At 35.0% G+C, this 65,780-nt stretch overlaps 17 protein-coding genes across 19 annotated transcripts; 3 read left to right on the forward strand and 14 right to left on the reverse strand.

The window, feature by feature from the left end:
• Positions 1-6,771: 6,771 nt before the first annotated feature.
• Positions 6,772-8,554, reverse strand: LOC125600720. Its single transcript, XM_048773307.1, has 2 exons — positions 7,996-8,554; positions 6,772-7,554 (listed from the first exon to the last, which is right to left on the reverse strand). The coding sequence occupies exons 1-2, from the start codon at positions 8,464-8,466 to the stop codon at positions 6,946-6,948; spliced, it is 1,080 nt and encodes a 359-aa protein (XP_048629264.1). The 5' UTR covers positions 8,467-8,554; the 3' UTR covers positions 6,772-6,945.
• A 4,796-nt stretch (positions 8,555-13,350) lies between these two features.
• Positions 13,351-15,230, reverse strand: LOC106399221. The gene is made up of 2 exons (XM_048773308.1): positions 14,477-15,230; positions 13,351-14,126 (listed from the first exon to the last, which is right to left on the reverse strand). The coding sequence occupies exons 1-2, from the start codon at positions 14,945-14,947 to the stop codon at positions 13,515-13,517; spliced, it is 1,083 nt and encodes a 360-aa protein (XP_048629265.1). The 5' UTR covers positions 14,948-15,230; the 3' UTR covers positions 13,351-13,514.
• A 1,521-nt stretch (positions 15,231-16,751) lies between these two features.
• LOC106424082 (PWWP domain-containing protein 5) lies at positions 16,752-18,394 on the forward strand. The gene is made up of 2 exons (XM_022697753.2): positions 16,752-16,817; positions 16,872-18,394. The coding sequence occupies exon 2, from the start codon at positions 16,883-16,885 to the stop codon at positions 18,263-18,265; it is 1,383 nt and encodes a 460-aa protein (XP_022553474.2). The 5' UTR covers positions 16,752-16,817; positions 16,872-16,882; the 3' UTR covers positions 18,266-18,394.
• Positions 18,395-18,445: 51 nt separating this feature from the next.
• On the reverse strand, positions 18,446-19,575 carry LOC106424083 (40S ribosomal protein S23-2). Its single transcript, XM_013864827.3, has 4 exons — positions 19,446-19,575; positions 19,046-19,201; positions 18,847-18,973; positions 18,446-18,749 (listed from the first exon to the last, which is right to left on the reverse strand). The coding sequence occupies exons 1-4, from the start codon at positions 19,448-19,450 to the stop codon at positions 18,609-18,611; spliced, it is 429 nt and encodes a 142-aa protein (XP_013720281.1). The 5' UTR covers positions 19,451-19,575; the 3' UTR covers positions 18,446-18,608.
• Positions 19,576-19,771: 196 nt separating this feature from the next.
• On the reverse strand, positions 19,772-20,909 carry LOC106424084 (mitochondrial import inner membrane translocase subunit TIM14-3). Of its 2 annotated transcripts, XM_013864828.3 has the most exons (3): positions 20,612-20,909; positions 20,332-20,510; positions 19,772-20,075 (listed from the first exon to the last, which is right to left on the reverse strand). In XM_013864828.3, exons 1-3 carry the CDS (start codon positions 20,612-20,614, stop codon positions 19,919-19,921), a joined length of 339 nt encoding a protein of 112 aa, XP_013720282.1. In that variant the 5' UTR covers positions 20,615-20,909; the 3' UTR covers positions 19,772-19,918. The 2 variants fall into 2 exon arrangements, with proteins under 2 accessions (XP_013720282.1, XP_048629269.1); XM_048773312.1 differs by lacking the exon at positions 20,612-20,909 and having other exon boundaries at positions 20,332-20,558.
• Positions 20,910-21,121: 212 nt separating this feature from the next.
• Positions 21,122-23,512, reverse strand: LOC106424046 (protein IQ-DOMAIN 2). Of its 2 annotated transcripts, none has more exons than XM_013864784.3 (6): positions 23,259-23,512; positions 22,978-23,054; positions 22,565-22,888; positions 22,219-22,440; positions 22,009-22,128; positions 21,122-21,911 (listed from the first exon to the last, which is right to left on the reverse strand). In XM_013864784.3, exons 2-6 carry the CDS (start codon positions 23,035-23,037, stop codon positions 21,297-21,299), a joined length of 1,341 nt encoding a protein of 446 aa, XP_013720238.2. In that variant the 5' UTR covers positions 23,038-23,054; positions 23,259-23,512; the 3' UTR covers positions 21,122-21,296. The 2 variants fall into 2 exon arrangements, with proteins under 2 accessions (XP_013720238.2, XP_048629267.1); XM_048773310.1 differs by having other exon boundaries at positions 22,565-22,885; positions 23,259-23,509.
• An 89-nt stretch (positions 23,513-23,601) lies between these two features.
• On the reverse strand, positions 23,602-26,694 carry BNAC02G03400D. Its single transcript, XM_048773311.1, has 6 exons — positions 26,573-26,694; positions 26,242-26,312; positions 25,987-26,133; positions 25,838-25,911; positions 25,618-25,754; positions 23,602-24,287 (listed from the first exon to the last, which is right to left on the reverse strand). The coding sequence occupies exons 2-5, from the start codon at positions 26,290-26,292 to the stop codon at positions 25,619-25,621; spliced, it is 408 nt and encodes a 135-aa protein (XP_048629268.1). The 5' UTR covers positions 26,293-26,312; positions 26,573-26,694; the 3' UTR covers positions 23,602-24,287; position 25,618.
• An 87-nt stretch (positions 26,695-26,781) lies between these two features.
• Positions 26,782-32,898, reverse strand: LOC106401048 (importin subunit alpha-9). The gene is made up of 11 exons (XM_048773309.1): positions 32,725-32,898; positions 32,342-32,564; positions 32,118-32,271; positions 31,943-32,045; positions 31,677-31,861; positions 31,503-31,582; positions 31,208-31,358; positions 30,968-31,049; positions 30,844-30,902; positions 27,204-27,512; positions 26,782-27,128 (listed from the first exon to the last, which is right to left on the reverse strand). The coding sequence occupies exons 1-11, from the start codon at positions 32,774-32,776 to the stop codon at positions 26,964-26,966; spliced, it is 1,563 nt and encodes a 520-aa protein (XP_048629266.1). The 5' UTR covers positions 32,777-32,898; the 3' UTR covers positions 26,782-26,963.
• Positions 32,899-33,101: 203 nt separating this feature from the next.
• LOC106402210 (lipid phosphate phosphatase gamma) lies at positions 33,102-34,673 on the forward strand. Its single transcript, XM_048773313.1, has 2 exons — positions 33,102-33,818; positions 34,488-34,673. The coding sequence occupies exon 1, from the start codon at positions 33,146-33,148 to the stop codon at positions 33,812-33,814; it is 669 nt and encodes a 222-aa protein (XP_048629270.1). The 5' UTR covers positions 33,102-33,145; the 3' UTR covers positions 33,815-33,818; positions 34,488-34,673.
• Positions 34,674-39,744: 5,071 nt separating this feature from the next.
• Positions 39,745-40,992, forward strand: LOC106424008. Its single transcript, XM_013864751.3, has one exon. It carries the CDS (start codon positions 39,909-39,911, stop codon positions 40,764-40,766), a length of 858 nt encoding a protein of 285 aa, XP_013720205.2. The 5' UTR covers positions 39,745-39,908; the 3' UTR covers positions 40,767-40,992.
• Positions 40,993-47,560: 6,568 nt separating this feature from the next.
• Positions 47,561-48,451, reverse strand: LOC106424058 (fasciclin-like arabinogalactan protein 11). The gene has a single exon (XM_013864796.3). The coding sequence runs from the start codon at positions 48,417-48,419 to the stop codon at positions 47,688-47,690; it is 732 nt and encodes a 243-aa protein (XP_013720250.1). The 5' UTR covers positions 48,420-48,451; the 3' UTR covers positions 47,561-47,687.
• Positions 48,452-49,214: 763 nt separating this feature from the next.
• Positions 49,215-51,376, reverse strand: BNAANNG18450D. Its single transcript, XM_013864794.3, has 4 exons — positions 51,113-51,376; positions 49,780-50,737; positions 49,628-49,707; positions 49,215-49,551 (listed from the first exon to the last, which is right to left on the reverse strand). Exons 1-4 carry the CDS (start codon positions 51,161-51,163, stop codon positions 49,381-49,383), a joined length of 1,260 nt encoding a protein of 419 aa, XP_013720248.2. The 5' UTR covers positions 51,164-51,376; the 3' UTR covers positions 49,215-49,380.
• Positions 51,377-55,087: 3,711 nt separating this feature from the next.
• Positions 55,088-56,218, reverse strand: LOC106424056 (probable E3 ubiquitin-protein ligase LUL1). The gene is made up of 3 exons (XM_013864795.3): positions 55,928-56,218; positions 55,384-55,831; positions 55,088-55,305 (listed from the first exon to the last, which is right to left on the reverse strand). The coding sequence occupies exons 1-3, from the start codon at positions 56,143-56,145 to the stop codon at positions 55,177-55,179; spliced, it is 795 nt and encodes a 264-aa protein (XP_013720249.2). The 5' UTR covers positions 56,146-56,218; the 3' UTR covers positions 55,088-55,176.
• A 389-nt stretch (positions 56,219-56,607) lies between these two features.
• On the reverse strand, positions 56,608-57,084 carry LOC111203760. The gene has a single exon (XM_022697791.2). It carries the CDS (start codon positions 56,985-56,987, stop codon positions 56,859-56,861), a length of 129 nt encoding a protein of 42 aa, XP_022553512.2. The 5' UTR covers positions 56,988-57,084; the 3' UTR covers positions 56,608-56,858.
• Positions 57,085-57,565: 481 nt separating this feature from the next.
• LOC106424060 lies at positions 57,566-58,028 on the reverse strand. The gene has a single exon (XM_013864798.3). The coding sequence runs from the start codon at positions 57,930-57,932 to the stop codon at positions 57,741-57,743; it is 192 nt and encodes a 63-aa protein (XP_013720252.1). The 5' UTR covers positions 57,933-58,028; the 3' UTR covers positions 57,566-57,740.
• Positions 58,029-58,682: 654 nt separating this feature from the next.
• LOC106424059 (mediator of RNA polymerase II transcription subunit 7a) lies at positions 58,683-60,066 on the reverse strand. The gene is made up of 6 exons (XM_013864797.3): positions 59,859-60,066; positions 59,567-59,705; positions 59,429-59,498; positions 59,195-59,361; positions 59,051-59,124; positions 58,683-58,887 (listed from the first exon to the last, which is right to left on the reverse strand). Exons 2-6 carry the CDS (start codon positions 59,699-59,701, stop codon positions 58,827-58,829), a joined length of 507 nt encoding a protein of 168 aa, XP_013720251.2. The 5' UTR covers positions 59,702-59,705; positions 59,859-60,066; the 3' UTR covers positions 58,683-58,826.
• Positions 60,067-60,392: 326 nt separating this feature from the next.
• Positions 60,393-63,007, reverse strand: LOC106423947 (laccase-11). The gene is made up of 7 exons (XM_048773314.1): positions 62,763-63,007; positions 62,477-62,628; positions 62,149-62,393; positions 61,931-62,059; positions 60,827-61,750; positions 60,605-60,736; positions 60,393-60,547 (listed from the first exon to the last, which is right to left on the reverse strand). The coding sequence occupies exons 1-6, from the start codon at positions 62,862-62,864 to the stop codon at positions 60,606-60,608; spliced, it is 1,683 nt and encodes a 560-aa protein (XP_048629271.1). The 5' UTR covers positions 62,865-63,007; the 3' UTR covers positions 60,393-60,547; position 60,605.
• Between the last annotated feature and the right edge of the window lie 2,773 nt (positions 63,008-65,780).

Here is a 65,780-nt window from a genome sequence, read left to right on the forward strand (position 1 = left end):
TAAAATCTAACTCCCATTTTGGAAATAGTATATAAATAAATAATTTCGAAGGAAGGAAGTTAAATTTGTATATTTCATGCATTATAGTCCACAAATTCATGCGATAAATATCATTAGACTTGTTCCTATCTCATTATGAGATTTGCATGTTTATCATATTTTATTAATTATTATAGCAATATTCATTAGAATGGTTGGTTGATAGGGTGGGCACCGAACAAATATTACTATCATTTCTAATATTTGTGATTTGCTTTGTATTTTATATATGATATTCTGATTCGATTTGATTCAGAAAATATAAATATTTAAGTCTTTCAGACATTCAATTTTTTTTAATATTTATGAATATCTCATTTATTTTATTTAATAAAAGTAAATTTTAAAAACAGTTTATACCAATTTGTTTTCAGAAGTATTTTTTACATAATATAAAAGAAAAAGTATCAATCACTAAAACTATATGTTTTGTATTTTTTTAATTTAATTATTATTTTTCCTAAAACATAAGATTTTTTTGTTTCTATTAATATTTTATATTCTTTCCTTAATTCAAAACTTTTATAAGTAAGTTTGTAAATAAAATTAATAAAATTATATGTTAAAAAATAATTATATAATTATTATTTTATATTTAATGTAGATATATATCTATATTTACAAACGTTTGAATGGAGTGGAGATATCCAATTCTAAAATTTTTAATATTTATGATTTATTCTGTTTTAACGGATATAAATTTTTAATATTTAGTCTACTAATTTTTGAATCAAAACGAATAACCAATGAAATTAAATTTAATCTATACTAATAAAAGGGACCTTTTGAGTCTCCATAGAGCGTCCACATCAGCAAAAAAACTTTTCCCGAAAGATGACACGTGGCATAAAATATAGTTTTACATTTTAATATTACTAATTTTCGAAAATTATAAATAATATGTAAACATACAGCATAAAAAATGGAAAAACTACATTAAACATATGTAAGATTATTATTTTTCACTTAAAAAAAAGACGGCTTATCTCCATAATGTAACATTACCGTTTTATGGCGTCCACATCAGCGGAAAAAATTTCTCCCAAAAGATGACATGTGGCATAAAATAAAGTTTTACATTTTAATATTACTTATTTTCGAAAATTGTAAAAATATGTAAACATACAGCATAAAAAATGAAAAAACAACATTAAACATATGTAAGATTATTATTTTTCACTTAAAAAAAAGATGGCTTATCTCCATAATGTAACATTACCGTTTTATAAAAAAACAAAAAAAATTATATATAATTTCGAAAATAATAAATATATGTAAAACATACAACATAAAAATGGAAATACTACATTAAACATATTTGTCTAAGTTCTTCTATTAAACATTGCCGTTTTACATTAAAAATGGAAAAATACATAAATATTTAAACATCTATCTTAAAATATAAAATATAGACATTAACTAAATATAAAGTATAAGAAAGAGAACTACTCAATATATATAAAAATAAATAATAAGTAAATATTATAAATATACGAATTATATATACAATAATAAGTAAATGCACAATTTTAAAAAAATGGAAAGAGTACATTAAATATTAAACATCTATCTTAAATGTAAAATATAGATATTAAGTAAATAGAAAGTATAAGAAAAAGAAATACACAACTTAAAAACAATGGAAAAAGTATATTAAAATTTAAACTTCTCATAAAAATGGAAAAACTACATTAAACATATGTAAGATTACCATTTTTCACTAAAAAAAAAGACGGCTTATCTCCATAATGTAACATTACTATTTTGTAAAAAACAAATTATATATAATTTCGAAAATAATAAATAATATGTAAACCTACAACATAAAAATTGAAATACTACATTAAACATATGTAAAATTACCATTTTACATTTAAAAATAACAATAATATGTAAAGATACAATATAAAAAAATGGAAAACTACATTAAATATAGAGAAAAAGACTAGGATAGCACCAAACCAAGTTTTTGTTCCCAAAGTAGCACTCAAGTCTCAAAGTCACGAAAATAAGTTTCATTAAAGAGGTAAATATACACTTATACCCCTTGGGTTAATTAATCCAAACCTTAGGGTTTAGAGTTAAGGGGTGGGATTTTGGAATTAGGGTTTAAAATTTTATAAAAAATAAATACTAAAATAAAAAATAAAAATTTAAAAAACAGTTTCAAAAAGTATTTTTAAATTATAAAAAGAAAATTTGAAAAAAAAATAAAAAAAATTTCGAAAAAAAAATTTCAAAAAATAAAAATAAAAATTTCGAATCTGAAAACATATAATCTGAAACTATAAAAAAATTTCTTTTTTTATTTTTTATTTTTATTTTATTTATTTTTATTTTTATTTATTTTTGTTTATTTATTTAATTTTAAACCAAGGGTATAAGGGATATTTTACTCTTTAATGAATGTTATTTTTGTGACTTTCTTCTTCTAGTGCTATTTTTGAGACATAAACTTCAAAAGGTGCTATTATTGACAATTGCCCTTAAATATATGTAAGATTACCATTGTTCACTAAAAAACGGTTTATCTTCATAATGTAACATTACCATTTTATAAAAAAAAAAAGACAAAAAACATAAATATAACTATTTGACTATTTGTCAAAGTTCTTCTATTAAACATTGCCATTTTACATTAAAAATGGAAAAATACGTAAAGATTTAAATATCTATCTTAAAATATAAAATATAGACATTAACTAAATATAAAGTATAAGAAAGAGAAATACTCAATATATAAAAAAATAAATAATAAGTAAATATTATAAATATATAAATATACGAATTATATATACAATAGTAAGTAAATGTACAATTTTTAAAAAATGGAAAGAGTACATTAAATATTAAACATCTATCTTAAAATGTAAAATATAGATATTAAGTAAATAGAAAATATAAGAAAAAGAAATACACAACTTAAAAACAATGGAAAAAGTATATTAAGATTTAAACATCTATATTAAAATGTAAAATATAGATATTATGCAAATAGAAAGTATAAGAAAGGGAAATACACAATTTAAAAAAATGGAAAAAGTACATTAGTATTTAAACATCTATCTTAAAATGTAAATCAATATTAAAATATAAAATTATTAGTAAATAGAAAGTATAAGAAATAGAAATACACAATATAAAGAAAAATAAATAATAAGTAAATATATAATATAATCTCGAAAGATGACACGTGGCATAAAATATAGTTTTACATTTAATATTATTATTTTCGAAAATTATAAAAAATATGTAAACATACAGCATAAAAAATAGAAAAACTACATTAAACATATGTAAGATTACTATTTTTAACTTAAAAAAAAAGACAGATTATCTCCATAATGTAACATTGCCGTTTTATAAAAAAACAAAAACATTATATATAATTTCGAAAATAATAAATATATGTAAAACATACACCATAAAAATGGAAATACTACATTAAACATATGTAAGATTACTATTTTACATTTTTATTTTAAGAAAATAATATGTAAACATACAACATAAAAAATGGAAAAACTACATTAAACATATGTAAGATTACCATTTTTCACTAAAAAAACGGCTTATCTCCATATAGTAACATTACTATTTTGTAAAAAAAAATTATATATAATTTCAAAAATAATAAATAATATGTAAACATACAACATAAAAAATGGAAATATTACATTAAACATATGCAAAATTACCATTTTACATTTAAAAATAACAATATTATATAAACATACAACATAAAAAAATGGAAAAACTACATTAAACATATGTAAGATTACCATTGTTCACTAAAAAACGGGTTATCTTCATAATGTAACATTACCATTTTATAAAAAAAAAAGAAAAAAAAAATAAATACAACTATTTGACTATTTGTCCAAGTTCTTCTATTAAACATTGCCGTTTTACATTAAAAATGGAAAAATACGTAAAAATTTAAACATCTATCTTAAAATATAAAATATAGACATTAACTAAATATAAAGTATAAGAAAGAGAAATACTCAATATATAGAAAAATAAATAATAAGTAAATATTATAAATATATAAATATACGAATTATATATACAATAATAAGTAAATGCACAATTTTTAAAAATGGAAATAGTACATTAAATATTAAACATCTATCTTAAAATGAAAAATATAGATATTAAGTAAATAGAAAGTATAAGAAAAGGAAATACACAATTTAAAAAAATGGAAAAAGTACATTAGTATTTAAACATCTATCTTAAAATGTAAATCAATTTTAAAATATAAAATTATTAGTAAATAGAAAGTATAACAAATAGAAATACACAATATAAAGAAAAGTAAATAATAAGTAAATATATAATATAAGTAAATACCAAATTTAAAAAATGGGGAATTACATTAAGATTTAAAAATATATTTTAAAATTTAAAATATAGATATTATGTAAATAGAAAGTATAACAAATGGAAATATACAATTTAAAAAAAATAGAAAACGTACATTAAGATTTAAACATCTATCTTAAAATGTAAAATATAGATATTAAGTAAATGAAAAGTACAAGAAATGGAAATACATATACACGAAAATAAATAATAAGTAAATAATGTAAATATATAATATATGAATTATATATGTAATAATAAGTAAATACACAATTTGTTTAAAAATGGAAAAAGATCATCAAGCATTAAACATCTATCTTAAAATGTAAAATATATAATATAAGTAAATACACAATTTAAAAAATGGAAAAAGTACATTAATATTTAAATATCTATTTTAAAATATAAAATATAGATATTACGTAAATAAAAATATATGAAATGGAAATAAACATTTTAAAAAATGAAAAAAGTACATTAAGATTTAAGCATATATCTTAAAATGTACTTCTATCTTAAAATGGTAGTAAATTATATAAAAATGGAAATACCACATTAAACAAAAAAAAATGTATAGTTTTTCATTAAGAAAGTCCCTATAAATCTCATTATTCTATCCACATCAACCTCACACTATTAAGGAAAATTTCAAAGCACTCGAGCAAAAAATGGTTTCACCATCAACTCTTGCCGTCCCAGAAACCTTTAATGACCTTGAATGAGATTTTTTTATAACAACAAACTTTTTGTTAGGTGGATTCATTGTTGGGAAACCCGCAACTTCCAAAAGCCAAACTTATTCATGGGAATTGAATTGCTTTTCATATACTCAAAGGTATTCTTACAAATTTAAATTAATCTAATCCATAATTTTATTGTTAATATTCATACTAATTCTTTCATGATCAAACAATTTCAGTTAATAACCATTCAAGCGTTTATCCCGAAACACTTCTTTCCTCGCCGAATCAGGTATTGGTTCATGTTGGTTTAGTATTGTTTTTGGTTTACTAACCGGTTTAGGATGGTCCTATTGTAAATATAATTTAAGTTGGTTTAGCATATATTATGTTTAAAATAACTTAAATTAAATAATAATAATATTATGCTTAAAATATAATTTTAGAGAGCTTTCAAATATAGTTTACAGAACATTATAGGTGATGAATTTAATTTATTAAATTCGTTTATTACTTAAAACTAAGTTTTTTAAAAAACATATTGAGTTATAAATATCAATGATGGATTGGTGAGTATAACATGAAGACAAAAATATAAATATCTGATTTTCAAGATAAGAAATTCAGCTTTTATTCAGATACTAAATATATAATATTTTAAATTATTTTTTTAAAAATATACATAATTTATATATATAGATTAATCTTCCAAACTTAAACTATTATATTATATATGAATAATTGTTTTAAATAAAAATAATTTCTGATTTAAAATAAAAATAAAAACAACAAATTGTTATTTTCAAACAATGGATGTAATTTACATTATACTATCATTTAACAAGTATTAGATACATTTTGATATATCATTATTTTCTATTTCCAGAACACAATAAATTGTTAAACATCAATATCATCTACGTTAAGTATACGAACAACACAAATTCAAACATCACAAAAAATATTTACATAACCATTATAATACAATAATTTAATCAAAAAATACAATTAAAAAAATTAAAAAGAATAGTTATATACTTAATATTTGAAAATAAAAGATATTTTTGCTAAAATTGTACTTACCTGGCCAAGGAGATCGACTATCTTTTTACGGATCGATCGAATGTTGAGCATGTGGTTGGTCCGAAAATACACTGCAGTTTAATAAAATCTCTAAAACATTTATTCCAACACTCAAAAGATAGTTTTGCTAAATATGATAACTAGATAGCCAATAAAATTACAAAAAAATATTTAAATAGTAAAAAATATGTTAATTTAACGTGTTAAAATTTAAAAATAAATTTTAATTATGACATGCATTTAACATTTATATAAATATATATCATAGCTTAAATATAAATAATTTAACAATTTAAATTAGAAAAAATATAAATCCCGGGCGTAGCCCGGGTTAATCCCTAGTATGATAAAATGCCCTCGTTGCAACGACATTTTAGGTATTTTTAAATCATTCCATCTTTACCTTGTCTACTTGTTCTTTGTCGTCTCCTCTATCTATTCCATATTAATGCGACCTTTTCTTTTCTTTTTTGGAAAAGACATTTTCTTTTCTTCTTCTAGCCACACAGGTTACATCAAATATAATAAAACTATTAAAGAATATGGTTTCTTTTTATATATGAATTTATTTTGATCAATCTTTTTATATATGAATAACAAGTGTTTTTCAAGATAAAATACATATTCAGAAATTAATATATCATTTACAAGATACCACAAAATCAATACTCAAAACCTTATTATAATAGTGGCATCTTCGACTTGCTTTAAAATAAACAACAATTATTTCATTTTTAAAACTATACATTCAAAACAAAGTGTAATGCCACTGATATTAATGAGTAACATTTTTTGGCAATGCAACAATAGACTTGGTATCTCCGAAAGTAGATGGGACGACAATCACAACCCCTTTTGAGATAGACCCAACCCAACATGAATTACCTTCAAGTTTGTCCTCAAACCCTAAACTCACATCAAGTACTACTCCAACATCTGTTTCCTCCAAATTTCCACCACAGTCGCAATCGCTAATCATTTGGTGTCTCGTGTGAATCTCTACCTTAACACCTTCACGTTCAGTAGTACTGTTTTTGTCACCAACTTGTTCCTTGTTGAACAAGAAAACATCCACACTCGCGGTTTCGCGGTTTTTAACTGCTTTTCTCATGCAGACTGGTAATATTTTTGAGCATGTTTTGGCTCGGGAAACAAAGGGTTCACTGCGGTCAAGAACCGAGGCTGACCTAGGAAGTTCAATGATGATATTGTTTCTTATGTCTGGTGGGAGACAGAAGATTGGTGTGAGTGTGGTCTTTGAATGAGCCAAAGATATTTGGATTTGAGCCCATTTGGTCAAGAAATCTGTCTCAAGGAGGAGATCAGCTATTAGGATGCTGCAGCTTATCCCAACTGAGTATCCACCACTCTCAAAATTAGTCACCTAACAACAAATTTTACAAATATAAAATAAAAACAACATAAATATTGCACGTCCTGAATCTTAGTTTTAATAACAACTTTCACTACACTATAAATTTTGTTGGAAAAACCTACAATATTGATTTCAATTAATTTCAGTTGACATAAATTTAAGTAACAGGTTCTCTATACCAAAAAGAAAGAAACAAGATAGTTCTTCTTTGTTTTTAAATTTGATGGACGTTTTAGAGTCTATGCCCAACTCTTCAATGTTCGATTAGTATTGTCTAATTTCCGAAAGCAAAGTCCGCATGGATTTGGTTTTTGGGCTCTTTCTTAAAAGACTTCTTATTAGTTGGAGTTCTTTGTTTGCATATACTAGATATTATTTGTCTAAACTTCCAATGTGAATTTTGTTTGTATTCCCAACAAAATTAAAAAAATATAGTTAAAGACTAGTTACCTGAACATAGAACAATGGAGAGAACTGAGGATTAACTTCATCAATGTCTCTCCAGAAGATAGTCTCTGCTTCAGCTCTGCGTTTGTCTTTCTTCACCATTTCAAAAAACTCCGGCAAACTCGCTGGAAACCTAGCCTCAACCATCCTAACGCCACTGTCGTTGGCCACCACCTCCAGACCATCTTCCTCTCCTGTCGTCCTCCTCCTCCGCCGCAGTCTACCACAAATCATCGGCTGCTCAGTCAAGGCTCTCCCTAACGACTCCTTTATCCACCCGGCGACTAACCACCCTCTCTCGCCACTATCACATGCATCCTTGTAATACGTAAGTATGTTTAGTGTTCGCCGGAATATTCCAGCTCCAACGGGATCTCCAACGGATATGGAGCGAACTTCACGGTGTTGCGTGACTTCCACCGGAACGACGCTCTGTACTGCGACGACCATTGATTTGGAGACAACGGTTTCCATGTTTGGCTATAGTTTGTGAAGTTGGCTTTAGAGTTCTCTGCTACTTATAGGAACATAAAGTTACTAACGATTAAAAAACAAATTAAAAACAAATGAAGAAGAGGCTATAAGAAACGTGCTTTAATTATATTTCATCATCGTTATTGAAAACGGGACCAACGGTAAGATGAACATCGCAAAAGACATTTAATTTGAGACAACTTTTTCATTAGTTGAAACTGTCTAATGTTTCCTCTATCCCTATCTTCTTCTGAGTTTGATTAAAAAAGTAAACATGGTCATTGAACTTAGTCAAGATTAGCAGCTGAGTGCAGTAAAGTAAAGTAGTAGTACTAGACTAGTAGTAACATTTAATTAATCAAACCGATATATGGTTGTAAACATGCAATAAACCTATTGTATTCAATATAAGGATGGAATGTTTTAGCTAAAACATCTTATATTATGGTCGAGGGAGTAATTATGTAACACTATTAATATGTTAACCATATACTTATTTTATCATCCAGTTTCACATTAGTTCTTTAATTTTCGACCATGTGTCGTGCATGTGTTAAAGATTAGGTAATGTGACGTTCTCACTGCATTCTGCATTTTATCAGTATAGCCGGCACACATTCTTTACTGCATATTCTTAACATTTCACGTACGCACGGGTTTCACGTGCTTCGGAAAGATGTTCGATCCATGCAAAAACATAATGAAAAGATAGAAAATGCCTAATTTGTTCTTAACAACATTACTATACGTTTTTAGATAACGTTAATGTCTAGTAGTACGTTAAGTAGGTTCAGTTTAAAAAAAAATACATGCATGCAGTCAGTATCGTATCATAATGGTTCACAATGTAGACACTTCCATAAGAAAAAGAGTGTTCAGCGTCCACCCACAATTTGTGTTATTGTGAGACTGCCCCGCTAAATTTGAACCTCATAAATTAAACACATGATTTATCATTTACGTGTGTACGCACAGTAGCTATCTTATAATCTAAATTCGAAGCTTTGACTTATACTCACAATAAATCCTCAGTACATTAGCAATAACCGCTTAATTATGTCATCCAGCACATAGCAATCGCGACATTGTTAGTCATTAATTGCATATTAATTTACTACTCTTTGCGCGAGATGCTTTAGGTGGTTCCAACACTTTCTCGCAACTACAACAAGGTCTCAACTGTGCTCAAGATAAATGGATGTCCAACAATTTTTTTTCGGGCCAAGAATATACAATCTGCCTCTCAAAACCATTGTTTTGATTCTCACTAGTCATGGAATCTTTCACCATTCTAAAACAGCTTGCTTGTAAAATGCAAATAGTAGCTTTTGATCACGTACTAAGTCTAAGAGTGATGGATCTCAAAATCCACTCTAGTAGTAGCTTTTGGTCACGTACACGGACTATGTTCTCGCTCCCAAGTTTGCTAATGATATGGTACGTAAATAGTTTCAGCTTTGTGAACAAGGCACTTTCTTATAATTAAGTTTCCTGGTTCCTGCACATTGTTGTGGATAGGTAAATTTGGATAATTACCTCGAGGAGTATGTAAAGGTTACTGTCAATGCCACAGTGTGTACAGGGATCCAAAAACAAGTGGAAGCGTTTCGGTCTGGATTTCACAAAGTACGTAGCTTTCTCTTTAGCTACTTTTTTCCAATATAGATTTTTAGGTTTTCTTAAATCATTCCTTTTGTTATTACACGCTTTCAGGTTATTCCTACTCGTGTTTCTCCTTGTGTTTCTGCTTTTTTTAATTGTCTGTGTATTGCAGGAAAATATGAAGGAGAAACTGATTTATGCCATAACTGAAGGACAAGGTTCTTTCCATCTCTCTTAGGGCATCATTATTGGTAGGACTAATCCTTGAGTCCTTAGATTATTTAATTAGTATTTTGATGTTAAGAGTTTTAGTTAAGGACAAACTTAAAAATGTAGATTATTGGTAGGACTTTTGTAGAGTCCTTAGATTATTTTATTAGTATTTTGAAGTTAGTAAATTAATTAAGTATTTTAATTTTATTACATAAAATAGTAAACATATTACATTAAAATAAAACACATTACATTGAAATTGAAAACATACTAAAAAAGCGAATTTTATCACATTTTTACTAAATTTGTAGATTGCGCAAACAAACAATTTTATTGAAGATCTCCAAATTTATCCCATATATTTTCTATCAAATCTTCTTTTAATTGTTGATGAATGTGTGGATCCCGAACTTCTTTGCGACGAGCAATTCTATTGCCGTGTTTTGTAGTATTTTTAACGGCAAAAGTGGAATCCTCATCTTGAAATTCCTCTAGAGTATGTGAATCTCGTTCATCTTCGACGATCATATTATGGAGAATGACACATGCTCTCATAATATTTCCTATTTTACTTTTATCCCATAAATTAGATGGATTTTTAACAACGGCAAACCTTGCTTGGAGGACCCCAAACGCACGCTCAACATCTTTTCGGACGGCTTCTTGGTATTTAGCAAATAACGAATTTTTTGGACCCTGTGGCAGTCGGATAGATTGAATAAAAGTCGCCCAATTTGGATAAATACCATCCGTCAGATAGTAAGCCAACTGGTACTCCCTTCCGTTCACATAGAAGTTAACTTCCGGAGCTATTCCGTTAATAATGTCATCAAAAACAGGTGATCGATCAAGAATATTAAGATCGTTCATAGTACCTGGAGCTCCAAAAAAAGCATGCCATATCCAAAGATCATACGAAGCAACCGCCTCCAACACAATTGTTGGTTTTCCGGTTCCTCGTGAATACATTCCTTTCCAAGCGGTGGGGCAATTCTTCCACTCCCAGTGCATACAGTCGATGCTGCCCACCATCCCGGGGAATCCACGTTGTTCTCCCACATAGAGTAGTCTTTGAAGATCCTCTTGTGTGGGACGTCTGAGGTATTCATTCCCAAACAAGTGGATTATTCCGGCGGTAAATTGGTGTAAACATTTTCGTGCAGTTGTTTCACCAAGTCGGACATATTCGTCAATGCCATCAGCCCCACCCCCATACGCCAATTGACGAATTGCTGCGGTACATTTTTGGAGCGGTGATAGACCAGACCTTCCGGCTGCATCTTCTGTTGGTTGAAAATACTCTACTTCTGTAGAGAGACGATGCACAATACGCAAGAACAAGGGCTTGTTCATTCGGAACCGTCGCCGGAATAAATTGTGCGGGTATGTCGGAGTGTCGCTAAAATAATCATTCCAGAGCTTGTTGTGGCCTTCTTCCCGGTTTCTCTCAATAAAAATACGTTTTTTTCGCTCTTTTGGTTCAGGAATAAAATCGAGATTTTCAAAGATATCCTCAAAAATAGAATCAAATTCATCATCATCACCGTTGTGGTAATGATAATGTGAAGAAGAAGCCATTTAAATGTTGCAAATGAGAGAAAATGTTATGAGCGTGAGGAGAAGTGCAAATTTAAGTGGGAGAAGAAGGATGTTACTTATAGGGAGACAGTGAAGAAAAAAACAAAGCATGTGACTTTGGAGTTGCTATTCTCAACCCCCCGTGATACTTATTACTTTGGTGAAGAAAGAAACAAAGCATGTGACTTTAGAGTGTAATGTTTTCTGACATCCCCTGTTGGGAACGGTGGAGAAAGAGGTCGAGAGACGGATCGGGAGAGAGAGGAAACGTCGGGAGATGGAGACGGAGAGATAGATCGGCCGAGAGAGGGAACGGCGGAGAAAGAGGTCGAGAGACGGAACGGCTGAGACAGATTTTGGGAGAGGGAACAGGGTGAGACCGAGATCGCCGTTGAGAGAGAGAAGGGAGAGGATGAGAATGACTCGACTCCCCTGTTCCAACCCTAGACGCACACTCCCTCCCGCGATGACACGTGCCGTTAAGGACGGACACAAAAACTTCTTAACTAACATACGTTTTCTTCTTTTTAATTTCATTTTGATTTATTTTTTCGGTTTAATTCGGTAAGGACGCGGTTTGGGACGCCGATAATGATGCTCTTAAGAAGCGGTAGGAGGGAAGAGAAGAGTGGATTGTTTAAAAGACAACAAGAGGGAGGCTCTTCTTTCACATGGCTTTAATCAGTAGAAGTACAAAAAGAAAAACTTTTTTCTTTTGGACGTGATGGGTACATTATTTTTTTAAATAATATTTATATAAATAAATAATTTCCAAAAGTAATGAGGAAAGTGATAGATAGTCACAACTTCACATGGCTGTTTTCTCCAACCATAGATTTGTACATTTCATGCATACTCCACAAGTTCATGCGATAAATATCGTTAGAGTTGTTCCTATCTCATTATAGCAGTATTCATTAGAATGGTTGCAACGTCATTTCCGTTTAGTTACGTAATCATTAAATCATTCCATCTTTCCCCTTTTCCACTTGTTCTTTGTCGTTTCGTCTATCTACTTTCCATATGAGAATGCGACCTTTTCTTTTCTTCTTCTAGCCAAACAGGTTACATCAAATATAATAAAATATTAAAGATTATGTTACTTTTATATAAATAAACAAGTGTTGACAGCATTACAGTTGGTATGATCTAAAGGTTTGCGAAGAGTTTGGTTCGAGACTGATTGTAAAAGCTTGGTGAATATCATTAATATGCAGACTCCTTCCATATATAGAGTTAGGTAACATGCTTGATGATATCCGATACTGGATGGCGAAGGTACCTGAATGTTCGTTGGCATTTGAGTATAGAGAGAAGAATCAAGCTCCTGATTGTCTAGCCCAAAGAGCAAGGCAACACCCATGTTATCAATATTTCAATGTATGTATGCATGGTTGATTCCTTAATTTGTATTTCCCTTATATTTAATTTAATAAAGTTAAGTTGTCAAAATAATAATAATAATAACAATCAGTGTTTTGCAAGATAAGATACACATTCAGAAATTCAAATATCATTCACAAGATACCACAAATCAAATACTCAAAGCCTTATTATAATAGCTAGTGGTATCTTCGACTTACTTAAAAATAAACAACAATTATTCAAATTTTTCGAAACCATACAATAAAAAATAAAGAGTCATGCCTCTGATGTTAATGAGTAACTTTTTTTGGCAATGCAACAATAGATTTGGTATCTCCGGAAGTAGATGGGACGACAAACACAACCCCTTTTGAGATAGACCCAACCCAACATGAATTGCCTTCAAGTTTGTCTTCAAACGCTAAACTCACATCAAGTACTCCAATATCTATCTCCTCCAAATCGCCACCACAAACGCAATCGCTAATCACTTGGTGTCCCGTGTGAATCTCTACCTTCATACCTTCACGTTCAGTAGTGTTATTACCGTTTTCGTCACCGCATTTTTCCTTGTGGAACAAGAATACATCAGCACTAGCTGTTTGGCCGTTTGGAACGGTTTTTTTCATACATGCTGGTGATATTTTTGAGCATGTTTTGGCCTGGAAAAGAAGGGGTTCACTGCGGTCGAGAACCGAGGCTGACCTAGGAAGTTCATTGAGGAAGTTGTTTCTTTTGGCTGGTGGGAGGTAGAAGATTGGTTTGAGTGTGGTCTTTGAATGAGCTAAAGAGCTTTGGATTTTAGCCCATTTGGTTAAAAAATCCGTCTCAAGGAGGAGATCAGCTATTAGGATGCTGCAGCTTATCCCAATTGAGTATCCACCACTCTCAAAATTAGTCACCTATCAACCATATTTACAAATATAAAAGAAAAACTCAAATATTATATAAACACTCTCTTTCTTTTGTCAGCGCTCATGGTCATATTTATATAAGAACTCATGACCATAGTTATATAAAAACAATTTTGACCAAAAAAAAAAGTTATATAAAAACAATATATAATTATGCAAAAACTTTGCAAGTCCAAGAATCTTTGTTTTAATATATACAAACAAATTCTAATTGATTTTGTTGACAAAAACTACAATATTGATTGTAAATTGTTTTCAGTTAATTAAAATAAATAGACAAATATACTTATTTCTCTCTATATCTACAAAAAGAAAGAAAAGATTTAAAGATTGGTTACCTGAACATAGAACAGTGGACAGAACTGAGGATCAACTTCATCAATGTCTCTCCAGAAGACAGTCTCTGCTTCAGCTCTGCTCTTGTCTCTCTTCACCATTTCAAAAAATTCCGGCAAACTCGCCGGAAATATCGCCTCAACCATCCTAACGCCACTGTCGTTGGCCACCACCTCCAAACCATCTTCCTCTCCCTTCGTCGTCCTCCTCCGCCGCAGTCTGCCACAAAGCATCGGCTGCTCCGTCAAGGCTCTCCCTAACGACTCCTTTATCCACCCGGCGACTAACCACCCTCTCTCACCACTAGCACCCGCGTCCTTGTAATACGTAACTATGTTTAGTGTTCGCCGGAAAATTCCAGCTCCGACGGGATCTCCGACGGATATGGGGCGGACTTCACGGTGTTGTGTGACTTCCACCGGCATGACGCTCTGTACTCCGGCGATCATTGATTTGGAGACTGTGGTTTCCATGTTTGCCTCTAGTTTGTGAAGGTTGCTTTAGATCGTTTCTACCCACTTATAGGAACATAAAGTTGCTAACGATTATAAAACAAATTAAAAAAGAAACTATAAGAGATGTGTTTTAATTACATTTCATCAAGGAAGTTGAAAACCAACGGTAAGATGAATATTGTAAAGAGAAATACATACTTATTTAATTTGAGACGACTTGCATTAATTGAAACTGTCTACATGTTTTACTTTATTCACTTTCTTCTTCTGGGTTTGCTTAAAAGTAAACTTGGAGTTTCAATGTGTATCATTGACCTTAGTCAAGATGCACTGTTGGGGCAGTAAAGTAAACTACTAGTAGTAACATTTAATTTATCAAACCATAAATATGGTTGTAAACATGCAACTAATTAATGGACCTCTGGTATTCAATACGACTATAGCACATAAATGTTAGCAAAACAAAAAAACCAGCACATAATTACGTAACACTATTAATACGTTAACAGTATACTTATTTGCTCTGCATAGTTTAGCCGACACACATTTTTTTTTAATTATAATTTCTTAACTTTTCACGCACGCCTCGGACTTCATGTGCTTCAAAAAGATGTTCGATCCACACAAAAACATAATGATAAGATAGAAAATGACTAATTTGTACTTAACAATTAAGTTTTTAGATATCGTTAATGTATAGTAATACGTTAAGTAGGTTTATATTTATATAGTTAACTAAGGTCTAAGAATTAATCATGCAAGCAGTCATTATCGTATCATAATGGTTGACAATGTAGACACTTCCATAAGAAAAAGAGTGCTCAACGTCCACCTAACAATTTGTGTTATTGTGAGACTGCCCCGCTTGAATTTGAACGTCATAAATTAAACACATGGTTTCCGTGTACGCAGAGTAATTTTGTACATGCAATAAATCCTCACATTGTCCTTCAGCACATGCAATCGCGACATTGTTAGCCATTGCATATTACTCTTGGCACGATTTGCTAGAGGTGGTTTAAACACTTTCTCACAACAGCAACAAGGTCTCAGCTGTGCCCAAAATTATTTCTAGCAACTCTGGTTCCAAACAAGAATACTCACTATGTCTCTAAGAACCATAGCATTGATTCTCACTTGTTATGTAATCTTTCACCGTTCTGCAACAGTGAGTCCCGGATTAGTTGTTGCCGCAGCAGCTGGTTGCATGTTGTAGCTTTTACTCACATACTTAGACTAGTGTACTCTTCTTAATGTTTTTTTGAAGTCAAACCAAATTTGCTAACTTCAAGCTGCTAATTAACAAAAGAATCTGTGTGATGGAATTTTACCTTGTAAGTACCTAATTTTATATTTCACGACAATATGCCAATCAAATATATAACTGATGATTACAACCAATTTTCACAAAAAAATAATAATAAGTCCAATATTATAACATTAAAAAAAAAAAAGTCCAATATTATATTTTTAGAGTTATTCGAAGTCAATAATACTCCCACAAAACCCCTAAAAATTCACGAAAATATGGCGGTAAAATATAAATTTTTGGTAAATATGTTAATACTTATCGTCAATTTATATTAGATAATTTAAACTAATTATTCACACAAAATAAGTCAAAAATTTATTTTGGAACATACATATTGCTTTGATTTTAGAGTTATTTGTAGTCAATAGCCCACAAGAACCTTTTATCTACAAAACAAAAACACATATTTTATGAGACTTAACTCGGCCCAGTAATTAAGTGTTAAGAATTCAGGCCCATTAACTGAACTGTGCCACGTGGCCTTTCGCTAATAAAAAAAAGCTGAACTCTCATTTCATTTCAGGAGACGTCTTCACTCTCATCGCCGGAGAACTCTCGCCGTCACCGTCACCGGAGGTCTGCTCGCTTTTAATTTTTTCACTCTCTTTCCGCTCTTCTTCTGTTTTCTAGGGTTAATCGTAATGTCAACGGACTCAGAAGCTGACGTCAATGCGTCGACTTTCGAGAGCGGAGAGTCTGATTCCGAAAGTGAGAGCACAGGTATAGATGCAGACTCGCAAAGATCGAAACTTGAGAGTCTGAAGAAGCTATCTACTGATTCAGATTTGGTTTGGGGCAAAGTGAGCAGCTTTCCATGGTGGCCTGGCCAAGTCTTTCTCGACTCATCCGTTGCGTCCAAAAAGGCCAAGAAGCACTTCAAGAAAGGAGCTTTCTTGGTCGCCTACTTCGGAGACTGCAGTTTCGCTTGGAACGACGCATCCAAAATCAAGCCTTTCCATCGCCATTTCTCGCAGATGGTGGAGCAGAGCGACGCTCCTGAGTTTCGTAACGCTGTTGGTTGCGCTTTGGAAGAGGTCTCGAGGAGAGTGGAGTGCGGTTTGTCTTGCGGTTGTGTCACTGAGGAAGCTTATGAGAGAGTCGAGACTCAGAGGGTGATGAACGCTGGGATTAGAGAGGGGTCAAGGGTGAGATACGGTGGAGATGAGGTGTCGAGCGCTGGCCTTTTCGAACCTGCGAAGGTTGTTGAGTATATGAAGCGTTTAGCTTGCTTTCCGAGGTATGATGAGAGTGATGAGCTGGTGTTTGTGAGTAACCGAGCTCGGTTATTTGCGTTTCAGCAGTGGAGAAGCTGTATTAACTTTCCTAGGTATGAAACGTTTCTTAAGGATGTGTCTGATGCAAAGAGAGAAGAGAAGACTTTGTCAGATTGTATTGCAGACAAACGCGTTGGGAAGAAGCGTAAGGTTGAGTCTTTGGAATCAGGTAAGCCTGAGAAAAAGATCAAGAAGGTGACTGAACCATGTTTTTTAATGGGAGCTATCCCTTTGAGAATGGAAAGCGAGATGATGACTCATACACTAAGCCTAAAGAGAACACCTCAACCACTCAACTTGGAGCACTCAAATTATGAAGATTTTGAGAAGTTTTTAGAGGAAACGTGTTGCAGTAACCTCAACCAAGACTCGGAGAAGGCGAGTATTCCTAGTGATGTGAAAGAATCTTCAGAGCAGCCTGAGTCAGGCTCCAAAGAGCAAACCGGTGTCAAAGACTGTTCAGGAGATTCATCAGCAGCACCCAATGCATTGATCCTCAAGTTTGCTAGTTCAGGTTCCGTTCCATCCGAAGAGAAGCTGAACAGCATATTCAACCGTTACGGTCCCCTCAGAGAATCAGAGACTCGAGTCATGAAGAAAGGAAAGAAAGCTCGAGTGGTGTTCAGAAGAGGCGAAGACGCAGAGACTGCCTTCAGCAGCTCAGGGAAGTACAGCATCTTTGGACCTTCTCTTCTGAGTTACAGCCTCAAGTACGTTGGCCCCAAAGCTAAAGAGAGCAATATGATATAATAACCCAGTGAAACACATTGTAGGCAACAACTGTTTAGCGTCAAAGTTTAGTGGTTTATTAAGTTTAGGACAAAGCTAACTTTTTTGTAATGAAACGAGAAACTTGATAAACTAAACGGTCAATCTTAAGGCTTCAAAGCAAATTAAGCAGATGGACTAAGCGGTAAGACATAGAATAAGTGATTCAAAAACCAAATATAATATATAAGAACGGAAGCTGAACTCAAAGATTCATTAAGAAAATGTTTTAACACACCATTAGAACAGAAGAGAGTATTTTAAAAAAAAACTGAACTAGCAAAAAGTGATTATAACATCAAACTCAAAAGCTTTGCGGCATTGATTAAGATCTTGGCTTCTCCTTCTTCTCCTTGAATAGGGCCAAAAGTGAGACACCAGAAACCTTGACGACCTTGAACCTGACTCCGGGAATATCTCCCACAGCATGACCCTTACGACCAAACCCAGCGATCAACACCTCGTCCTGCTCACAACAGTAACAGAATAAAAGATTCAATATTCCGACAGAAGCTAATCAAAATGTTAAAATGATTTGGTTACAAGATTAGAAGAGACATTACATTTTCCTCAATGTAGTTCAAGCAACCATCGTTGGGGACAAAAGCGGCAATCTTCTTGCCGTTCTTGATGAGCTGAACTCTAGCACACTTACGGATAGCAGAGTTAGGCTGCTTAGCCTCAATACCACTGCACAATCAAACACATTTAATCATCAGCTATATATACTATAAACTCAAATTACTGTTTAATTGTCCTTACATTTTCTCAAGAACGATTCCTTTGGCGTGGGAGGAACCAGCAAAAGGCTTCTTCCACTCGTTACCCTGATGGGACTTCTTGTACTGTTTGTCAGCCCACCTCTGATTAATCCTAAGCCTTTTGAGCTTGCGCCCAGCTCCCATACCTCTTGTCTTACTGCCAACACATCATCACAAATATTTACCAAGCTTTCATTTGATAAGGTCCCACAATTAATGAGCATTCAATCTCAAATGTATAACTCATTCAACTTCGAGATCATAAGACAATAATTAAGTTCATCACAGAGATAACATCTATCAAAATGGACTCTAATATACTCAAAAGAGCGTAAAAAAAAACAAGAAAATCAAACTGAATAGAAACAGAAGAGGAAGAAGCTAAGAGAGGTGAAGCGTACCCCATGTTTGTCGATGGAAGGAGAGAGAGAGAGGATCAACAGCAAAGAGCTCTGCAAGGAAGAGGAGGTACTTTTAAAGCGGCTGCGAAAACCCTAAGCCTAGTAAAGCAAAGTGACTCTTAATATATATGTAAGGGATATGCGCGATACCTCAGCCCATTAATACAAAGGCCCATTACATCTTGGACTTTAAGATGCTTGTTGTCTGAAACGGACACGGTACATATATATATGGTCGCAAGAAAAGATATTTGATTGAGAATCATCCTTCCCAGACATAAATTTTATTTTAGATGAAATTTAACATTCTTTGGGTCTGTTATCAATTTCTCGATGTGTGAAAAAACACATAATCACATGTTTCTTTGGTACATAATAATGATATACAAACAAGAAATGGTAGAGCACAAAACCAGATGAAAAGAGAGTAGTTTCATTAGGTTTTGTTTGTAATAAACTCTCTCATATGAGAATCAAAAAGCAGAGCCAGAGTTATTGGATTTGCCAAGCATCATATCTTTGGCTTCATTGATCTTGGAAGCGAGATAATGACTACCTCCAGCGTCAGGGTGGTTTGCTACCATCACTCTCCTGTGAGCTTCTTTCACCTTCTCCGCCACAACTCTCTCCCTGTTATTATTGTAAAAAACACCACACACTATTAGGAGAGCAAATACAAGGTTGGTTTAATCTCAAGGGCCTTGAATGACTTATCAAAGTCTACTAAATCGAATGTTTTAAACTACAAAGCATAAACTCAAAGAGCAGAAAAGGGTTATTCACACCTAACTCTAGCTAGTATTAGCCTTGATGAAATCACAAGACCATATCAGTTTAAGGAGCAAAAAAAAATAAAGAAGATGAAGGAGGAGGATTAAGGACAGACCTAACTCCAAGAATGAGAGCAGCTTCTCGACGTGTCATGGAAGCTTGGAAACCACCTTCATAAAACCTGCGAATTCTAGGGATGGATGGCCTGGCCTTGAAGGCGTGCCAAGCAATTATACCATATCTACCAGCTAGAGCAGCTGCAGCTACAGCAGCACCTGCAACCATTGGCGTAGCCTGTTGTTGTAACCACAAGTACATATGCAAAACGTCAGATACCCAACAAAGGAACCCACGTCGCTTTGGAATAAAAGAGAACAAGTATAGCAAGGACTTACCATTTTTTTCAAGTTGTTAAGCAGATACAAAATCGGATTAAACGAACGATACTTTTCTTCAATTGAAGATTATCTCTATCAAAATTTGGAAAGCCGATGGGTTTAGGGTTCTTCAATAGAAACACGATGAAAAGAAAAAAAAAACAGAACAAAAAGGTCTTTGCCTCTTTTGTCTTAATTTTAGTACTTGTTTGCGTGGGGAAGAAGTCGGTTATGTGAATATTTCCAATTTTTTTAATCAGGTCGGTTAGGTGTGAATCAAAGTCAAATACCTTCTTCCTCTATCAGAGGATTCGTCAATTGATGTCATTTTTTCCTATGTCGTCAGTCAAATAACCTTAACTACAAATGTTTTTATGAAATTTTGGATTTGATTATTTACGACTAACACTAATATAAAAGTATACTACTATTAATTAAGATTACGCTTATACAATATAAATAAATCTCAAAAATTCAACAAAACAAACAAACAACATGAATTGAAAAGGTAACCTTATAGTTATATAAGTCGAATAATGAAATTTATTGTAGTATAAGAAAATAAATGACACGCGTTTACACTCTGCACAAATGAATTACCAAACTGAAAGTGAACGTATAACAAACATACAACCATTTCCGACAGATACATAAAGAGTGGAATCATAAATATTTTCTTTTAAAAAGACAATAATAAATTACCTCAGCTTCCTCCTCCGTTCGTGACAGTGACACCGCCACCCTCCACCTTAGGCGGAGCTGAGAACCGCCGTGGTTTAGGCAACGCAGGCGAAGCCGGATAAGAGAGGCGTTTCTTAGCCGTAAAGCCATCGTTCTCCTGCGTGGTACCACCGCTCGATGGGCTCTGCGGCTTGTTGACCCTGGCTCTAGCTGATTTAGTCGGAACCATATAGCTCGGGAGAGTCTGCGAGCCGGCGAGGCTCTCGTCGTCTCTCACCGATGAGCCAGCGATGCTGTGTCTACGGTTCCTCTCGGATAGGACCGAGATCGTGCTCTTGGCGTCGTCGTCGTTGGATTTTCGGGAGGATTGGTTTAGCCTCGAGGGAGTTGGAGGAGAGAAGAAACTGTTTTTGTTTCTTGGAGTGCCGCCGCCAGCTCTTGCGGATGATGGTGTGTTTGGTTGAGTTGAGTTGTTGCGGGTTATAGGTTTTGAGGCAGCGTTGTCGTTGTTTTGTTCGGAACTGTTGTCTAAGGGCCGACCAGCCATCCATCTCTCTAACCAGCTCCAACCCCATGTCGGATTGCTCGGATCCATGAACATTGGGTTTCCTGATTTAGAATTGTTCTTCCAGTTTTGCTGCAACATATGATCAACAGCACATCATTTAAACGAAGACAGTTTCAAACTCTAATGTTATGTGTTCACTTTTTAATTGCTATATTGATGAGATTACCTGATGAGTGTATGCATAAGCCAATGCCCTTTCCCTTCTCATCGTCGCCTCGTACTTGCTCAGCAACTTGGCTTCAACTTTTTCCTTTGATTGAATGCTATCATCCCAGTTGTCCCCGTTCTGAGAGCAGCAAATGAAAAAAAACAAAATCTATTAGCATAAAGTTTCCCATTTTCAGATAGAAAAGAAGAGACGAGTAAGTAGAGAGACCTTCAAGCCAGCAAGCTCTTTGGCATGCTTCTGAAGGAGTTGTTTCTGGCGAGCCTGATTCTCTTCAGACATTCTGATTCTCCTAGTACGGATCTGTGACTGCACACGCGAGAGAGTCTGCATACATTTTAAAGTATTTGCGGCTTGGCGTTTAACAACAGATCCTTCCATCAATAGCCTAAGCCTGACCAAACCCCTCATTGCCCGGAGTGCTCTTTTTGCCTGTATTATTACACAAGATAACGTTATATATACTCCTCAAATATAAAACTCAATCAATGGAACAGTAAAACATCCCGACGAATCCAGGCGGTTCAAGAGTGGAATTGTATAAGCAAAAACATACCAAATAGCCTCTGAATACAGTCTGAATCAAGATAGCAGCAGCTTCTTCGTTAGACTTTCCAGCAAACCGAGTAGGTGCAGCAGCACGAGGACGAACGACCACCTCAGGAGGAGCAGATGAAGATGGGGCTACAGGAACATCAATGGTCGTAGCATTCACAGCATCTGTCGAAGGAGGGGAAAGGTTCCTGTTCTGTTCAACAATCACTTCAGCTACTCTCACCTCAAGAGGAGGAGGAGCAGGAGGAGGAGAAGATTGCCTGGCTTGGTCAGGAGGGTTAGAGATCACACCATTTGGACTCTCCGGAGACTTGCGTTTTGACTTCTGAAAAACATCAAACATCAAATATGTCAACAGACACGAGAGAATATATGAATCTCGCAACAGTTTATAAAGTCCAAAACGTTTCATACCTTAGGATCAGGGCTGAAAGCTTTCTTAACGCTAGAAAACCACTTTGCCTTTTTCCCCATCTCTTCACTGTGTAATCCTTCACAGAGATTAAATAAAACTAAAATTATTTTCAAATAAATACTTAACCGAACCTAGTAGTGATCTCTAAATCTCTAAAATAAGCTTTTAAGTCAAACAAATTCAATATTATTATTGCCAGATCTCCGTTATCCATGAGCTAAATACTTCAATGAAACTCAGACAATTCAGCTCAGGAATCAAGAACAAAGAGGAATCGTACCTGCTAACACCAGATCTGATAGAAGAAGCAGAAGAAGAAGAGCTACAAAAGTCTTCAAGGTAAAACAACACTAGAGTCCACCCACCGCTTATCGGAGGAGAAGAAGAAGACGAAAAGGCGTAGTATAGAGAATCGGGTGAGTTTGGATCTTTGCTGAGGTGCCAAGATATCTTCTCGCCTTCTTCACATTCTCATTATTGCCAAGAGAGAGAGAAGAAAAGACAGATGGATTCAAAGCTGTGAGTAGAGTATTTGTGACGGTGTGTGTGTTTCTGCGTGAACCCACTTATTGGGCCGCTCTTTTGGGCCCCACTTGCCTTTCCTTTTACCTTCTTGGTCATTCATTACTTTTTTTTTTTATATATAGAAAACTTGTTGTGGTAATTTGATTAGTTTATGGAATCAAAAAGCTAATGATAAGTTTGATTCTTTACGTTTCATTAACTTCTCGATTTTGTTAACATTGCCTGTGATCAATTTTTATTTACCTTAAACTGAAACGATATTTAATGAAATTTAACAGAGAGAAACGACTTGTAATAAATTAAAGTTTATCTAGATATGGGTCATTTGTGGCCATCTGAGATTTAAATTATTAATAGCTTCACCCCAGTACGATTGGTCCTCCTCTACTTGAGCTAAAAAGGCTAATAAGCGAAATGGTTGAAAGTTTTTATTCGTCTTTTGTGTGGGGTAAAAGTTAAAGTATTAACACCTTCCTATCTTTTCGTCGGAATATAAATTTTTTTTTGTCGAACAACCACCGTTTTCTTGTTATATCATCGTTTATCTTAAACAAGTAAAGTAGAACCGACAAAACATGTGAACAAAAATATCCACCAATGATACAGCCTTTAATCATTTTAAATATGCTCTAATAAACCATTATATAACGTATATTTGATTCGGGATTTGATAAATCATGATAATAATTCGAACATTGTTCATTTGTTCACCATATCCTGTTTTATGGTCAGATCCTCCACACTTCTAAGTAAATTTTTCAGTGAAATATTTGTCACATAATACCTACATTCATGCAACAATACATATTTACCAACATATACACATCAAAAGCCATTTAGCAAATTTTATTATATTCTTTTCATTTTTTGGTCAACTATATATTTTCATTATATCTCGGATATACCATATATATTGACATACGATGAACTAGGATGATTGAAATATTATTTAAATTTGTCTAATGAATTAAGTATTACCTGCCTAAATCATTGACTTTTTAGAGATAATAACCCGAACAGGTTTCTTTATCAGTGGCCAGCTTGTATGAGTCTTCTTTATTAAGTTTTTTTTTATTAAGTCTTCTTATTAAGTTCGTTATTAACAAAACCGAAAATGCATTTTATAATATCTCATCACTCCAAGTGGCGTCTACCGTTAACAGAATTTTTAGTATATAATAAAATAAAGCTGTTTTCATATATAAATAAGTGAGAATTAGACGTTGGAGTTTAATAATTTCAACTAATTAAATGATTTATTGTCGTCCATCATATGGTAGTGGGTGTATATATGCATAAGATATGCTTCTGGTAATTTATAATATTAATAGGTGTCGCCAAAATTGGTAGTTAAGTTGGGATATGACATTTCACCTAATGATAATTATAGTTTCTAATATCTTTGTTACCGGGGAAAAGAGGAAATAATTCTCTTACGAAACTTATTTCTTTGATCTTAGAAACTCTCTTTCCCCGTCGGTCCATTTTGTTTTTTTGGTCTTTGCATTTTAGCAAGTGAATTAAATATCAACAAACTATATGTTTAAACCTTATTACTTTTAAACAGCTAGACAAAAAAAAAGTTTGGTAGCTAATGCATGGAATCAATTAAGAGGGTAACGGCCCTGACTATTTTTACATCGAACCGAAAATCGATTTGGCATTATATGCAAGTCAGTGGGTCATGCAAGCATAACCAGGGCCGTTAAGCGTGTCAATAGATAAGCCAGAGAGTTGGTAACGACCCGACATTACGTCTTGTCGTCATAACTCAACGTCTGAACATTTTATTTTATTCACATGAGTAGGTAGTTCATATGAATAGGTGGCTCCACAACCTTGGTGAAGTTATCCGTTTGGGAGAGTCGTCATCTTATATTAACCTCAAAATCTTACATAAAAAACAAAAAAAAACAACACGATTCTGGCTTTATTTGAGAAGGTTCATGACAAGATTGTTCTATGTGTTCCTTCAGGAAATGATATAGCTTTTAAATCGTTGCAAATCTAAATTTCCAACCAACCACATGTATATATGTTGGTCTAAGGCGATAGGTAATACGTTCTTAGTAATGACTGATTGTACTACTTCCTTTGTGGGTTTAGATGGTTACCTCAAGGCTCAATGTTAGGATTCTGAATGAGGAAGCGAGCGTTGTGTAAGAGGGAAGTAGTCTCCTCGTTCGATGCATCAAGCAAACGCAATTCCTTGATCTCCTCCTGCCATTTCTCAACATACTCCTTGTGTATCCTGTTCATATATGTCATGTGAGTGTGTAAACATCTCAATCATGTTACACACATAAAACATTATAGAGGCTTCTGTTATCTCACATGATCAAGCGCTCTTCAAATTCGTTACTGAGTTCCTTGAACATTGTCTTCCCTGTGTCTAGCAGATTAGAAACCTACAACAACAAGAAATGAGAAGAATCATCAGTGACGAACAAATCAAAATGCGTTTGTTGTTCATCAGAGCTTACAGTCTGAGTGAAGCTCTCAATCTTGTCGAGAATCTGAGCAATGTTAAGCTCCATCTCATCAGAAGCAACAAGTTTCGTCTCAGTTTCCTCATTCTCAGCTGCATCAAGGCTCATTCCATCTCTCGAATCTCCTTTCTCCTCTTCATCCTATCAAAATCCACGCCAAAACTTAAAAAAAAACAAAAAATCTAATCCACTACTACAGATCATCATCATCATCATCATCACGAGATCAATGGAAGATAGGAAACATACAGAAGGCTTCATGCGTTTATGAGATCCTCCGTTTCCTGCTTCCTCTTCCATTTTCAGCGATTTATCTAAACCTGCATTAAAAGTTGGGAACGACGATTCTCATAAATTTCGAATTTCCGATGCAAAAACGCACGGTTACACATCCCGATCAGATTTCGATTAGTGATTCTAAGCGATGTTCGTTAAGTGAAGCATCGCAAATGATTTTGGATTCGCAATACGAAACCGTACACGATTGATTACATCCCGATCAGCTAGATTCTTCTACAATACAACGGAAGCAGCTAGATCTAGATCTCTTCGAAGAGGATTAATAGAGAGGAAAACTTACGCGACGATGAAGGAGGGATTGTTCGGAAGGAACTAGAGAGAAGATGAAAGAGCGAGCGAGTGTGGAGACTGGGGAAGTAGCTGAGTGACGGCCAAGGAACGCCTTTAAATAAAGAGTTTTTTAATTAATATTTCGATTAATATTTTAAACGACCTCTTCCAAGTAAGTAATGGATGATTATGCGAGGAAGCATCATCTACTTGTGAGACTAATGCAAAAATCCTCAACTTGTGAGACAAAACTGTATTACAAGTTACAACAACAACATCAACCAACCCCTAAATAAATGTAAAAACTCTCTTTCACACTTTCTTTCGTTACAAGCAAAAGCTACGATGACTGGTTTCCTTTGATTCCATCATCCCACATGATTTAAACTCTGAGGCGACTTTCATTCATCGATTCCATAATCTTCACCAAAGTATTTATCCACAAGACTGTTTGCCATGACTCTCAGCTCTTCGTTTTCATGGAACTGGAACCTCTCCATTGCATCTATCCCGTCTTCTCCTTCCACAAGCTTTGAGCCTTCTCCGTTTGGCATTCCTCTTAAAACCTAACCAATCAAAACCCATATAGTTCAGGATCCAAAATGACTGAGCTTTTAAGACCATTTTAGTTAGTTGCTTACTAGCTCAATGAATTGAAGACCAAGCCTAGCAGCTTCTATATCAGGAGATCTGACCAGGTCAATAAAACCCCGGAGGCAACCGCCACTGACGATGGAGACTAAGTGCTCTTGAATTATCCTTGGTCTTGCGTCTCCTCCTTCTGCAGATTCTACACATAGATTTCCCAAGACATAGGCAACTTCTTTCTTTATATCAAAGGGTGATGTCGAGAGAAGCCGTAGCAGCAACGGCATTGCTTCAGATGAGTGTATCATTCTCTTGTGTTCAATAGATCCCGCAGCTATATTAGATAACACCCACGCAGCTTCCTACAAAAACTGAGTTCAGTGATGAAGAAACGGAAATCTTCAGATAACAGAGGAATACGAGGTGGGCATGAGATTGATACGTATAAGGGGATGAGGTGGCAAATGCACGTGAGTACGAACAGATCACATGGGGATGGGGCTGAGCTGGCTGCTCTCCAACTTGCTGCTGACTCTTTTTATTTAAGCTGTAGTTTGCTAGAGAGAAAGGTCATCGAGAGTTTGAGTGAATAATCAGAGAGAGATGTAGAGAGATCTTAGGGAGATGGATTTGTAGTCGGTTTCTCTTGTAAAATCACTATTTCTCTCAATACAATCAGTATTTCATCTTTAGATCATTGTTTTCACTTCTACTCGTAACAAACTTGGTATCAGAGCAAGCAACGATCGGGGAACAAAAGTGTGTTGGCGATGGCGACTGGGGTTGACAGAGCCAAACGAATCACAGCGATTGAAGGGAAGATCGAATCCACGGCAGATCGCATAATCGAGATGATGAACGAGATGATGAGGATGATGGCCATGGGGTTTGAGAAGCTCGATCTGAGGAAGGAAGATCAGACCGGGGAGAAGGATCGGCTAGAGGCAGGGCCGATAACTTCTGGATCTTATGCAATGGATCAAGTGATGGATCGATCACAACAGTGTGTGAGGAAGCTGACACCGTTGGTTGTGGAGCAACAGCTGGAAAGGAACACAGAGACGTTCCGAGAGCCGGCCATGGTTGTCCAAGAGCGGATGAGCAGATCTTCAAACCTGGAGTGGTTTGAGAAGCAATTGATCGAAATTGCTGGGGAGAGTGGTATCTCGTTGGAGGAGTTGGAAGAGACACGAGGCATGACGGGTTATGTGAGGTTGAACCCGCCAGTGACAAAGCTGGAGGATAAGAACGAGAATCATGTGTTCTTGTTGGATGAGGTGATTCACGTAGTGACATGTGAGAATGTTGCAGAAGGAGAAGAATCTCCAGCGACCATGATAGATCTGCTCGAGAAAGTTCCATCGGTTGAGCAAAGAGACAAAGCGAGGAAGAAGAAGAAGAGGTGGAAGATACCTCTTGTGGGGATTGAAAATAATTTAGGGAAGGGTTTGGAACTTGAAGGGAATGGTGATAAATCTGTTGACTGTGAGGAACCTTGGCTTAGTTTTGTTGATTCAAAGAGAAGTGATAAGCATCAATGTGAGAGAGGAGAACAAATGGAGGCTGTAATGAACTCGTATGCATGCCACATGCTCGATAAAATGCACCTGAGAGGGAAGAAAGTTAAAATGAATATTAAGAAGGAGTTTACTCAGTCTAAGAGATGTAAATACCAAGCTGAGAAGGTTAACTCAGAGATGGCTGAATTCCAGAGGAAGAACAGGTCTAGGAGTCAAAGAAATAGTTTAATGAAGTGTTGGAAAAGAGTAAGATGTCTGTTGCTGTCTACTCACCAAAGATGCAGGCTGTTGAAGTTCATAAAGAAGAAGAAAGGGAGAATGAAGGTGGAGTATGGCAAGGAGAGGATTAAGGACGTCCGTACCTTAATGAATACACAGCTCGCAAGTGGATACCCCATGGTGAAGAAGGAGCGTACCAAATGGAGGGAATGCAAGTTCAGACACAAGCAAAAGAAGCTAAGGAAAATTATTGAGGAAAGATTTTTAATCTACTTGGGTTGTAAAGTGATGCATCCACATGAGCTTGTGAAGCTAAAAGGTGAGTGGCGACCAGCTGCCATTATGAGAAGAGGATCAAAGTTGAAATGTGTAGCTCATGGGAAGCTTCTCTCGGGAAGGCTGGTACTTATGGATACAAAGGAGCAAGACAAGACAGAAATGGAGTTTGGAAGGAAGAGAATCCAGTACAACCTATCAAGACAGATCGACAAGAGAGGTAATCTGAGTGCTTGCTTATGGAATTCTGAGCTTGAGCATGCACTGTCTAGGAAGAAATTGAGATGGTGTAAGAGAAGTCATCGTAAAGAAGCCTGCTTGTGCTGTGTAAAACTGCCACTGTTACAAAATCTGGTGAAGCAGAATGAAAAGTTATTCTCTATCAAGATGGAGACGAGAGACAAGTCAAAGCAGGGATGTGTCGGGCTTGTCTTTCTGAAGATGATTTACCTCGAAAGAAATTCTCTCAACTCTCTGCTGCTTACGAGGAGAGGTTTCACAATTCAAAGCAGCTGGAGAATGAAAGGATATAAACTAGTGAAGTGGTTAGGTGTCTTGGGTAACGGCAACGGGGACGGTCGTCAAAGGCATGCCATGGAGTATGTAATTCTGTTCTCGCTTAGTCCAACAGAATTGAAGAAGCTACTGATGGAGTGGGAGAAGCATAAAGCTGGAGATAAGTATAAGAAGAAACAGACGGCTATGAGTAAAATGAGTTTTTCTGGAAATTATGTGGTCAATCTGGTGAATCTCATGAGGAAAGAGTTTCTCACAAGCGGGAAGAGAGCTAAATCCAGACAGACAGTGATGAGCAATGGACTAGGTTGTTTAGAGATGTTGTCTCCACCAAGAATGGCAGGGAAGAAGGCGAGTTCCAAGAGCTTATGTGATTTTGTTTTCTTGTTACACATTCTTGAAAATCAGATTATGGAATCTGCTTCACCTCCATGTGTATTTGAGCACAATGATACTGAGGCAGTACACAGGAAGAGCAAACTGAGATGTTCTGGGCAGAACTTGTGTAAGCTAAAGCAACAGGAACAACACAAGTTCCTCCTAAGCGGCAAGAGAGTGAAGCTTCAAAGAGAATCGAGGAAAGAGAAGTTTTGTGGGAAATGGAAGAAACGTGTTGAGTTGTGCTTTGAATTTCTGCCATCAATAGACCACAAGGAGAACGCAGAAAAAGTGTGTCATGAGAAGATGATCAAGCCCTCATCCTTGGAGATGAGCAGTGAGTATGAGATGATAGAAAAACAAAAGCTTGAGACCTGGAGAAAGGAGGTTAGCTGGATGGAGCAAGTAATGAAGATATGCCTCGACATTTGGAAGGCTGTTTGTTCCTCCAACCTTGAGGAAAAGGTTGATTTCAAAGGGGGCGGTAATGATACGTATAAGGGGATGAGGTGGCAAATGCACGTGAGTACGAACAGATCACATGGGGATGGGGCTGAGCTGGCTGCTCTCCAACTTGCTGCTGACTCTTTTTATTTAAGCTGTAGTTTGCTAGAGAGAAAGGTCATCGAGAGTTTGAGTGAATAATCAGAGAGAGATGTAGAGAGATCTTAGGGAGATGGATTTGTAGTCGGTTTCTCTTGTAAAATCACTATTTCTCTCAATACAATCAGTATTTCATCTTTAGATCATTGTTTTCACTTCTACTCGTAACAGAGATACTGACCTTCTTCAAGACGCGGTGTTCGCTTCTTAAGCACTTCGCAAGCACATTAATGACGTTTTCTGAAATTTGATCCGGAATGTCAGTATACTGAACAAGATAAATGATTGTATCCACCGATACTAACCTTCAGTGTTCTGTCCACCGACAAGGATGGTTAACATTGCTTTGGGATCAACAGAGACAAAGTTGCCTAAACTTCGTAGAACCTGAATTCAAACTCAAGTTTATAAAGAATCCAAAATGCAGCATTTGAATAAAAAAAGCATTAGTATCCTGTTTTTAATCAATCATATGCTAATACGTGAACTAAATACTAACTAGAATCCTATTTCTTTTGGAACAATTAGGTCTGTCGGAAAGTTACCGGGATGAGAAGTTGTAGACTGTTTGAAGTTGCTAATCTTTCGACAAGTAGCTGAAGAATGCCTCCCTTCAAAAGCATACTTGTAGCGATATCTGAGAGGGCAGAAAGGTAAACAACGATCCAAGCAATTTCCGTGGCAATCTCTTCATCCCTGAAACCAACAATCAGTAACATTTTGATAAAACTATCCACCAATGATGAACAAAAAGAAGCATAAAGCTGAATAGTTAATAAGAAGCAGACATCACAACAAGCTAAGCACTTGCGGCAATAAGAGAGATGAAACTTTGCTCACGTTTTTTTCAAGTGTCGGAGAATTGCGTCAACTATCCCATCGGCTCTGACAAGTTGCGCTGCTGCCTTTGATTCAGGTCCCTATATTAATGCATAGTTAGTGACATCACTGTGTACCCATGGACTTGTAATCATAACCCAATGTGATAAAAAATAGTCCCAGACTTTTTCACACCTTAATCAGATTTGACAATGCCCATGCAGCTGTTCTTACAGTTGAGCCCTTGTCAGGAAAAATCATACGTGCTAGAGGTGGCAAAGCCCCTTGAGACAAAAGTACATTTCTCAACTCTTCTCCTTCACCCGCAACGTTACCAATTGCCCAAGCACACTGCTCAGCCACCGGCGCAGAGCTCTTTTCTGAATATTAAAAAGCATAAGAAACCTGATCCAACAAAAAGAAAAGAGCAATGAAAACAGACTTAGTTGGCCATCACAAACCTCCAAGGTGAGCAATGAGCAAAGGCAGTGCAGGCAACAGAGCTTTTGTTTCTTCAGGTTTTCCAGCAGCGATGTTAGTAAGACACCAAGCTGACTCAAGTAACTGTAATTAGAAAAAAGTGAGATCAAAGATCACAAACCTACTTGGAATAATCTCAAGCTTAATGAAAGAAACCTGTTCATCAGGAGAGCCGAATGAAAGACACTGCACAAGCAAAGGTACTGCACCAGCGCTGAGCGCAGCATCAATAGGAGGGAACTCTGATTTCGACAGTAAACGCCTGAGTTCTCTAAGAGCAGTCACCCTCTTCTGCATTGCACCTTTTCCCCTGAAAAGAACGACAAACTTGATCAATCCCTAGGCGTTATGGTCCTACCAAGTTGACAAGATTCACTTACTGAGATTGAACAGCAGACTTGAGCTCTTCCACGGCTTTAACTGTTTGAGCCTCCAAAACTGGCTGCTCTTCATCAATCATCATTTCATTCTCAACACGAGCATCCTCATCACCACCATTAGTACCAACCCTACAAAGCCGCTTAGCCCGAACCAGTAACTCTCTTCTTTCCTTGGCCACCGTAACAGCTTGTTGGCGCCTTCTTTGTCCCGCAACATTCCCAACTACACAGTCATATCCAGATAATACAATCAAAATCCACGTCATAATTATCGGGAATCAAGTAAGAACACTGTTTTCCCTATCTAACACCCTTAGAAAAGCTATCATCTGCCAAATCAAACTCACGGTGGAACAGAAGACGGAGAGAATGAAAATAATCACCTGAGGACTTAATCGGGTCTCTTCGATTAGACGCGGAGCCATCATCTGCCATTTGGAGACGCCGGAGCTTAGTTCGTCTTTTCAAGTAGGTTTGATTCAGAATCGCATCGGAGATATTTGATTCCGAAGCACCAGAAAGGTTTTTACGAAAAAAATTTCCGGCAAATAAAAAATAACGACGAGTTGGATAATTTGGATCCATTCCCTCGCGCCCGCCCGCCCATGAAACCCGAAAAAGAAACACGGAGCTTTCGCCGACTTGTATTTTCCTTTAAGTCCCTACTATTTTTGCTAATTACGAAATGTAACTATAACTTTAAGAAATAACTACTGAGTCCAACGACTTTGTTTCAGACAAATATTTCAAAATTTTAGTTTGTTTGTCCTAACACGATTCCTTTGGATCTATCCCATCTTCGCTATGGACCTACCACAACAGCTCAAGGCCGTAACTCTCACACACGTCCGCTACCGCCGCGGCGATCAGCTCGGGCACTTCCTCGCGTGGATCTCCCTCGTCCCGGTCTTCATCAGCCTCGGCGGTTTCGTCTCCCATTTCCTCTTCCGCCGCGAGCTCCAAGGGATCTTCTTCGGCCTCGGCCTCGTGATCTCGCAGCTCATCAACGAATTCATCAAAACCACCGTGGAGCAGGCTCGCCCCGAGACGTGCACCCTGCTCGAGGCCTGCGACTCGCACGGGTGGCCGTCGAGCCACTCGCAGTTCGTGTTCTTCTTCGCGACGTACTTTTCTTTGATGGGGTGCAAAGGGATCGGGTTCTGGTTCGGGTTGAGGAGCAGATGGGTTCTGAATCTGTTGCATTGGTGTCTTGCTGTTGTGACTATGTATTCTAGGGTGTACTTGGGGTACCACACCGTGGCGCAGGTTTTCGCGGGGGCGGCGTTGGGGGCGGTTGTTGGGGGGAGTTGGTTCTGGGTGGTGAATAGTGTGTTGTATCGTTATTTTGCGGTGATTGAGGAGAGTAAGTTGGGGAGGATGCTGTGTGTTAAGGATACTTCTCATATTCCTGATGTGTTGAAGTTTGAGTATGACAATGCTAGAGCTGCTAGGAACAACACTAAGTCCGATTGATTTGGTAAGTCTGAAACTTCTTCATGTTTCTTTGAATCAGATCCTATTTTGTTCGGTTGTTTAGATTTAATACCGACGAAATGTACTTGTTATCTTCATAACTTTGTAGGTGTATTAGAAACACACATGAGGAACAATGTGAATGCATATGAATCCATTTTACCACATGTTTTCAGAACCCAGTTTGCTTTTTTTTTTGTCTTCTAGATTTTTTACTAAGGAGTACTCTAGTCCTTCTAGTTCTAGTTCTAGTTCCATCTTCTTGATTGTGACGCTTTTGACATTTATTCATCGAATTGACTGTAGTATTTGCATTTACGCATTCCTCAACAGTGAGTGTTTGCTGTATGCTGATTTAAGATTTTTGAGAATTCAAGCAGACTGATTCATTCATTGAAACACTAATGGACACATGAAAAACAATGGTTTCCCTCCATCTCTGTTGTTCAATAATAGTAGAACTGATATTTGTGAAATCGGCTGGTTTTGTTCTACTGTATTGTATTTTCACATCTCAGGTTTGCAACTTTTTATCTTATTTTAGTCTATTTCTCAGTAAGCTTAATAAAAACGGCTAAAACCAGTTAAAGTCATTCTTCTTGTAGTTTATTAGCGAATTTGATCATCCTTCATAATATTAAATCTATTTGTGCATTGCTTCATCTTATTTCAGGTCGGAAAAGCACTGTTATAAGGCTCAAATGAACATGAAACTCACAAGAGCTTCTTCACACTTATTATTTTTTTACATTCCTTTTTCATATTGACATATCTATATTGAAAGCTACATTGCTTCATAGATTAAATAGAAAAAATATTGGTCTGTGGTTTTAAGGATTCACAAGCACGTCTTAGTGTATTTCTTCGATAGTCAAGAGAGAAATTATGGAAAGAGTTGATAAGACTTATGATGCATTACTTGAGTTCACATTAGAAAAGGAAAATTTTCTAGGTTGGTGTCTTTCCATGTGATTGGCGTCTTTGCTCTGTCTTCTTCACTTTGTCACTACACGCAAGAGTCAAAGAAAACTTTATTCCGTCTAAAGCGGATCCCTATATATTACGTTTCTGCAGACACTAATGTCTCACACGCATGTGGTGAAAAAGTGATATTCGAAGCTATTGTTTGAATATGATTACCTAAGTGTCTAGAGAAATTGAACAAACACAAAGTTTCATCTAAAGTTTCTAAATGATATATTTGTTTTCCATATGTTTTTTTTTGGTCTTTGAAAACAATCAACAACTGTTTTTGGGTGGATATATCCATGGGTTTAGTGAGGGAGTGGATAGTGGGAGACAAGAGTTGATAACTTGATATGGAGAGTTGAGTGATGCTTTTACAGTCCAAAAAGATTTTCACTTTATGTTTTTAGTGATTTTTGATTTTTTTCAAAATATATGTATAAACCCATACAAAATATTGAGTTTTACGTTAAACGCTCTGAAGTTTAAAATTTTTAGTATTGTTTTAAAATTTCTAACTATATTCTACATTTGTATTAATGTATTTTAAGCCATCTTTCAGTTCGAGCTTTTTTACCGAGCAGGTCTACGGTTAATTCAGTAAAATTTCATAATATTCTCAATATCGGTGGAATAACCACTACAAAATCGCTATTTTCTTGAAAAACTTCAAAAAATTTCAAAAATATTTTTTCATAATTTATCACAAATAATTTTTTCAAAAATATATAAACCCATACGAAATATTGAAATTTACGTTAAACGCACTATATACTGAAGCCTAAATTTTTTAGTGTTGTTTTAAATTTTCTAACCACTAACTACATTTGTATTAATGTATGTTAAACTCTCTTTTATGGTATACGAGAATGGTTATAATTTTTTTATCAATTAGTTTAGTAAAACTTCATAATACTCCCAAAATCGGTGGAATAACCACTATAAAATCGCTATTTTCTTGAAAAACAGAGACAACAAAGGCTCCAAACCCCTTTGAACATCATTATATGTTAGTGCAGGATGCAACTATACATTAAAAAAATATTGTCATATTTTTCGAAATTTTCTCAAAATCTATGTGTTAACCTCTACGAAAATATTTAGTTCTTGGTAAATGCTTTATATATTGAAACCTATAATCTTTAGAGTTGTTTAAAAATTTCTAACCACATTCTACATTTGTATTAATGTATGTTAAACTCTCTTTCATGGTATATGAGAATCATTATAATTTTTTTATTATTTAATTTAGTAAAACTTAATAATACTTCCAAAATCGGTGGAATAACCACTATAAAATCGCTATTTTCTTGAAAAACAGAGACAAAAAGGCTCCAAACCACTTTGAGCATCATTATATGTTAGTGCAGGATGCACCTATGCATTAAACAATATTGTCATATTTTTTGAAATTTTCTCAAAATCTATGGGTTAACCCCTATGAAAATATTGAGTTTTTGGTAAATGCTTTATAGTTTATATATTGAAGCCTAAAATTTTTAGTGTTGGTTTAAAATTTCTAACCACAAACTACATTTGTATTCATGTATGTTAAACTCTCTTTCAAGGTATATGAGAATAGTTATAATTTTTTATCGATTAATTTAGTAAAACTTCATAATACTCTCGTAATCGGTGGAAAAATTAACTATAAAATCGTTATTTTCTTGAAAAACAGAGACAACAAAAGCTCCAAACCTCTTTGAAAATCATAATATGTTAGTGCAGGATGAAACTATGCATTAAAACAATATTTTTCATACTTTTGAATTTTTCTGAGAAACTATGTGTAATTGGTAAATGCTTTATATATTGAAACCTATAATATTTAGTGTTGTTTTAAAATTTCTAACCATATTCTAAATTTGTATTAATGTATGTTAAACTCTCTTTCATGATATATGAGAATCGTTATAATTTTTTATCAATTAATTTAGTAAAACTTCATAATACTCCAAAAACCGGTGAAATAACCACTATAAAATCGCTATTTTCTTTTAAAACGGACACAAAAAGGCTCCAAACCACTTTGAGCATCATTATATGTTAGTGCAGGATGCAACTATGCAGTAAAACAATATTTTCATATTTTTTGAAATTTTCTCAAAATGACAAAATCTATGTGTTAACCCCTACAAAAATATTGGGTTTTTGGTAAATACTTTATATATTGAAACCTATATCTTTAGTGTTGTTTTAAAATTTCTAACCACATTATACATTTGTATTAATGTATGTTAAACTCTCTTTCATGGTATATGAGAATCATTATCATTTTTTTATCGATTAATTTAGTAAAACTTCATAATACTCTCGAAATGGGTGGAATAATTAGCTACAAGATCGCTATTTTCTTGAAAAACGGAGACAAGAAATGCTCCAAACCTCTTTGAACATCATTATATGTTAGTAAAGGATGAAAATATGCATTAAAACAATATTTTTATATTTTCGAAATTTTCTCAAAATCTATGTGTTAACCCATACGAAAATATTGAGTTTTTGGTAAATGCTTTATATATTGAAGCCTAAAATTTTTAGTGTTTTTTTTTTTTAATTTCTAACCATATTCTACATTTGGATTAATGTATGTTAAACTCTCTTTCATAGTATATGAGAATCGTTATAATTTTTTATCGATTAATTTAGTAAAACTTCATAATACTCTCGAAATCGGTGAAATAATTAACTATAAGATCGCTATTTTCTTGAAAAACGGAGACAACAAAGGCTTCAAACCTCTTTGAACATCATTATATGTTAGTAAAGGATGAAAATATGCATTAAAACAATATTGTCATATTTTTGAAATTTTCTCAAATTCTATGTGTTAACCCCTACGAAAATGTTGAGTTTTTAGTAAATGCTTTATATATTGAAGCCTAAAATTTTTAGTGTTGTTTTAAAATTTCTAACTACATTCTACATTTGTATTAATGTATGTTAAACTCTCTTTCATGGTATATAAGAATCGTTTTAATTTTTTATCGATTAATTTAGTAAAACTTCATAATACTCTCGAAATCGGTGGAATAATTAACTATAAAATCGTCATTTTCTTGAAAAACGGAGACAACAAATGCATTAAAACAATATTGTCACATTTTTCAAAAAAAATTCACAATCTATGTGTTAACCCCCTACAAAAATATTGAGTTTTTGGTAAATGTTTTATATATTGAAACCTATATCTTTAGTGTTGTTATAAAATTTCAAACCACATTCTACATTTATATTAATGTATGTTAAAATCTCTTTCATGGTATATGAGAATCGTTATAATTTGTTTATCAATTAATTTTGTAAAACGTCATTATATTCCCAAAATCGGTGGAATAACCACTATAAAATCGTTATTTTCTTAAAAGTCTCTTTGGACATCATTATATGTTAGTGCATGATGCAACTATGCATTAAAACAATATTGTCATATTTTTGAAATTTTCTCAAAATCTATGTGTTAGCTCCTACAAAAATGCTTTATATATTGAAACCTATAATCTTTAGTGTTGTTTTAAAATTTCTAACCACATTCTACATTTGTATTAATGTATGTTAAACTCTCTTTTATGGTATATGAGAATCGTTATAATTTTTTAATCAATTAATTTAGTAAAACTTCATAATACTTTCAAAATCGGTGGAATAACCACTATAAAATCGCTATTTTCTTGAAAAACGGAGAAAACAAAAGTTCCAAACCTCTTTGAACATCATTATATGTTAGTAAATAATGTAAATATGCATTAAAACAATATTGTCATATTTTTTGAAATTTTTTCAAAATCTATGTGTTAACCCCTACGAAATGTTGAGTTTTTGGTAAATGCTTTATATATTGAAACTTATAATATTTAGTGTTGTTTTAAAATTTCTAACCACATTCTACATTTGTATTAATGTATGTTAAACTATCTTTCATGATATATGAGAATCGTTATAATTTTTTTATCAATTAATTTAGTAAAACTTCATAATACTCCTAAAATAAGTGGAATAACCACTATAAAATTGCTATTTTCTTGAAAAACGGAAACATCAAAGGTTCAAAGGTTTCAAACCTCTTTGAACATCATTAAATGTCAGTGCAGAATGCAACTATATATTAAAACAATATTGTCATATTTTTCGAAATTTTTCTCCTAATCTATGTGATGCTTTTATAGTCCAAAAAGATTTTCACTTTATGTTTCTAGTCATCTCCAAATCATAACATCAAAAGCTACGTCAAATTCTTACTTCGTGTGTCCTAAATACATTTAATCATCGATTCTGCTTTTAGACCATCAACCTCTAGTGATCTCTTGGCCAATAAATTGCTATTTTCCCGAAATTGGGTCCAGTTTTCTGTTCTCATCCATATTTATTTGTCTGTGTTTAGTTCTTGTTTTTAAAAAAGCAATAACAAAAAGTTCAAATTCCGAATTTGTGAAATATCATAAAATTGAAATGTAATTTTAATAATTTGCTTTGAACTCTCCCTAAAAAATCTCTTGGTGTGAATGATAAAATTCACAAATGTTTCAATAACGTCGTACTGAAAGATGAAAAATGTTACGTCACCATTCATTTGATAAATTATTTGTGATTCTATATAATGACGTAATAAGTTGTTTTTTTTTTTCTGGTTGAACGTACATTATCAGATTTTAAGAACAAAAAGGTAAAAAAATTTAATACTCAACAAAACAACACAACCAAATTTAGATTTAAAAAAATTCTAAAGATTCCTTCCAAAGTAGTCAAAGATGCAGAAGAAGATTAAAAGAATATAGTAATATTAGGTTGTGTGGTTCAATGTACTTACTTATCTCTAACCACAAAATCTTTAAAAGAGAAGAAAAGTGAATTAAGAAGTTAATCGAAATTGTTTGTCTGAATAAGTAAGTGCTACAACAGATTAAGACGTAAATCATAAGTATTAAACAACATACATTAAAGTGAGCTCATGAGTCATAAAGAACCTAAAAACGAAACTAAAAAGAAATGTTTTATTTCGTAAAACAAAACATTAAGTGCTGAAAGCCTGAAAAGTAAAAATAAAAACGGAAAAAAGTCCCCGAGTGCAGACAAAACGAAGCTGAACTCAGTGGGAGAAGAGATAGAAAGCTAAGGGAAGAAGAGGACGATGATGATTTCCCGGAGACCCGTTTCGAGTCCGGGTCAAGTCGAGAAGTATCCGCCGCCTTTCATGGGGTTCTTGAAGAGCAACAGCAACGGCGGGAGCAGAAGCAGAAGCCGAAGCAAAGGAAGGTCCCGCGCGAGCCCTCTCTTCGTTCGCCGGAACAAATCCGCGGCAGCCGCGGTGAGTCAAGAGCCATCGTCTCCGAAAGTCACTTGCATGGGTCAGGTCCGAGTCAAGCGATCGAAGCCCAAAATTCAACCCGAGTCTCGCGAAAACCCGACCCGAAAACGATGCGAGTGGATCCGCAACGGTCTCGCTGGGAAAATCAAAACGTCGTCGTTTTGGCCGAAATGGAAACTGTTCACGTTTCCGTGTTCTCGCCGGAAAGAGAAAGATTCTCCGGTAAATCAATTTAATCGTCCGGTGACGGAATCATCTGTAGAAGTTGCAGAGCTAAACGAAGACGAGGAGGAAGAAAATTTCAAAATCCCTAAATTAATCACGTCGCCGGCTTCCTCCGCCACGCCGCCGATAAACGCTCTTTTGCTGACGAGAAGCAGATCCGCGCCGTACAGTTCGTCTTCGCTGGCTTTCAGATTCTGGGAAGAAAACAACGAGCGAGAAGCAGAATCGCGAATCGAGAGAGAGCGAAATGTTAGATCGGAAGTTGCCGTCGGAGCCACCGGGAAAATGAACGGGGTTAACGAGCCGGAAGCGAACATTGGCGGGGATGAGTTAGGGATTGTGCGGCGGCGGGAGCTGACAAGGAGCAAATCGGCCCCGGCGAGGATCGGGGAGAAGATGGTGTGCTTCTGGATGAAGAAGAAGGTTAGGCAGGGTTTAGGTCTGTCACGTGATTAGTCACTCCACTTGACTAATTCTTTAATTAATTGTTAGCTTTCACTGATTAGGATAAATGTGACTGTGTTAGTATAAAGTTGTTTATGCACTTGTGATTTATTTGTATATGAAACCAATTGTAAAGTTGATTTGTATCCATACATATAGCGTAAGGCTTAGCTACATCTGCTACAACAAAATGTTAACAATGCATTTACAAATATCCTATCAAATTTCTAATTTTATATTCTGTGTGTGTGTTTTTTGACCCAAAAAATGTTACCTATGTTTATTTTCACTTTATTCATATCCCACTTGATTCCAGCACTCAAACAAAACATAACTTTTTAGAGTTTCTACATATCAATCAAAACATTTTACAATTACAAACTCATTTTTTTCTTGCAAAATAAAACAAAATTTTAAAATAGGAAGTCTCTAATGTGTTTTTTAAAAAGAAACAAAATATAGCATTTTTCCTATATTCAAAAAAGTCCAAGTAAAGCTTCTTCTAGCTTTAACAACAAAGCATCTTCAGGCCCAACTTATAGATGGACTTACATATTGTAAGGCCTTTAGTTAACTTCTTGGGACCAATATCGAAGACCCAACCTGTAACTTCAGACTACCACTACGTGACAGAAAATACAAGAAAACATAAAAGAGTTATCGAGGAAAAGGATTGGGTGGGTGTGAAAATGAAAGGAGACGCCTAAGCAAACACAGCCATGATATAGCTGTAGAGATAAATATGGACCCATTACAATTTATGGTTTTATGAAGACGAACCACGAAGATTTTAGACAGAATCATTTATGGAGTTCTCTAACACATACACATCTTTAAATGTATATAATAAAAAAAATATTTCAATTGGACATCCCCCAATACAGAGACACCCTCTCACCTAATTTTTTTTATTCAACTTTTTTGATTTGTGATTTCCTTAGAACTCCCTTTGAATTATAAATCTCCAATCGTCAAACATATACATTGTAACGTACGGATGTACTTGAGTTATATAAAATATATTTCAATTTGACGATATAATAAAAACTTAAAAGCTATATGTATATGGATGTTTGATGGTTTTTGGAGTCAACTTTCGTACACAAGGGTATAGTGTTTTCTTTTTGGTCAATTTTCTACGCATCTACTTTCTACAAAATCAGATAGTATTGTAACACAAATATTACTTTATTTTTCTTGTGTGTATATGTTTATACATAGCTTCTTTGAATAATGTATAACCGACTAGCAAAATATTTAGTAACACTATATTATCCTGCTTTTACAAAATGTAAGCGTCACTTTATCATATATACATGCATAAACGTGAAACCAAAGAAAAACGGGAGAAAAGTTCAGGTCTGCTATTTTATTCAGTTACTCGAATTCATGAAGCTACTCACTCTCTGCTTGCATATATTGTAAATAAATACATGGCATTGATATATATTTCATTCTGAACACATATGTTAATGAGGAGATTAACAATATTGGTAGTCTTAATATACTTGGGGGGGGGGGGGGGGGGGGAGGGGGTGCACGATCGATCCATTGGCCGACTTGAAATAAATGGAAAGGTAGAGAGTACAGAGATGTACAGTTGTAAGAAGTGGGGATATATGAAGCATTAACATTAACATCTTCTCATTTATTTATTTTTTTCATTAATCTCAATAAAAAAATTTTGAGCAAATAATCTCAATAATTTATATCAACTTCATACCAGCCATATCTCCAATCAATTAATAATGTTTATATGTACGTATTCTTAAATATGTATTTCTGCATATAAGTTAATTGTGCATGAAATGAACATATCAATTTTCCAACGATGAAATCAATGGTTTGGTTAGTTTATACGTTCAACGTTAATTACTGTTGATACTGGAAAAGGTGTTTTTTTCAATATGCAATGGTCTTATAATACAGTATATAGTAAAAAAAAAACTATTAGAGGCCATCATCGAATATTGCTAAGGTATAGTTCACTAAATGCAACAGAAATAGAATGAATAGATTGGAACACGAGTTCAGCTTGGAAGCCATGAGATTGAAAGCTAACATTGTCTTGCCCACATGAACTTGTCTTTTTTTGTTTCTATTTTTATGCTATTCTCCATATTAATATATATGGACGTGAAAATTAATTTATAACGTCAGCTTCTTTTTTTCACCGTCCATAATTCACTGCCTATGTATACGGACACAGTCAGAAGTCAGGGCAGGATGACACTGAACAAGCATTTGAAGTAGTTGATACAAATCTTTTATGTAAATTTAATTCACACACACATATATATATACAACTACTTAAGTTATTTTTTAGCAAACAAATCTAATGAAGTTTACGGGGAAAACAGAATAATTGGAAAATAAGAAAGAAAAAAATACAAGTTATGACATTTTTCCAATAAAATATAAAATGAAAACATGACACGTGGGTTTTCAAGTCCATTCTATTATAAATCAGGCCATCATGTATCCGAAATACTACCATTCAAAACAAAACCATTGATTGGATTCATTTGAAAAGAGCATAAGATCTGAGAAAGAAAGAAAGAAAGAAAGAAAAAACACTCAAAAGTTCATAACTATTTATAAACAGTTAAAAATGAAGTCGATCGTCGTGATCCTCCTTACGTACCTTCTCCTTGTTGCGCCTTGCTTCGCTATCGGTACGTTTGTTTTTTTTTAAACAACATTAGTTCATTACTATGGCTTATTACTAAATTTCTTACTTCGTTGTACCTTCAAATATACTTAAGGATCGGAGAACACGAATTCGGATGTGTACGAGATCGATTACAGGGGTCCGGAGACACATAACTCTAGACCTCCACCAGAGACTTTACATGGCAAGCGACCGTTCATCCACCATAAAACCTCCGCCGCTGGATCCGCCGGCGCTCATGTTGGAGGACAGAGTAAGATGCTCTCTACCTTACTTGATTACTCATTAATATATTTATGGCATTTAGTTGGAGAACATAAGTATACTTATGATCCGAGGAATAGTGACTAAAACATATGCAGTTTGATAATCCTATTAATTAATGACAAGGTTGATGATCCTATGATGACCTAAACATACGATATAACATTATCAAATAATTTATTTTTGCTTGTATCTTTTCGTGTGTAAACCTTGTATGCACATCCTGTCTACTAATTTAAATCCCTTCTCCATTTATCAGACTAGAGAGAGATTTTTCTAAAGAAGAGGAGAGGGACTCGGAAGCTGTAAGTGAAAGTGGAAGTATATGAGTGTGCGATAAGGTTAATGATGCGGGTACATAATTATTTATACAATACATATGATCATCAATGTTATCATGTCCGGTATTTTATTCATGTACCGTTCTATATATCTTTATTATTATTTTTTTTTTTTGGGTCTGAATCTCTTGGAAGAAAGTTCAAAATTAATTCCGGGTAATGTGTCGCCATATGAATATCAGTGTCATTCTCAGATCTTTGAATCATTGTCTGTTCGGTTGGGGCTTATCTTGGGCTAAAAATTATGGATAAATATGAGAAAACGATATGTAATATATATAAATATTTTAGTTTTTATATATATTAAATGTCTTACATGCCAGATTACAAATAATAATCTTACAATAGACGTCATCAAAATATGTATTACAATACATTATATTTATGTATATATCTTGATCAAATGGCATGGTTCCTCCAAGCATTCATTCATTGGTGCAGGATGTACAGAAAACACTTTTAATTGACGACGTCTTTAATTTGTTGTCTCTCTATTATTTCATTACAGTTGTAAATAATATGAAAGTTAAAATCCACAGCATTGTTTGTAAAAGAGTAGTATATGATATTAACATTAGAATTCAATACATGTGATCATATCGAGTAATATAAGACATTGGATCCGTGGGATCCACTTTATCAGAAGTGAGCCCACTGCGCTTAATCACGACCTCAATCATTTCGTTTCAAAAATTGGATCATGTGTACTATCAGATGGTCATAACCAAACCGAGTCTCTCATATCAGAGAAAGTTTAGGTCTATGATTATTATTTAATGTGTGATTATGTCATTTGATTGGATTTATTAGGTTAATCATGTTGGAATTTTTTTTTTTTTCTCTGATAACTGATATATTAATAATAAATATAAACATACAAGACCCAAAAGAAAAGTAGTGCAAAGCTTTAACAAAAAAACACTGAGCCCAATATTGGCCCAAACAACATCAGATTCCACGATCTTAATACGTGTAACGGCAAGACACGGAGAAGACACGTGCAAGCCACATCTCCACGATCTTCACCGAACCATCCACGCGTCGCCATCTTCCACCGCATTCACCGCCATGCGAAATCTACGCTGGTGAGTTCACCGGCCATTCACCGTAGCCACCGTCTCCCACCGGAATCATCTCGGGAACATGAACTTCCCTCATCTATTCCGACTTCAGACTTCTCCATCAAACCAAACAGAGCATTTTTTCACCGGAAACCACCGGGATGTCAACCTCAACCACCGAAACAAACCCACCTCCAACGACTGTATTGGACGTATTGGGCTTCATCGGCTACGCCACCGAGTTTTAAAGAGCATCCATCGATTAAAATCGAGATCTCATCCAAACCCGTTAACGTTTCATCATAGCAATCAACTTCAATCTCGATCGATCCACCAATCAAACTCTTACTATCCTTCCGGAAAGGATAACAAACGACGAAAGAACAGAAGACAAACACGACACCAAAGTCGGATGATCCAACCAAGAAGGTCGCAAACCACCGAAGTCAATGCTGGCTACACCGCATCGAAGAGACTACCATGTACCAGAAGCTATGTTACAGGTCAGGAAGGAAGAAGATATGAGGGAACCACCACGAGTTCTTTTTCTCTCTCAACGTTTGTAAGAGAGAGAAGAGAGAGACTCTACCATTCCCTTTAATCATGTTGGAATAGTTTTGTAACACGATTTTTTAAAGGCACAAAATAAATGTTCTAGAAGACAAAGATGGACGAAAAAAAAAAGGAAGACGTTCATCATCAAGAGTTTGATATGCAGGCTGATTAATTGATGTTTCTTTCTTTTTCTTTTCTATATATTTGGAGTAAAAGATCGATGTCGTGAATATTCTGCAGTTTCAGCTTTCTTAATAATTTCTTATATATAGATGTTTTTACTGTATCAGAGTCCATGAACCAAATGAATAGTACATAATTTTAGTGTTAATTTTTCTTATAAAATAGTCTTTAAAATTTTATATAATTTATATCTAAAAATTCAGTATATATTTTTTAGAAACTAAATATATATATATATATTTAATGAAGATTTATTTGCAATAAAATTATATTCAAGCATACGAAAAAGTAAAATATATTTGATAAAGAAAAAAAGTTTAAACTTACCTTATATTTTAAAACTAAAAAATGAAACTGTTTTTTTAATGAAAATTCACATATAGTAAAACGATGGAAGTGACAATGACAAATTATTTTCGAAAAGCCCGAAAAGTCCGAAAAGCCCTATAGCCCTACAAGGACCGGACCGGGCCAGCCCGAATTGACACCCCTAGTGTTGGCCTTGTGTAAGCTGGAATATATTGTTTGGTTTTCTGACAATGTAAATTTAGAAGTCGTTATGAGGTTATTTCCACGTCAAGATATATAGTTGAGATGAAAGGAATTGACATTCGATCTAACAATGATCAACAAAGTAGTTCCAACTATTCAGCCAAACAAAGAGAGGTATTTTAATTAGAATCGTGTTTTAAACACACTTATAGTTAGAATCTATCTTGTAGTCTGTTAGGTTGTGGATCGATTCCTACATGTACAATCTTTGAGTGAGTTAAGAACATCAATTAAGTTGATGCATATCTTTAATTTGAAATTTAGCTCTTTACCGGATGCAGGGGACAATGTCCTTGTACGGGAGGGTTATGCGGATTCTCACTTGGTCTTGTTGCTCTTGGTATGCCTTTTTAGTTTTTTGCCACTGAATTATGAATTGTTTAAGCTGACTCTACTCTTTTTGGCTCAAGGCCGTGGAGGTGATGCGCTAGGTTCTTTGGACTTCTTTGTCAATCGCTTACGAGGTTAATCTTTAGACTTCCACATTAACTGTATCCCACTCTTAGTTCATTTCCTTTGTTGATAGGAACTGACTCATGTCAAACTGGATTTGTAAGCAGTGTCTATTTGTTATACTGAACAACTCCTTTAATTCCCTACAGGAAAGATCTCGGAAGTGCTGCACAGGTTTCCTTGCTTTTCTGTTCATATATATTCCTTTGTGAAGCTTGTGTTGTGTATAAACATGTGCCTGAAACACTTACTGAATTATAATTTATGCAATCATCATTTTTTCTGTCTCAGTTAACAGACGGAAGCACTCCAAATGTTAATATAACTGGAATTTCGACAGCAACTTTCGTAAGTAGTTTTGATAGGTCTAATATCCTAAAATTGATAAGACCTAGCTGGAGTTATTAGATTTGATAAACTCAATTGTTTCACACCTAAAAAATATCATATACTCCAAAAAAATGGCTTCACTCTGAGAAATGTTCCAATGCGATGCGACTATTCTGCTATAAAATAATGAAAGGCTGATAATGGTACGTTGTTTCCATTAGAAATTTTTTCACTCATTCAACTTCTAAATCGTCCAGAAATAACAAGCTAATGAAACTTTTTTCTTTAAACAAATTATGTTCATATACACTGAACTTAATAACCAAACGGTTTTTATCAACTGATAAAGTTTTTTTAGTTGTTTTATAAAATTATACTCATTTTTCATCAAGAAAGTTTTGCGCAACCTCAATCGTAATTTGTCTCATTTTGAATCAAAACAATAACACGATAACACAAGTCTCAATTACAACAAAATTTAAAGCTCTTTAAAATCCAATAATCAATATGGACTGACTTGATGTTATATCCACAGAAAATAAGCAGCAATGGCTGCCATGGTGGTGGAGATTAAACCGTATCTGATCCTCTCTGTGTCAGATGAATCAGTAGAATCTCCTCCATCGTCCCCACTTGGAGCTGAGCCTTTCGAAACCAAGCCACCTTTCTCAGGCGCAGGAGCAGGAGCCGAGCTTGAACCAAACATTGCTAATGGAAGCAAAACTTGATCCACTTGATAAACTGCAAGCTGCTTATCGCTGTAGACAGAGTTAGCCACCGTTGCGCTGACAACTCCCGTGGTGATGTTGACTTGGTTACCGGAGCTAGTAATGTTAAGAGGGAATTTACCGTTTTGTCCATCACCAGCTTGCGTGCGTAAGGGGTTACTAACGGTTTGGAACTGAGGCATGGTCAAGAGTGTAGGAAGGACATGGAACTGAACAAGCTGAACCTTTTGCTGGTCAGATAACGAGTTTAAGGTTCCGGATTTGAGGCTGCTAAATGCGTTATCGGTTGGGGCAAACACGGTTAAGCCTTGGCTCGAGGAAGAATTGAGCTGAGTGTTGATTTGGTCTGCGGCTTGTGTGCTCTTGAGGAGTCTTATGAACATTGTGTATTGACCAGCCTTTTCTAGGACTGCGGTTATGTTGGTTGGACCTGAAGGAGTTGGTGCTGGAGCCTGACCATTGGTTGTAGCCATGACAAGGAAGAAAATGAATAGATTAGAGGACATGAATATTCTTGAAGTAGCCATTGTTGTTATTGTTGTTGTTGTGTATGTTGAGAGGTTTTGGGGGTTGTTAAATAGAGAGATGTAGGTAGGTAGGTAGGTGAAGAGTAGGATTCTCTTGTTAGTGTGAAGATTATTACTTGTTAACTAAAACAGATTATTTCAATTAAGAGACTGGAAATGTTATTAGGTTAAACTTACAAAAAATTGGTTTAAACTGAGAGTGATAGAGAGGTAGAGAGAGATTACTTTGAAGGGAGAGGTTGGGTGGGTGAGAATTAGAACTGAAGAATGAAACTGAAAAGGGTTATTGTGATCTGTCAAAAGCTGTGAAGATGTGTTCTTCAAGCAATGTTACATTTCTAATCATACTACTCGTCATGATTTATGTAGTCATGTGTGCATTTCATCACTGTGATGTAAGACTATTACTAATTATACCTTATTTTGAAGGAAAACTTCAAAAATATGTGATTTTTTTTAATGGTGTATTATTTTAAGAGAAAAAATGAGTTTGTGAATAGTACTCTCTCAAATTTTAAGTAATATTATTCACAACCTCAATTTGGTATTACACTTTTTTAATTTATAAATTGATCTTTAAACTTTTATATAATTTTGTTTTGTATCTAAAAATATTCAATACTTGTGTTTAATAAAAAATATTAAAACTTTCATAATACAATTATAAGTTTATAGAAATCATTTTTTTAGAAATTAAATTTATTTATACAATAAATATATAGTTTAAATAAAATTATTTTTGGGTAAAATTTGTAAGTTCTTACAATAACAAGCATTATCGGAACTAATACTAAATATTAATAATTAAACATATTTAAAATTAAAATATTCTATAAATGATGTCACAAAATAGCATCAAACTGCTCTTACATCACAACAACATTGACAAATGGATTCAGCTAAAACTAAAACTAATTCTACTAACCAAAACAACAAGACATCACTAGCTTTCAGCAAACAGCTACTCTGCTGTCTGAGACTGTGGTGGAGCCACCTGAGTGCTTACTGGTTCCTGGTGATGACTATGGCTTCTCCTCCATTTAAAAAGCTCGTTAATAGCCGTTGTGCCGGACATGGTGAGTCCAAATCCGATCATAGTGGCTAAGACAATGCACACAACCGGCTGCTTAAGCTGCACACAAGTTAAATGAGAGGGTTTAAGAGAATCAAGAACCAGAGCTTTTAACAAAGTCAGTTTCAAATCTTACAACTGAGTAGAAAACATGTCCGAACAGGACAACTAAACCAAACTGAACGGTTGCAAAGATCCACACATAGCTCCTTTTCACTGCACCACAAAATCATCATGTTTTAACTTAGAGAATAAGAAAGAATAGAAAGAGAGTATATATATTATTACCCATTGTTGTTGATATAACCGATGCAAGAAGACCAATAATGCAAGAGAATGGCAAAGCTACTGCAACGGCACTAGACTTCATCTCCATCACCAAAAGCTGCTCGAGGAAACAGAAGTAAGCAAGCATGCTCACAATGACGAGAACCGGCACATCATGCCATTCGTTTAACGTACGCCTAGACCGGTCCTGAGAAGAAGAATCCTCCACACGGAGAAGCGTCACGGGGAGATTCTTAACAGCTTGTTTGCAGACGTCACAGGTTATGTTCCCTTTGATAGTGAACCATTTGATGGTGCAGGCTTTGTGGGAAAGAGCTAGCTCCCCTTTGCACATGCATTCCATCTTGAAAGCTTCTGAATCTTCTCCCAGCTCAACCATACAGATCCTGCACACAGCTTCCTCTTCCGGAACATTTTCTCCCCCATCATGATCATTACTCGTCTTAGTATCTAGCCGAGATGGAGTAGGAATCACACGGAGAAGCCCTAAGGGCTTTGCATTTCCATCTTTATCAATGAGTGTTGGGACAGAACGTGAACGGCGAATAGGCAGTGTATGCTCTCTGACTTGATCATCATCAACGGTGTAGCTTCCGTGCATTGACTCAGGATTGGAGTGAACCAAAGGGGTTACAGGTAAAGACTCTGTCTTGTTGGATTTTCGGAGGGTTAAGAGATTGGTGAGAGACCATGTTCTTGGGATGTTAGACACCAGAGCCGAACCTTCCTCAATATCTGCTGCATTGTTGTTTCGGTTTCTGAAGGTAAAGACGTTCTTGAGATTGGTTCTTCTTCTTGAAGAAGAGGAAGGACCGATTCTAGGACTTGCCATGGGAGAGAAGTTGAATCTTTTGGAGCCATGAGAGTCTTCTTGTGCTCTCAACTCTATATCTAACACAAGGCATCTCCATCTTTCGTGTTGGCTCGGTGATATCTCCTCTCTTGTGATCTCAGCATCCTGCAATCATTAGCAAGGATGAGTCTTTCAATGTTCACTGAGCATTGATCATAAGCTAGGGCTCTTCACACTGTTTTGTTCACTTGAAACTGAAGACAACTTTGGTTAAATCATTAAAAGGATGAGTCTTTCAATGTTCTTTTGATCATTAGCTAGAAGCCCTACACATCACACAGAGTGTGTGCACTTTACAACCAATAGAAGCAATCTATTTGGGGAAACCCAAGAAAACAGAATCCAAAGCATTTCTATGACTTACAATTTCAACTATTTGTAGAAGATCACCTAAACCCTCTTAACTAAAATCAGGGAAAAGAAGAAAAAGACTCAATTTTTCATTTTGGAATTTGAGTTAAAAGAATGAGAAAAAAATACCATTATAGCTGGAGAAATATCTTGGGGAGGTTTATCAACATCCATCATCATCTGATTCAGACAAAACCCAGAAACTAAGAAAAGAAGAATCTATCGATCCCCTTCAAATTTAATAACTTGAAAAAGGAGAAGTCTTTCCTTTTTTAAGTAGTTAAATGAGGATAATAAACTCTTCCAGTTTTGTTTTGATCTTTTTAACCAATCGGTCCAGTGAGTGATTGCCTCCCGTTTCTCTCTAACTCTAAGCTTAGCTTCTTCTAATAAAGTTTGCTTAATTTTGGGGTTCGGCGGTTTTATTTTGTCCTTATTTACTTGCACTTGCAATCTTCGACCACATAGCATACTCCTTTTGGTACTAACTTGAGTAGTAACTTGTCAAATTAGTTTTTTTTTTTTTTTTTCCGTCAAGATTTTTATATAGATTAAAGATACCGGGCCAAGCCCAAATGACAATAAAAAGAGAGGAAATTTGTGATATTTTCCTGCTTGTTTTTTATTCGTTTCTCTTAGTTATTTTTTTATCGTTAGTTTTTCTTTTAACGCTCATTTATTATAATATTACATTTATGAAAAAAATTGCATAGACGATTTAACAACCTACAATACTACATGTCTTATGAAGATCTACGCTTAATTGCATCATTTGAACCATCCTACGAAATCTGGAGTAGAATCATTTAAACCTAAACTATTAGGCTAACTTGCTTCCACGACTCTATCTTTGTCATATAATTTATTTTGCAGCTTTTTTGTTGTTGTTGTTGTGTTAATTTACTATGTGGATTGTTATTCGCATTTGTTGAAACCTGGGCCTTATCGGCCCAATTATTTTTACGATTGTTTGTGGTTTACCCACACAAATGCACCGGAAATGTAGAGCCAACCAATTATCTTCACTTGGTTTTCTAATTGATCTACTAATTTCTAATTTCTCATTTCTTTTATTTTTTATTTTTTTTTCTTTTTAAAAGTTTTTGATGAAAAGTATTTGAGAAAAAAAATATTTCACTCTTTTGAAGAAACTATGTAAATGATGATTGCTTATATAACTTAAGTGTAATTATATAATGTGTGAATACTAAACAAACATGATAGCTGTTAATTAATTTTTATTGATAGTTAGAGATAAACATATTTGTTTTGATTCTTACGCTAGTTAGTTTTCAAAGAAAAACTTTTCATCAAATTTTATTAGGACAAGTAATATTTTGATAAATTTTTTTTCACCTATATATAATGTATACATTAAAATATTATATTTTTATACGTTAAAAACTTTAACATTTAAGAAAATTTATGAATCAATAATATAAAAATATAAAATTTTATCCGGAAAACTTTCCACAAAATGCATAAACAAAAAACAAACAAACCCTAAACCCTATAATCCTAAGCATTATTCTAAACTAAACCCTAAATCCAACCTAAACTATAATCCTAAACGCTAAACCTCTCCTACTACCTAAACCCTAAATCCTACCTAAGCCGAAACACTACCTAAACCTAACCCTTAACCCTTTCTAAACTTAAACCCTACATAAACCTAACCCTAATCCCTAAACCCTTCTACTACCTAAACTCTAAACCTATCTAACCCTAAACCCTTCCTAACCCTAAAACCCTACCTAAAACCTAAACCTAACCCTAAACCCTACCTAACTCTAAACCCTATCTAACCCTAAACCCTACTAACCCAAAACCCTTTCTAACCCTAAACCCTAAACCCTACCTAACCCTAAACCCTTTCTAACCCTAAACACTACCAAACCCTGAACCCTACCTAACCCTAAACCCTTTCCAACCCTAAACCCTTTCTATCCATAAACCCTTTCTAACCCTAAACCCTACCTAACCCTAAACCATTTCTAACCCTAAACCCTACCTAACACAAAACCCTTTCTAACCTTAAACCCTACCAAACCCTAAACCCTACCAAACCCTAAATCCTACCAAACCCTAAACCCTACCTAACCCTAAACCCTTTCTAACCCTAAACCCTACCTAACCCTAAACCCTTTGTAACCCTAAACCCTACCTAACCCTAAACCCTACTAACCCTAAACCCTACCTAACCCTCAATCCTATCTAACCCTAAACCCTACCTAACCCTAAACCCTACCTAACACTAAACCCTTTCTAACCCTAAACCCTACCTAACCCTAAACCCTACTAACCCTAAACCCTACCTAACCCTAAATCCTTTCTAACCCTAAACCCTACTAACCCTAAACCCTACCTAACCCTAAACCCTACCTAACACTAAACCCTATCTAACCCTAAACCCATTCTAACCCTAAACCCTCCTAACCCTACTAACCCTAAACCCTATCTAACCCTAACCTTTTCTAACCCTAAACCCTACTAACCCTAAACCCTACTAACCCTACTAACCATAAACCCTTTCTAACCCTAAACCCTACTAACCCTAAATCCTATCTAACCCTAACTTTTTCTAACCCTAACTTTTTCTAACCCTAAACCCTACTAACCCTAAACCCTACTAACCCTAAACCCTACCTAACCCTAAACCCTACCTAACACTAAACCCTATCTAACCCTAAACCCATTCTAACCCTAAACCCTACTAACCCTACTAACCCTAAACCCTATCTAACCCTAACATTTTCTAACCCTAAACCCTACTAACCCTAAACCCTACTAACCCTACTAACCATAAACCCTTTCTAACCCTAAACCCTACCTAACCCTAAACCCTACTAACCCTAAACCCTACCTAACCCTAAACCCTACCTAACCCTAAACCCTACTAACCCTAAACCCTACTAACCGTAAATCCTGTCTAAACCTAACCCTAAAACCCTACCTAACCCTAAACCTTACCTAACCCTAAACACTTTCTAACCCTAAACCCTACTAACCCTAAACCCTGCATAAACCTAACCCTAAAACCTTACCTAACCCTAAACCCTACTTAACCCTAAACCCTACTTAACCCTAAACCCTTTCTAATCCTTAACCCTACTAACCCTAAACCCTGCCTAAACCTAACCCTAAAACCCTACCTAACCCTAAACCCTACATGTATATTTTTTATGTATTTGACATATGGAGTAGAATATACAGATTTATGATAATATTTTTTTTAATATAATATTAACATGTAGTTTTTATTGTTAATTTATTTTGAAATGAAACACTATATTAAATTTTTTAATTTTTTGCATTAGTTTTCTGTGAATTATTATTTATTTTATGATATATTGTTTTTTTGAAAATTGAACTCTCAAAATTTTTATATTTGACTAAACTATATAAAGTTATTATATTAAAACTTGTTTTATATAATATATACTATATATTTCAGTTTGTGTTATCTCCCTTTGATACAAACGAGTTAGTTAATATTCATACAATATTAATAATGGTCAATATATAAATATTGATTTGGTTAGATAAGCTTTAGAATTGTAATTAGTTTATTTAAATTTATTTTAAATGTTGTGGCAGAATCTATAAATAAAAAGAAATACAAAAATGATGTATTTGATTTATTGTAAATGTAATGGCTAAAAGTGTAAATAGAAATAAATACATTTTTCTATAATGTTATCTATGTTTCCAAACAATTCTCATTTATACATTTTTCTATAATGTTATCTATGTTTCCAAACAATTCTCATTTATACATTTATTCAAAAATGTAAAATCGCTCGTCAAGTACCACCTATACTTGTGGGGGGGGATGTTGAACAAGTTGGCAAGTTGCTCCCCGGCTTAAGATGGAACGTGCGAGTACTAATAATGGCAACGGTCCTGCCTTGGGTTTCATTCTTGGTTAAGTAGTCTCTGTAAGAACTACTAGGATTGTGTTGAGACGCACAGACCTTACATAGAAAAGCTCATGGAACCTCTGCTTAAGCAAGACTGCACCAACCTACATCAATGGTGGGAAGAACACCATTGTGTCACTAGACTTTAAGAACTTAAATGTAGAGGAATGAATACACATTTAAGGATTGGGTAAACATAATATTACGATTATAACATTCAATATTATTACAAATCAAATACAGCTATTATATTAAACAAAGTTGGTTGCTTAACTAAATATGTTTATCTCCATCGCAGTAACCGTTTCCCTCGAGCTCCATAAGCCTCTCTGCAGGTTGTCTGCAAACTGGACACTCATTTTTCTGAAACCTTAACGCCTTAGCACATCCGCTACACATACACTGCACACAACAACACACACATAAACCAATTCAAAACTCACAACTTCATTAAGAAAAATACATGGAACTTTTACATACCATGTGTCTGCAAGGAAGAACAATCGTATCGCGCAGTTCAGACAAGCACACAACGCATTCTTTTCCCTGGTCAGTTCCATAGATATCCTGCAGCTCATATCTGGCCCCATTCACCCATAGCAACTGCTTCACCACTCTTATCTTAACCTCACCTTTCTCCTTCACAAACGTCACTTGAGTAATCTGAGCATTCGTAGACTTTCCTTCTTCTGGAGCTGCTGCTGCCTCCATCTTAACCGCCAGCGGATAGATGCAAGTTCCAACATCCTCCTTGAACAGCTCGGAGTCTTCTAATAACGACAAGTCCACACCAGTTCCAGACGGCTGTACGTACTTGTGGCCAAGTCCTTCCTTCTCGAAATCAAAAGTGATTAATGGTAAAGTGTCTCCCTTCGTTGCTGTGAGATTGAACTCTGAGTCTTCTTCCGCAAAGAACACGAGTGTGATCCTGTTCCTCCCCACCAATAAAACAACAAAAAGTAAACTATGATAAGAAACCAATCAAAACAAGCCACGTGGATGAAAGAGGAAAACTAAAAAAAACCTTCCGGGGACGGTTGCATCGAACGAGAAGGATACGAGGAGTTGACCCGGGTTCTCCGGGTCGGGCTGGAGCGTCAGAGTCTCCTTCCTCAGATTAACTTCGTTGAGGATCGTGGCGGGCTTCTGGTACTCGATGTAAGGAGTCCGCGTCGTCGCGGGGACTTTGTGCTTTTTTCCACCGTCTCTGATGCGGCAGCAGCAGCAGAAGATGTTCCCCATGGCTGAGTGAGCTCAGAGATTCAACAATGGTTGATGCTTTTTCTTTGATTGATTGATTTTGGAGGATTTTGAGATGAATCCGAGTTTGGGTGTTATAAGGCAAACGAGGGACAAGTCAATGCTAATCATTATTTAAGCTAATCAAGTTAACGTCTTTGTCTTATTAATTAATAAAATAAAATAACTTAGCTAGGTCACTAGTGTAAAAGGTCCTAAAGTCTATGATAGTCGGAAAAGTTATTCTCGACCTACTAATATATGTTAGGCTTATATTAATTTGTGTGGTTTAGTGGAAAACATCGGTTAAAGGCTTTAAAAAAAGCTAACTTGTGTGTGGATTACATCATCGGTTCATTATTAGTCAATATTTGCTTCTTCTTTTTCTTTCAAAATATTCCTAACATTTTTTTGGTAAAATGTCTCGATTGTAGAACGTACACTAATAATACAGCAAATATTTAATTATGAAATTTAGGTATGATGATCTCTTAATTAAACCCCAGGTGATGAGACTATATACAAAGTTCATATAACGTAAAAGGTGATCTTTATATCATCTTGACAATTTTTAGATGATCTTAAATCTTTATTTTATGACTATGTAATGTCAGTCAAAAAGGAGTTTGAACTCTGGAAACATCCAAACATATTATCAAGATACATTGGTGAGTGTGAATTTCACAAAAATGGAATAGACAACAAAATTACAAAATCTACAACTCTCGAGTCTCGATCTCATCTTTTTCCTCGTATATAGTCCCCAAAGAAGGCGAAGCTGAGGCCCTCACCGGAAAAACATGAATCGCCGGTACAACTTCCAAAGGTCCCATCATTCTCGCCATTCCAAATATATATATCAAAACTAAGATCTCTTTGAATTAGAGTTGATAAGTATTTTCGACTTTGCTCTGTAGTTGAGTGTGGAGATTATCGAATACTAGTGATACTTATAGAGAGATGAGTCGTAATCATCGTGTAAACAAATATGTAATGAAATGACGCGGTCTTATTTGTCGCACGTGATATTTATGTTCCATATAGAGATTGACGCGCTTCAAGTAAAAATAATGAGGAGTGACGCGTATACTGCTTACGTCGCGGACACATCTGCATGCCCTACATGAGAAAGACTACTATAAAATCATCTCACCAAACACAAATACTGTAATTCTAGTTTCCGGTTTATTTTTGGTTTGTTGTTGTCCGGTTGTTCTGAAAATTTATCTATGGTTTGATGGATACACTTCAGTTTTCTTCAGTATTTTTCTTTCCTTAATTCGTTTGTATGAAATATCTATTTGAGCCTGGTTCCTTGTATCGTATAGGTTTGTATAGAAAATACACAGTCATCAGCTCAAATTCGAAGATATTGTATGTGTGATATTAGGAACTGGTCATATCGAACAACAAAACGTTAAAGTTCCAAACAAAAATCCCAGAGAACTATTATCATAATTTAGTTGAGAAACAGATAGACTATATATTAACTAATTATCATGAGATGTCATTATAAATATACAAAATCTCATCTTATACGTACATTTATAACAAAATACAAAACAAAAGATTTACTAATACGAAAGTTAAAATGATCATCAAAGGTCTTCCTCATCATGTTCTTGATCATCTTCTTCGGTCTCTCGTTCTTCTAAAATAGTCTCAAGAACCGGAGTATTAGATGGCTTCTCCGGATAAATTATCCGTGGAGGAGCCGCTTCCATCCACCATGCCACATCTCTTTTTACTTTAGTCAAGTTTCGGTCGCCCCTGCTATCAAAGAAACACATGATCCAGAGATTTGAAAACTGTAGAAACAATTAAAGATACTACGTTTTTTTTTTTTTTGGTAACTAAAGATACTACGTTTTGTGTTGAAGAAAGTGTTATAGTTCAAGGACATATATAGAGAAAGAGAGAATGATTGGTTGATTTGAATGGTGGACAAGTGGACGATCCATAATGAACAATGTTGGTTCTTGTCGACTTCCTCGTGTTTGCTATAAACCATATAAAACGATGAAACCTACAAGAATATTCTAGAACCTCAATTTTCTTAAAACTACATGAGCAACACGCGTGTATCTTTATGCTCCTACACGTTCCTTTCAAATGCTAAGATATTTTATTTATGCGTCCTATGTCGCTTTGGTTCAGCTACATCACCCAAGCAAATTAATTAATGGCCAGATTTTTTGCGGTCAATCAAACGCTAAGATAGTTAACTAGTATCTCGGCAAATAGGCTGCACTATAACACAGTTTAAACTGAGTTTTACACATTCGACTTTCATGTGCTCAGCTAAGACAATCCTTTTTAAGTAATTGAAGACTGAAACGATACACATTCCTTGATAATCAAAGTGGTAAAAGCTTTCAGAAATTTATACATTCTTTTGGACGTTTAATACAATGATTTCGATGGTACAATGGGTTTGATTTTAAGTCTAAACGTTTCAAGTAGCATAGACAATCATATAGGCCCACATTAGAGTATCATGAGCTCTTTCATACTTATGGGTTGACGATATGAGCAAGCCATGAGATCAAATCCCGGTTAATTCTGGTCTACTACAATCCTGATACACTGTATGAATCTACCAAGTCTAACCATTAACAACAAAAAAAAAGCTTAAGAGGGTCAAACAGAGAAATAGTTTTTACATAAAATGAGTAAGAAACTCTCTATTGTCCATCTAAAGTGACAAAAGCATCCTTAAGAAGTCGCTGTGCTTCTTCTCTCCTCCTGCACACAACCAAAACAACACTATTACCAATTTAATTGTCTGCTTATTTCCCATCTCCAACACATTGAAATAACTACCAACAATTTTTTACAGATTCATCATAGTTTATAGATTGATCTCGATACCATTAAGCCAAAAAAAAGTTCAAAGAGCATTACAAACCTCTTAATGTCCTCCACAGCTTGCTTACGCTGTTGAATCTGAAGCTCCATAATGTGAATAAGCGTTGCTCTCGCCTGAACATCAATAGAAGATTAAAAACAATTAAAACCGACGAAAACATGTTGTAAAACGGGATCTTCTTACCTGGTGAGGCCTCAATGAATTGAGAAGGTGATGCAAATTCTTAAAGATGGACGATATATCACCAATCCTCTTAGCATACTGAGAAGGCCTCTCAACGAGAACATCAGCAAGCTCCAGTATATGCAACTGAAGCTCCCTATTCAGAGACCTGAGCTCCTTCTTGTAATCTACACAACGAGGACATCATCAAAACCATGCTCATCAACTCTAGAAGCTTCTAGAAGAAAGACATACCAACATTAGAGTCTTTGGGATAAAGCTGAGGCACTCCTTGCTCTTCTAAGCTTGGAAGAACATCCTCAGTCTAGCAACCAAAAATTCAAAAGTGAAACTCAAAAAGTTTGAAACTTTGATAAAGAGGAAGAAGCTCACAGTGTAATTGCCACCGAAACAAACGTAGGTTCCTTCGATCGGAGGCGGAGGTTGGGTAGCGGAGCTAGGGTTTTCAGAGTAATCCTTGTAGAGTCTGTAATACGGAGGCGGCGGCGGGTACGTGGCTGTAGCCATTCTCCTACAATCAGATCGTATATAATCAGATTAGGGGTTTCTAATCGATTCGATGAACGACGTTACAATGAAAATCTCGATCTATATTCTAAAGAGTTGGCGATTTTTGTAGAGATTGAAATGGAGGAACACTATGGTTTACATCGAAAGGACAAACCTTTTTGGGGGAAACGAGGAAGATCGAAGGTGGAAGGAGCTTGATTTGAGCTTCGGAGATGATGCGACGACGGCAAGGAGCGAGGAAGAAGGACGGTTAAATCAGATTGCCAAAAATGTGGTTCTGTGGTTAGCCTTTGTGGGTTACCGGTTTAATCAGACGGGTAGAGTAGAGTCGGTTTAGTTCAGTTTGATTAACAGTTAACTAGAATTTGAAGTCATTTTATTTTACGTAAATTTTTGGAGCTTCAGATTTTCGTTAATTAATTTAATTTAAAAATATGTAATTTATGTTATTATTTGTAACTAAAAGTTTCAGCTAAACATTTTTAAATGATTAAAAACTAGTACAATTCACAACTTTAAATTGTTTGATAACATTAAGTTTCAAACTATTTTATAAAATAAAAAGTTCAACTACACTAATTTCAAATGATGTTTTATATTTTGATGCAATTTCCAACTGAATACTCGCTCATATATTATCATCATTGAGATTTTATGGTTTTAGGTTGGCTTATTGTAGAAACTCGGAAACAGTAAACAAGAGATCTTGTTGGAAAATATTTAGACACATTTCTTATGCAAATTATGGGGTCTTGTTGTTGTTGTTCAGCCCCACATGAAACAATCTCAAGCACACAAAGCAACAGAAAGAAAAATACAATCAACAAAGAATGTCATCAGCGACTTAAACAAATATATAGGAAGAAGAAGAATCGAGTGAATGTGTTCCGGTTTCAGATTCTTAACATGATGGATAGTCCTTGGGCGGTGGTAGAACTGAAAGCTCAGGTGTATTCCCGTTTTCAACAACGAAAGCCATCTTTAAACCCCACATTGTGTGGACTTCCAAGTGACAGTGCATAAACCAAACACCTACAACAACATATGCCTCGATAAGTTGAGCTGCTTATCATTTATTATATGTGACCATTCTCATGATGTATGTGCATTGAGAGATCATACCTGGATTATCAGCCCTGAATCTAATGGCGGCCCAACCACCCGTAGGTACTCCAACTGTGTTTCTCTCGGGCGGGTCAATGAGATTAAATTTAGCCGGATCTGTCTTGGGGTCAAAGTTCCCAACACCGGTTCCAACAACGAAGAAGTTGTAGCCGTGAAGATGAAAAGGGTGTGACTCAACGGTTAGGAGATTGGTGTCTTGCAAAACTAGCTCAATTGTCGTGTTGAACTTAACTCGGCTCAGTCTTGTCCCCGTAGATGTCCCGAGGTTAGCCGTGAGTGGCACACCGGTGTAGTTAAACGCTTTAGGCGGTCTATCAGGGAAGTCTGTCCTGAAAACTCCTGGGAGGTTGAAGTAATGAGCTTTCAAAAGCGCGATTTTCGGCATAACGAAAGTGATGTTGTTTATGGAAGCCGCGAGATTGGTCCCGTTCACACAGGTCGGGCAAGCGTTAATGCCTAGCCCGATCGTGTAGAACAATCTACGGTCGACTTTTAAAGGAACAAGAGCTGGAAAGTTTGGTGTGTTGAGACTCCTAAGCTTTCCGTTATAGTCCAAAGCAAATGATGTGTCGTTAGGTGAAGGAAGCTTTGGTAAGATCGGTATGACCGTGTTTGGTACGCCTTTGTATTGAAGGATCGCGGTTGCGGTTTTGTTGTCTACGGATACCGGAGCGTCCATGAACGGACCAGCTGCCATGAAGTAACGGTTTGGAGAACGGTCAGTTTTGACTAAAACGTTTGTGGTCTGACCTGGTCCGATTAGAATAAACTTGGTTGTGAATGGTTTGGTGTAGACTGCATCGATCTCCACCACGGTCATGTCGTGACCGGCAATCCCGAAGAATAGCTCGTCATTTAGTGCAGCGTTGATGATCCTCAGAAGGTATGTTTTACCGGCTTCCACCTCCACCACGAATGTGTCTATACAGAAACAAATATTTTAGCTAAAATGATATGATCTGGTTTAGTTTAATTAAAAGTTAACTAGATGTTATAATAATTTTGTTTTAAAATATGCAATTTATATTATTATTTGTTTCTATTCAAAAAAAAAAGATATGATCCGGTTAAAACCGGTTTTATAAGGTTAAGAAGTTATACGTTTCTCGGAACATGGAAAGAGCGGTCCTGGTTTTCCGTTTATGGTATGAGCATCTGACATCGGAGGCGGTGCACCCAACTGGTTGGCTTGGTTAACCGCTGTCTCAACGTCTCCGTTCCACCATTCTCCTATAAACAAAGTTTTTTAAAAAATATGAGAAAAAGCCCGGTAAATTTGAGCAGGCTAGATCAAACCGGTTTTAATTATATTCACTAACCGAGGACTATGTTGGTTTCTTGGTATGGTTGTGGGAAAGGATATGGTTTTCCTGGTTGAGGCAAGATGACAATAGCTCCATACACGGTGGCTCTTAGCCAGAGGATGTGTGCATGCCACCAGAGAGTCCCACGTTGTCCGGTCACGTTGAAATCATAAACATAACTTTGTCCGGTCTGCATCGGACATTGAGTTATGTACGCTGGACCATCCGCCCAACCATTTCGGTACTGTTTAAGTCCATGCCTAAAAAAACAAAACGTTAAAAAATTGGCTCACAAAAAAACATAGACTAAACGGGTTTGAGACGTAGGAAAGAGAGATTTTACCAATGGATGGACAAGTTGTATTTTACGTGGTTGGTGACGTTGATAATGACTCGATCACCTTCTCTTGCGTAAACCGTTGGTCCAGGGAACATTCCATTAACTGTGACAATCGGTTTAGCATTGCATAACCGGCTTACGTTCTTCATTTGAACCTGTTCAAAATTTCAAACGTTGATATACAACAAAACCCTACATATATAGTATAACTCAACAATATAAACCAGGTAGTCAAACCAGTATATAGTTTCGGTTCCGGTTTATATTCACCGGGAAATCAAATACGTACATCGAATTGGTACTTCTTCACCGCCGCATCCACCGGAGAATCGCCAAGAAACCCAAGAAGATAAAAGAAAAGAAAGAGAAAACCCGGGTTTAGGATCTTCATTTCCGGTTCAATCTTCCGGTATATGCAATGATCAGGTTTTATTTGTATTTAAACTTTTGTTGCTCTTGGTTATACAAATTGTATTGTAGATATCGTGGCTGGTTACAAATGCTTATATAATGTCATAGTGCAAACAAAAGGTGGTTGGTGAATCTCTCAGAATATATAAAAATAAAATTTCTTAGATCTATAAAAGAGAATTGAATATCGAAAACGGATTAAACTATATTATTAAGAAAATTTTGAAAATATATAATCGAAGAAGAAGGCTTTTAAGCAACTTTCTGAAAGACGTTGGCGAATCAGCGTTACGTTTGTTAATAATATGGAGTACCTTCGAAGTTGATATCTGAGCTTTAAATTTATATTTTTGACTTTTTTGTTTACCATGAAAAATTATAAAATACAAATATTTCGGTTCAAGTCTCTCCAATTCAAGAAAGTTTCTAGATGCATTCCAACACTTGTTTCGTTGTCCCAAAAACCCTATAACTCAAAATGAAGCTTTCTTAACAAAACATCCTCAGCTCAAAGGCATTAACTTCTTTTGAGAAATTTAATTAAATTATTTTTCGTAAGCCTAGTTTTAACCTTTTGAGAACTTAATTATTTTTTTTAGAAATAGGTCGATTGTTTATAGATTTTGAAGATTGTCCCAGTATACTTCAATATTAACACATAACCCCTTAAAAGATTACTAGGCATTACAAGGCTAATATTTGATTTTTGAAAACTCTCTTTGCAGTAACATGTTGCTTAGCCAGTCGTTAAGTCTTGTATATTTTAATTTTATTGGCGTAAACATTTGTTTGCAAATAGTGATGTGTTTGGGTAAGGGAAAATGACTGGTCTTTGAATCATGTTATTTTTTTGTATATCAATTTTCCAACGAGATCATATGTATAAGTTTCAAAAATTAAATCTCAACCAACGTATTTTAATATACACGTACGGAAGTTGGCCAATTTATCAGGAAATTACGCTATTGACTGGTCATTTTATACAAATTTGTTGAATTGTCCAAAAGCCCATATGTAAAACAATAAGATCTCATTTTCATACTAATTAAATGTGTGTGTATGATGGGATGTACTGCTAGTATGACATACAATCTCCATCTAGTTTTATATACTCATCATACACACACATTTAATTAGTTTTAATTCTTGATATATATGATTTATCACTCATTAAAAATAAAAGGTACTGCAGAGCTCCTTTGCTTCTAAGTTTCTTAGTTTCTGAATACATTGGGAGGTCGATTAGTAAAACCACAAGTTTTTAAAATGAAACCGGAAGAAGAAGTATTGGGCTTGACGATAGAGGTTGACATTAGCGAATAAGCGATATTTTTTAGAAGTTATTTATATATGGATTAAGAATAAAGCATTCGCTTTGTTTTTTTACAGTTATTGGTAATCATCATCATTCTACGGCGTCAACACAGTCATAGAATATGGTTATATTGGGGAAATAATTCTTAGTTAAATAACCAAGCTAAGGATAGATTTTATAAATGAGTCATAAAATATGGTTATCTAGGGGAAATAATTCTTAGTTAAATAACCAAGCTGAAGATAGATTTTATAAAATGCCTCAAAGATGAGGATAAGGATCTTCCCATTAAAATTTTTAACTTGTCTTTGGAGCTTTACGAACTTTCCATTTCCACAATTTATTCGTCACTTTATGTCCAACTACTTTTTGGAAGTCGGCTAGATGGTCCATAATGGGATGGTTTTATATATAACTTGTTGGCGGAAAACCGATCTGAGTATTGGTTTATTTGCTCTATAAATAGATAAACAGATTTAGACGGACAAATTAAGTGAGTTACTATTTAAAGTAGGTTAAATTTACCGATTAGTAAGTTCGTTTTCGTTTCAAGAAAGCATGCAACTGATAAAGACTTTAGCTATAAATGCGAAATTGGTTTGTTTACCAATCGGGTTGCTTATCCTAGATCAAATAAATTTATGCATGAGTGGTTTTGAATCTAAGAAAAAATATATGTCAAATCAAAATATTTTCAAACATCACAATTTTTAGAACTTTTGCTTACTATTTAATGTTTTTGACAAATTTGGATTATGGATTAGGAGAGACAGCACATTTCTTTTGCAAAAGCGAATTCTGTCGTATTAACGTGACACTAGTAATGTATAGCAAAGGCCCATCAATGGCATAGTGACAGATTCGTGTTATAATAAATTAGCAATTCTACCAGGTTCTCATTTTGCCACGTACTATATAGTTTATATAATCCACTTTGTTTAACCTCTGCTATTTTTGCTTTATCTTTTATCCTCTTTTATCCAAACGATATTTGAAATACTAGGGTTACGTGAATTGCAAAAGTGACTACAATAGCGACTTCTATGAAAAGAAACATGATAGGATGACAAGTTTTTCAGGAGATAATCGATACTTTATTTGTCAGGGCCATGCAAATAACTATTTTAGTTCTTGGGGATATGGACAAATATGAAACTTTGAAGAAAATATATATATTTACGGGATATGTGTTATGAGGGTTATATAGTGAATATTTGATCTATACATTTTTCACTTATCTCTCATTTTGTTATAGAAAATACTGATTAATAATTTAAACAACCGACTAATCGCAGTATCTATCTTATTAAAACTCAAGTACAAAATTGGAGTGTTTGGAGACTTGAATAGGACTTTTAAAAATTTGGAGTGTTTGGAAACATGGATTGCAGTCTTTTAAAAAAAATATTTTTGTTTGAAAACAAGGATAGTAGTATTAAAAAAAAAAGTAATGGGCTTATGTTTTTTTAAAAAATTGAAAGTTATCTAGGCCACTTTTAAAATATACCAAAATTAGGCCTGGGCATTCGGTGGCCCATTCGGGTTTCGGGTCGGGTGCAATCGGGTGTCGGGTTTTCGGTT

Source organism: Brassica napus, unplaced genomic scaffold, assembly GCF_020379485.1.
Source record: "Brassica napus cultivar Da-Ae unplaced genomic scaffold, Da-Ae ScsIHWf_236;HRSCAF=403, whole genome shotgun sequence".
Lineage (NCBI taxonomy): Eukaryota > Viridiplantae > Streptophyta > Magnoliopsida > Brassicales > Brassicaceae > Brassica > Brassica napus.

What these genes read in the sequence shown, in the direction of transcription:
- LOC125600720 (XM_048773307.1), bottom strand. Translation starts at nt 8,466, where the DNA reads ATGGAAACCGTTGTCTCCAAATCAATGGTCGTCGCAGTACAGAGCGTC. An exon ending in CTCCATTGTTCTATGTTCAG is followed by an intron (nt 7,555 to 7,995) that starts GTAACTAGTCTT and finishes ATTTGTTGTTAG; the next exon opens with GTGACTAATTTTGAGAGTGG.
- LOC106399221 (XM_048773308.1), bottom strand. Translation starts at nt 14,947, where the DNA reads ATGGAAACCACAGTCTCCAAATCAATGATCGCCGGAGTACAGAGCGTC. An exon ending in GTCCACTGTTCTATGTTCAG is followed by an intron (nt 14,127 to 14,476) that starts GTAACCAATCTT and finishes TATGGTTGATAG; the next exon opens with GTGACTAATTTTGAGAGTGG.
- LOC106424082 (XM_022697753.2), top strand. Translation starts at nt 16,883, where the DNA reads ATGTCAACGGACTCAGAAGCTGACGTCAATGCGTCGACTTTCGAGAGC.
- LOC106424083 (XM_013864827.3), bottom strand. An exon ending in GGAATCGTTCTTGAGAAAAT is followed by an intron (nt 18,974 to 19,045) that starts GTAAGGACAATT and finishes TTGATTGTGCAG; the next exon opens with TGGTATTGAGGCTAAGCAGC. An exon ending in TGAACTACATTGAGGAAAAT is followed by an intron (nt 18,750 to 18,846) that starts GTAATGTCTCTT and finishes TGTTGTGAGCAG; the next exon opens with GACGAGGTGTTGATCGCTGG.
- LOC106424084 (XM_048773312.1), bottom strand. Translation starts at nt 20,534, where the DNA reads ATGTACTTGTGGTTACAACAACAGGCTACGCCAATGGTTGCAGGTGCT. An exon ending in GCTCTCATTCTTGGAGTTAG is followed by an intron (nt 20,076 to 20,331) that starts GTCTGTCCTTAA and finishes CAATAATAACAG; the next exon opens with GGAGAGAGTTGTGGCGGAGA.
- LOC106424046 (XM_013864784.3), bottom strand. Translation starts at nt 23,037, where the DNA reads ATGGGGAAAAAGGCAAAGTGGTTTTCTAGCGTTAAGAAAGCTTTCAGC. An exon ending in CTTTCAGCCCTGATCCTAAG is followed by an intron (nt 22,889 to 22,977) that starts GTATGAAACGTT and finishes GATGTTTTTCAG; the next exon opens with AAGTCAAAACGCAAGTCTCC. An exon ending in CTTATGCATACACTCATCAG is followed by an intron (nt 21,912 to 22,008) that starts GTAATCTCATCA and finishes CATATGTTGCAG; the next exon opens with CAAAACTGGAAGAACAATTC.
- BNAC02G03400D (XM_048773311.1), bottom strand. Translation starts at nt 26,292, where the DNA reads ATGGAAGAGGAAGCAGGAAACGGAGGATCTCATAAACGCATGAAGCCT. An exon ending in ATAAACGCATGAAGCCTTCT is followed by an intron (nt 26,134 to 26,241) that starts GTATGTTTCCTA and finishes GGATTTTGATAG; the next exon opens with GATGAAGAGGAGAAAGGAGA. An exon ending in TTTGAAGAGCGCTTGATCAT is followed by an intron (nt 25,755 to 25,837) that starts GTGAGATAACAG and finishes ATATATGAACAG; the next exon opens with GATACACAAGGAGTATGTTG.
- LOC106401048 (XM_048773309.1), bottom strand. Translation starts at nt 32,776, where the DNA reads ATGGCAGATGATGGCTCCGCGTCTAATCGAAGAGACCCGATTAAGTCC. An exon ending in AACACCGCGTCTTGAAGAAG is followed by an intron (nt 27,513 to 30,843) that starts GTCAGTATCTCT and finishes CAGTTTTTGTAG; the next exon opens with GAAGCTGCGTGGGTGTTATC. An exon ending in GTCTTCAATTCATTGAGCTA is followed by an intron (nt 27,129 to 27,203) that starts GTAAGCAACTAA and finishes TTGATTGGTTAG; the next exon opens with GTTTTAAGAGGAATGCCAAA.
- LOC106402210 (XM_048773313.1), top strand. Translation starts at nt 33,146, where the DNA reads ATGGACCTACCACAACAGCTCAAGGCCGTAACTCTCACACACGTCCGC.
- LOC106424008 (XM_013864751.3), top strand. Translation starts at nt 39,909, where the DNA reads ATGATGATTTCCCGGAGACCCGTTTCGAGTCCGGGTCAAGTCGAGAAG.
- LOC106424058 (XM_013864796.3), bottom strand. Translation starts at nt 48,419, where the DNA reads ATGGCTACTTCAAGAATATTCATGTCCTCTAATCTATTCATTTTCTTC.
- BNAANNG18450D (XM_013864794.3), bottom strand. Translation starts at nt 51,163, where the DNA reads ATGATGATGGATGTTGATAAACCTCCCCAAGATATTTCTCCAGCTATA. An exon ending in ATATTTCTCCAGCTATAATG is followed by an intron (nt 50,738 to 51,112) that starts GTATTTTTTTCT and finishes TAATGATTGCAG; the next exon opens with GATGCTGAGATCACAAGAGA. An exon ending in GGTTATATCAACAACAATGG is followed by an intron (nt 49,708 to 49,779) that starts GTAATAATATAT and finishes TTTGTGGTGCAG; the next exon opens with TGAAAAGGAGCTATGTGTGG.
- LOC106424056 (XM_013864795.3), bottom strand. Translation starts at nt 56,145, where the DNA reads ATGGGGAACATCTTCTGCTGCTGCTGCCGCATCAGAGACGGTGGAAAA. An exon ending in GATGCAACCGTCCCCGGAAG is followed by an intron (nt 55,832 to 55,927) that starts GTTTTTTTTAGT and finishes GGGGAGGAACAG; the next exon opens with GATCACACTCGTGTTCTTTG. An exon ending in TTCTTCCTTGCAGACACATG is followed by an intron (nt 55,306 to 55,383) that starts GTATGTAAAAGT and finishes TGTTGTGTGCAG; the next exon opens with TGTATGTGTAGCGGATGTGC.
- LOC111203760 (XM_022697791.2), bottom strand. Translation starts at nt 56,987, where the DNA reads ATGGCGAGAATGATGGGACCTTTGGAAGTTGTACCGGCGATTCATGTT.
- LOC106424060 (XM_013864798.3), bottom strand. Translation starts at nt 57,932, where the DNA reads ATGTGTTTCTTTGATAGCAGGGGCGACCGAAACTTGACTAAAGTAAAA.
- LOC106424059 (XM_013864797.3), bottom strand. Translation starts at nt 59,701, where the DNA reads ATGGCTACAGCCACGTACCCGCCGCCGCCTCCGTATTACAGACTCTAC. An exon ending in TCCCAAAGACTCTAATGTTG is followed by an intron (nt 59,362 to 59,428) that starts GTATGTCTTTCT and finishes CTCGTTGTGTAG; the next exon opens with ATTACAAGAAGGAGCTCAGG. An exon ending in ATTCATTGAGGCCTCACCAG is followed by an intron (nt 59,125 to 59,194) that starts GTAAGAAGATCC and finishes ATTGATGTTCAG; the next exon opens with GCGAGAGCAACGCTTATTCA.
- LOC106423947 (XM_048773314.1), bottom strand. Translation starts at nt 62,864, where the DNA reads ATGAAGATCCTAAACCCGGGTTTTCTCTTTCTTTTCTTTTATCTTCTT. An exon ending in TACAACTTGTCCATCCATTG is followed by an intron (nt 62,394 to 62,476) that starts GTAAAATCTCTC and finishes TTGTTTTTTTAG; the next exon opens with GCATGGACTTAAACAGTACC. An exon ending in AGAAACCAACATAGTCCTCG is followed by an intron (nt 62,060 to 62,148) that starts GTTAGTGAATAT and finishes CTTTGTTTATAG; the next exon opens with GAGAATGGTGGAACGGAGAC.